Source organism: Triticum urartu, chromosome 3A (genome assembly GCF_056163025.1).
Source record: "Triticum urartu cultivar PI428250 chromosome 3A, HENAU_Tu73, whole genome shotgun sequence".
NCBI classification, from domain to species: Eukaryota; Viridiplantae; Streptophyta; class Magnoliopsida; order Poales; family Poaceae; genus Triticum; species Triticum urartu.
Genome location: NC_141875.1, coordinates 83,576,010 through 83,648,098, shown reverse-complemented (window position 1 = coordinate 83,648,098; position 72,089 = coordinate 83,576,010). Strand labels below are relative to the sequence as shown.

The window sequence follows — 72,089 nt, the reverse complement described above, 5'->3', positions numbered from 1 at the left end:
TCTCCTGATGGAGATGCGGACTCCGGCTCCTTATGAGGTGCCGGAGAAGACCAGGAAGAAGGCCAAGGGAACCCGAAAGAGTTCCCGGCGCCAGGTGGTATCGAACTCATCATTTGATAACACTGAGACGCACTCCTCCCGTGAAAACGAGGAGCAGGACGATGAAGATTATCCCCCTCCAACCGGGGGAGACAAGAAAAGGAAGGTCGCCCCAACCGGGGAGGCCGAAGGGTCCAAGAAGGGAAGGACTCTCCTTCCGGACTGCTCCACCACCGCCGCCGACGGCGAAGACGAGTGGCTGCTCAGGGCCAAGCCCCTGGAAAAGTTGTAAGTATTCGGATACCAGAGTAACTCATAGCATACCTTTGTCGCACTGCTTCTCCTAACATCGAATATGATTATGCAGTCCGACCCAAGCCCGTATCGATGTATCATCGTCGGACGGTTCCTTGGACTCGTCGGACATGAATAGTGATACACTTCCAACCGCCTCCTCTCCTTGCCCTACGGACAATGCTGAGGTATTGTCTCAAGGGGCACCGAGCCGGGGGAGACAGTCCCGGAGGTGCCTCAAGGCGACCTTCCGGACTCCAGGAGTAAAGGGAGCAAGGCTCCCGGGGGCTCCAAGTTCGGCCCTCAGCCGGACACCGCGCCGGAACCTCCAGTGGTTCTGGACTTGGGCAGGTGGCCCCCTTCCAAAAGGGGCAAGACGCCCGTGCCGGTGACCTCTGTCCATCCAAAGGCACCGAACAACCTGCTAGGAGCGCTTCCATCGACGAAGAGCACCGCACTATTATGAGTGCGGTGATCAAGAAGGTTCAGTCCACCAAGAGCGGACTGACTGAGGCCTGTGCCAGCCTTCTAACAAGCTTTGAGGTAAGTAAAAAATATAGGAAAATATTACCGCATAGATAGTATCCCCTGATGCTCTGTTTGGTGTTCACAAAGAAAAGCCAAATAGAGGATCAAATAATATCTGCAGGAGTCTAATATAAGTATGTCTGTATGCGTATGCAGGCTTCGTTGCTGACCTCTGCCGCACTGACTGTGGAGGTTGCCGCATTGAAGCAGGACCTCGAGGGGTCCGAGAAAGAGCTCGGCCTTGCCAAGAGGCAACTCAAGGAGAACAAAGGTAAGTAATACCTTGTCTATATATAAAAGAAAATGTGGTTGTGAAATGACAGGATCATCATGAATGTGCCAGGGGCCACGACCGAAGTGGCGACCCTGAAGCAAGCGTTGTCTAAGGCCGAAAGCAAAGCGGCCAAGGAGCACACCGAGCGGGAAAAGCAAGAGGCATGGGTGGGCGAGGTGCAGCAAGAGCTCCAGGATCTCGTGAAGAAGCACGAGGCTTTGGATCTTGACTCGAAGACGCGAGATTCCGAGCTTGCCGCGGCCCTCGAGAGCACAAAGAATGCCAAGGCTGAAGCCCAAAAGTCCCTCCATGAGATTGAGGCGATGAGGAAGATAGCGGCGGGTAAGGCATTCAATATGCAAAGCAAGCATGTGAAAGTAAATTACTTGTGACTTACCCGAGTCCGGAGCTCTCCAGGAGCATTCGCAGATTTTCCCCGCAGCGTGTCGGATGCCACGAAATATTACCAGGCCGAGGAGGGAAGCTCGACGGAGAAGTTGTTCTGGTCTCAATATACTGGGACCGAACACCCGATACCTATGAGCGACCAGCTGAAGCAACTGGTCGAGCTGCACAAGGCGGCCGAACATGCCATGAAGGGCTTTATAGTCCGGATGTGGCCTGGCGACTCCCTTCCCAACAGCTACTTCGGCCTGGTGAGGTGGCTTGTGGATGCCTGCCCACGGCTGGAAGTCATCAAGCGGTCCGTCTGTATCGAAGGTGCCCATCGGGCTTTTGCTCGTGCAAAGGTGCACTGGGCCAGGATGGACACTGAGAAGCTGGTGAATGAGGGGCTGCCGCAGGGCAAGGAGCATCGCCACCCCGAAATGTATTATGAGGGTGTCCTGAAGGGTGCCCGTCTTGTGGCGGACGAGTGTGCGAAGGATGTAATTTTTGAATGAACTTGCTCGTGTGATCCTGTATTATGAAAACTTGTTCATATGCGCTATAAAACGCTTGTTTGAATTTAAAATATTACCTTCTGTACGGCTGTTTATCAAATCTAAGAGATGGCTAGTCGTCGGCTTCTGCCCCCATGCCACGAGTGCTGGGGTGTTCGGATAAACCTGAGCACTCTTTTTCCCATTTTTGGGTCCTTCGAGGGAGGTGCTCAGCACAACAAACAAGGCAATTGGACTATAATGCTTTATCACTCTCACTTAGCCATAGAATTCTACAATTTTAAATTTTGGCGAAGCCCCTAGTATTTGGAAGGCCGAATTCGGGGCGCTATACACGCCTTAAGCCGGACAAAGCCGACTCCTCGCTCTAAGCGGCATAAGTCTTTAGGGACTCGAAACCTCTCGAACAGCGACAGCCTCTCGCCTTATCATGACAGTCAGTTTTAGCTTTCTCTACTGAGGTGCTTACCCCAGCTGAACCGGGGCCCAATCGCAGTAGTTCTCCCAGTGCTACCTTAGCCGATATAGCGGAACGTAAGGTACCAAAACATGGGAGCCGGGCAAACCCAACTATTGACCCAAGACATGATTCGGAGCTGATGCATATAATGCTATAAGTTCGGGGTGCCGCACTGTCGAAAGTGTTCGGACTTCTCACGCCGTATTATGGGGTATGCTTAAGCCCCTAGCGTATTGGTCGTACCAGAGTGTATGGGTGCTGGATGTCATGAATGAACATATATATATAAGAAGAATAGAGAATGCGATAATAGTCTAGTGCTATGCATTGTTTATTCAAAAAGGTGCGTTAAAGCAGAATGATACAAGTAGTGCGATAAGCAAAAAGTAGGACTATTTGACATGTCCCCTCCAAGGGCAAGCTGAGGAATGGTATTTAAAGCAAGTATTTCACTCGTTATCGGAATCCATCTGGGAGTTCCGTGGTGCGACGTAGCTTTCTGCCTCCTTGGTTGCTGCATCATGTGTCCGTCAATCATACTGTCGGACAGTGTTTCCAGAGATTAAAGTCCTGAAAGAGAGAAAAATAACAAAGCGGGAAGCCCCTAGTGCGGTTGAGCCACGTTTTGGGGCATGCCATAGTCGTGCCCCCCTCCCCACCTATGCCCATGGTATTTTCAATGCATAATTATGTACGCCTGGCATGGATTTCGCTGTTTGGCTGGGACTGGGGTGGGGGCGCATTGCTATGCAAGCTCGGAACGTGCCAGGCGGTCTTGTTTCCGATTACTCCAGGCGCCCTTGAAGGTGTCCGGGTCCTTAATCGCCGAACTGGTGGATTGCCTTAAGAGGCTGCTTTGCGCTTCTGCTGCGAGGGCCGCAGTGTGCTCCTCCGTGCGGAGAGAGCGCTCTGTGTTTCCATTAACTATGATGACCCCCCGAGGTCCTGGCATCTTGAGCTTGAGGTATGCATAATGTGGTACCGCATTGAATCTCGCAAATGCGGTTCGCCCGAGCAGTGCATGATAGCCACTGCGGAACGGGACTATATCGAAGATTAACTCCTCGCTTCGGAAGTTATCCGGGGATCCAAAGACCACTTCCAGTGTGACTGAGCCTGTGCAATGGGCCTCTACACCTGGTATGACGCCTTTGTAGGTCGTTTTTGTGGATTTGATCCTTGAGGGGTCTATACCCATTTTGTGCACTATGTCCTGATAAAGCAGGTTTGGGCTGCTGCCGCCATCCATAAGGACTCAAGTGAGGTGAAATCCGTCAATGATTGGGTCAAGGACCAGTGTGGCGAATCCGCCATGACGGATACTAGTGGGGTGGTCCCTGCGATCGAAGGTGATCGGACAAGAGGACCATGGATTGAACTTTGGGGCGACTGGCTCCAACGCATATACGTCCCTTAGTGCACGCTTCCACTCCCTCTTGGGGATGTGGCTTGCGTATATCATGTTCACCGTCCGCACTTGTGGGGGGAACCTCTTCTGTCCTCTGGTGTTCGGCTGCCGGGGCTCCTCCTCGTCATTGCTATGTGACCCCTTATCTTTGTTTTCAGCATTTAACTTGCCGGCCTGCTTGAACACCCAACAATCCCTATTGGTGTGGTTGGATGGCTTGTCGGGGGTGCCGTGTATTTGACACGAGCGATCGAGTATACGGTCCAAACTGGACGGGCCTGGAGTGCTTCTTTTGCACGGCTTTTTCCGCTGACGGGGTTAAGAGCCTTTGAATCCGGCATTGACTGTCGTATCCTCGGTATTGTCATTGTTAATGCGGCGCTTGTGTTTGTTGCGACGTGACCTGCCATTGCCATCCTTGGTATCCGAAGTACCATGGTTCTTTGATATGTTATTGCTATGAGCTAGCCAGCTGTCTTCTCCCGCGCAAAAGCGGGTCATGAGTGTCGTGAGGGCTGCCATAGATTTTGGCTTTTCCTGGCCAAGGTGTCGGGCGAGCCACTCGTCGCGGATGTTGTGCTTAAAAGCTGCTAGGGCCTCTGCATCCGGACAGTCGACGATTTGATTTTTCTTTGTTAGGAACCGTGTCCAGAATTGCCTAGCCGATTCCTCTGGCTGCTGAATTATGTGGCTCAAGTCATCGGCATCTGGTGGTCGCACATAAGTGCCTTGGAAGTTGTCGAGGAATGCGGCTTCCAGATCTTCCCAACAGCCAATGGATTCTGCTGGCAGGCTGTTGAGCCAATGCCGAGCTGGTCCTTTGAGTTTGAGTGGGAGGTATTTGATGGCGTGTAGATCGTCATCGCGGTCCATGTGGATGTGCAGGAGGAAGTCCTCGATCCATACCACATGATCTATTGTGCCGTCATATGATTCGTTATTTACGGGTTTGAAACCCTCTGGGATTTGGTGATCCATTACTTCGTCTATGAAGCATAGGGGGTGTGCAGCGCCTCTGTACTGGGCTATATCATGACGCAGCTCAAATGAGTCTTGTCCGCTGTGTTCGGCCCAGCTGGACTTACTTTTACTGTATCCGGCGTGACGGTTATCGTCTCGCATAGTGGTGCGCCCTCGCGATCCGTAGATCGATCTTGCGTGTTTTGCTTTGTCCTCCAATACGTCTCGCAAGTCTGGCGTATTTCCCCATGTCCTGACATTTTTATTTGAGTGACGTCGGGGTGCGGGCTGAGCTTTTGGCTCAAATGCCTCTCTGTCGCGGCCACGAGGTGGCCGATCAGCCGCGTCATATGCTGGAGATGTAGGTTTTGGTGCTTCCTCCTCCAGTCGGGGTAGCAACCTGTGCTTTGGGTAACTCTTGGAGGGACGTTCGAGTTTATATTCCTCGGCCGCAAGGATTTCAGTCCATATGTCAGCTAGCAAATCCTGATCAGCTTGAAGCTGCTGTTGCTTTTTCTTAAGGCTATTTGTCGTGGCTATAAGCCGGTGCTTGAAGCGCTCTTGTTCGAAGGGATCCTCAGGCACGAAAAATTCGTCATCGTCGAGGCTTGCCTCGTCTTCGGAGGGAGGCATGTAATTGTCATCCTCCGCCTCTCTATCTGCCGCTCTCTCGGGAGGGCTGGCCGGCTTCTCCATCCTCCTGCTCTAAATCTTGCTGGAGGGGATTGTTGTCGTCTTCGGCACTGTCCGGAGTGCTATTATCTCCTGTGCCGGTGTCACCGCTTTTACTTTGGCGAGACTTAGAGCGGCGCCCCTGACGTCGGTGCTTGGGTTGCTTCTTGGAGGGGTCATCCTCCGCTGTCTTGTCGCCATTGCCTTCTTTGGGTGTGTCCACCATGTATATATCATATGATGAGGTGGCTGTCCAGTGCCCTGTGGGCAGTGGTTCCTCTTCATCTCCCGCATCGTCGTCCATACCGTCTATGTCTTCGGAGTCAAAGTCGAGCATGTCGGTCAAATTGTCGACAGTGGCTACTAAGTGGGTGGTGGGTGGGCGGCGAAATTCTTCGTCATCAGCATCCCAATCTTGCCGAACATAGTTCGGCCAGGACTCTCCTGACAAGGAGAGATACCTTAATGAGTTCAGGATGTCACCAAAAGGCGAGTGTTGAAAGACATCCACGGAGGCGAACTCCATGATCGGCGCCCAGTCGGATTCGATAGGCACGGGCGCAAGCGGTTCGGAGTCCGTGGCCGGGGAAGAATCCGGTAGTTCGGCGTCACGGCTCCCGTGAAGGGTAAGGTCAATACTCGACTCGATCGCCGCTGAGGATACGGCCTCCGTGGCGGGGTCTATCCACCTGTCCATGGATGGCGCGACTGGCTCCGAATTGAGGGTCGGAGCGGTTGCCGGCGCGATCTCCTAAACATTGTCCGATGGCAGAGCTAAATCATGCTCATCGTGACCGTGTGGCGCACTAGGCAGGTGCTCGAATCCGTCGAAGATCAAGTCTCCGCGGATATCGGCCGTGTAGTTTAAGCTTCCAAACCTGACCTGGTGGCCACGGGCGTAACTCTCGATCTGCTCCAGATGGCCAAGCGAGTTGGCTCGCAGTGCGAAGCCGCCGAATACAAAGATCTGTCCGGGGAGAAAAGTCTCACCCTGGACTGCATCGCTATCGATGATCGAAGGAGCCATCAAGCCTAATGATGACGACACAGAGGAACTCTCAATGAAAGCACCAATGTCGGTGTCAAAACCGGCGGATCTCGGGTAGGGGGTCCCGAACTGTGCGTCTAAGGCGGATGGTAACAGGAGGCAGGGGACATGATGTTTTACCCAGGTTTGGGCCCTCTTGATGGAGGTAAAACCCTACGTCCTGCTTGATTATTCTTAATAATATGATTAGTACGAGAGTTGATCTACCACGAGATCGGAGAGGCTAAACCCTAGAAGCTAGCCTATGGTATGATTGTATATTGTCCTACGGACTAAAACTCTCCTGTTTATATAGACACCGGAGGAGGCTAGGGTTACACAAGGTCGGTTACAAAGGAGGAGATATCCATATCCGTATTGCCTAGCTTGCCTTCCACGCCAATTAGAGTCCCATCCGGACACGGGACAAAGTCTTCAATCTCGTATCTTCATAGTCCAATAGTCCGGCCAAAGGATATAGTCCGGCTATCCGGAGACCCTCTAATCTAGGACTCCCTCAGGAGGATTATATTTAAACCACTTCTCCTTAGGGAGATCAACATGAGTAGCAAAGGATTCACAGAAAGAAGCTACTATCTCAGAGTCAATTCCATATTTAGTGCTAAATTTACGGAAAACATCGGTATCCATAAAAGATTTAACATAATCAAACTTAAGTGTTATACCTGACTCCTTACCTTCGTCGAGATCCCTATCTTCAGAGTTGCATTTAATTCTCTCCAATAAATTCCATTTATATTCAATAGTCTTCATCATAAAGGAACCAGTACAAGAAGTATCGAGCATGGAGCGATGGTTATCAGAAAGCCGAGCATAAAAAATTTGGATAATCATTTCTCTTGAGAGCTCATGATTGGGGCATGAATATAACATTGACTTAAGTATCCCCCAAGCTTGAGCGATGCTTTATCCTTCGTGAAGCCAAAAATTATATATATAATTACGATCACGATGAACAAGATGCATAGGATAAAACTTCTGATGGAATTCCAATTTCAACCATTTGTAGTCCCATAATCCCATATCATCACATAGCCTATACCATGTCAATGCATATCCCTTCAAAGATAAAGGGAAGACCTTCTTGATAACATCATCGGGCATACCTGCAAGCTTAAATAATCCATAAACTTCATCCACATAGATTAAGTGTAAGTCGGGATGCAATGTTCCATCTCCTGCAAAAGGATTAGCTAGCACTTTCTCTATCATACCCGAAGGAATTTCGAAGTAAACATTTTCAGTAGGTTTAGTAGGTTGAGTAGGTTGAGGAGCAACTATTTGCTCTACCGGTCGGGGTGAAGATACCCCTAACAAGCCCCTCAAAGGATTACTTTCCATAGTAACAAGTGACAGTAAATTTCAGCACACTATATAAATTTTTCCTTACCAAATTCCACCTACCAAAGGCGCTTCACTCCCCGGCAACGGCGCCAGAAAAGAGTCTTGATGACCCACAAGTATAGGGGATCTATCATAGTCCTTTAAATAAGTAAGAGTGTCGAACCCAACGAGGAGCAGAAGGAAATGATAAGCGGTTTTCAGCAAGGTATTCTCTGCAAGCACTGAAATTATCGGTAACAGATAGTTTTGTGATAAGGTAATTAGTAATGAGTAGCAAGTAATAAAAGTAAATAAGGTGCAGCAAGATGGCCCAATCCTTTTTGTAGCAAAGGACAAGCCTCGACAAACTCTTATATGAAGGAAAGTGCTCCCGAGGACACATGGGAATTACCGTCAAGCTAGTTTTCATCATGATCATATGATTCGTGTTCGGTACTTTGATAATTTGATATGTGGGTGGACTGGTGCTTGGGTACTTCCCTTACTTGGAAAAGCATCCCACTTATTATTAACACCTATTGCAATCATCTACAACTACAATGGAAGTATTAAGGTAAACCTAACCATAGCATGAAACATATGGATCCAAATCAGCCTCTTACGAAGCAACACATAAACTAGGGTTTAAGCTTCTGTCACTCTAGCAACCCATCATCTACTTATTACTTCCCAATGCCTCCCTCTAGGCCCAAACAATGGTGAAGTGTCATGTAGTCGACATTCACATGACACCACTAGAGGGATGACAACATACATCTCATCAAAATATCGAACGAATACCAAATTCACATGACTACTGATAGAAAGACTTCTCCCATGTCCTCGGGAACAAACGTAACTACTCACAAAGCATATTCATGTTCATAATCAGAGGGGTATTAATATGCGTAATGGATCTGAACATATGATCTTCTACCAAGTAAACCAACTAGCATCAACTACAAGGAGTAATCAACACTACTAGCAACCCACAGGTACCAATCTAAGGTTTGGATACAAAGATTGGATACAAGAGATGAACTAGGGTTTGAGAGGAGATGGTGCTGGTGAAGATGTTGATGGATATTGACCCCCTCCCGATGAGAGGATCATTGGTGATGACGATGGTGATGATTTCCCCCTCCCAGAGGGAAGTTTCCCCGGCAAAACAGCTCCGTCAGAGCCCTAGATTGGTTCCGCCAAGGTTCCGCCTCATGGCGGCAGAGTCTCGTCCCGAAAGCTTGCTTATGATTTTTTCCTCGAGAAAGACTCCATATAGCAGAAGATGGGCATCTGATAACCCACAAGTATAGGGGATCGCAACAGTTTTCGAGGGTAGAGTATTCAACCCAAATTTATTGATTCGACGCAAGGGGAGCCAAAGAATACTCTCAAGTATTAGCAGCTGAGTTTTCAATTCAACCACACCTGGAAACTTAATATCTGCAGCAAAGTATTTAGTAGCAACGTAATATGATAGTAGTGGTAACGGTAGCAAAAGGTAACAGTAGTAAAAGTAATGTTTTTGGTATTTTGTAGTGATGATATCAATAGCAACGGAAAAGTAAATAAGCGGAGAACAATATATGGAAAGCTCGTAGGCAATGGATCGGTGATGGAGAATTATGCCAGATGCGGTTCATCATGTAACAGTCATAACCTAGGGTGACACAGAACTAGCTCCAGTTCGTCAATGTAATGTAGGCATGTATTCCGAATATAGTCATACGTGCTTATGGAAAAGAACTTGCATGACATCTTTTGTCCTACCCTCCCGTGGCAGGGGGGTCCTTACGGAAACTAAGGGATATTAAGGCCTCCTTTTAATAGAGAACCGGAACAAAGCATTAACACATAGTGAATACATGAACTCCTCAAACTACGGTCATCACCGGTAAGTATCCCGATTATTGTCACTTCGGGGTTAACGGATCATAACACATAATAGGTGGCTATAGACTTGCAAGATAGGATCAAGAACACTCATATATTGATGAAAACATAATAGGTTCAGATCTGAAATCATGGCACTCGGGCCCTAGTGACAAGCATTAAGCATAGCAAAGTCATAGCAACATCAATCTCAGAACATAGTGGACACTAGGGATCAAACCCTAACAAAACTAACTCGATTACATGACAGATCCCATCCAACCCATCACCGTCCAGCAAGCCTACGATGGAATTACTCACGCACGGCGGTGAGCATCATGAAATTGGTGATGGAGGATGGTTGATGATGACGATGGCGATGGATTTCCCTCTCTAGAGCCCCGAACGGACTCCAGATCAGCTCTCCCGAGAGGTTTTAGGGCTTGGCGGCGGCTCCGTATCATAAAATGCGATGATTTCTTCTCCTTGATTTTTTTCTCCCCGAAACTCAATATATGGAGTTGGAGTCAGAGAGTCAACAGGGGGCCCACGAGGTAGGGGGCGCGCCCTAGGGGGGCAGGCGCGCCCCCCACCCTCGTGGAGAGGTGGTGGGCCCCCTGGCCTTCATCTTTTGCAGGTATTTTTCTTATTTTCTGAAAAGTGACTCCGTGAAGTTTCAGGTCATTCCGAGAATGTTTGCTCCTGCACATAAATAACACCATGGTAATTCTGCTGAAAACAGCGTCAGTCCGGGTTAGTTCCATTCAAATCATACAAGTTAGAGTCCAAAATAAGGGCAAAAGTGTTTGGAAAAGTAGATACGTTGGAGACGTATCAACTCCCCCAAGCTTAAACCTTTGCTTGTCCTCAAGCAATTCAGTTGATAAACTGAAAGTGATAAAGAAAAACTTTTACAAACTCTGTTTCCTCTTGTTGTTGTAAATATGTAAAGCCAGCATTCAAGTTTTCAGCAAAGATTATAACTAACCACATTCACAATAACGCTTAGGTCTCAAGTTTACTCATATCAATAGCATAATCAACTAGCGAGCCATAATAATAAATCTCAGATGACAACACTTCCTCAAAACAATCATAATATGATATAACAAGATGGTATCTCGCTAGCCCTTTCTGAGACCGCAAAACATAAATGCAGAGCACCTTTAAAGACCAAGGACTGACTAGACATTGTAATTCATGGTAAAAGAGATCCAGTCAAGTCATACTCAATGTAAACTAACAGTAATGAATGCAAATGACAGCGGTGCTCTCCAACTGGTGCTTTTTAATAAGAGGAGGATGACTCAGCATAAAAGTAAATAGATAGGCCCTTCGTAGAGGGAAGCAGGGATTTGTAGAGGTGCCAGAGCTCGGTTTTGAAATAGAGGTGAATAATATTTTGAGCGGTATACTTTCATTGTCAACATAACAACCAAGAGATGGCGATATCTTCCATGCTACACACATTATAGGCGGTTCCCAAACAGAATGGTAAAGTTTATACTCCCCCTTCCACCAACAAGCATCAATCCATGGCTTGCTCGAAACAACGAGTGCCTCCAACTAACAAGAGTCCCAGGGGGAGTTTTGTTTGCAATTATTTTGATTTAGTTTGCATAAAGCATGGGGCTGGGCATCCCGTTGACCAGCCATTTATCTCGTGAGTGAGGAGCGGAGTCCACTCCTCTTGAGAATAACCCGCCTAACATGGAAGATACGGACAGCCCTAGTTGATACATGAGCTATTCGAGCATACAAAATAGGATATTTATTTGAAGGTTTAGAGTTTGGCACATACAAATTTACTTGGAACGGCAGGTAGATACCGTATATAGGTAGGTATAGTGGACTCATGTGGAATAACTTTGGGGTTTAAGGAGTTTGGATGCACAAGCAGTATTCCCGCTTAGTACAGGTGAAGGCTAGCAAAACACTGGGAAGCAACCAGCTAGAGAGCGATAATAGTCATGAACATGCATTAAAATTAATCAACACCGAATGCAAGCATGAGTAGGATATAATCCACCATGAACATAAATATCGTGAAGGCTATGTTGATTTTGTTTCAACTACATGCGTGAACATGTGTCAAGTCAAGTCACTTAAATCATTCAGAGGAGGATACCACCCTATCATACCACATCATAACCATTTTAATAGCATGTTGGCATGCAAGGTAAACCATTATAACTCATAGCTAATCAAGCATGGCATAAGAAACTATGATCTCTAGTTGTCATTGCAAACATGTTTATTCATAATTGGCTGAATCAGGAACGATGAACTAATCATATTTACAAAAACAAAAGAGGTCGAGTTCATACCAGCTATTCTCATCTCAATAAGTTCATCATATAATCATCATTATTGCCTTTCACTTGCATGATCGAATGATGTGAATAATAATAATAGTGCATGTGCATTGGACTAAGCTGGAATCTGCAAGCATTCAATAAACAGGAGAAGACAAGGCAATATGGGCTCTTTTGTCAGATAAACAATAATGCATATAAGAGCCACTTCAACAATTTAATTATGGTCTTCTCCTATCGACCCCCAAAGAAAAGAAAAGAAATAAAACTATTTACACAAGAAAGCTCCCAACAAGCAAAAGAAGAACAGGAAATCTTTTTGGGTTTTCTTTTTAATTACTACTACAAGCATGGAAAGTAAATTAACTAAAAGCTACAACTAATTTTTTTTGTTTTTTTCTTAAGGTTTATTAAACACACAAGAAGAAAGCATAAAAAAGGAAAATAAACTAGCATGGATGATACAATGAAAAAGTATGAGCACCGACATCTAGCAATGAGTGTGTGGACATAAATGTAATGTCAGTGGGAAATACGTACTCCCCCAAGCTTAGGCTTTTGGCCTAAGTTGGTCTATGGCCACGGCTGGCCTGGCAGATATCCATAATAGTAGTTGGGGTCGTACTGAGAAGAAGAAGAGGAAGACTCCGATTGCCACTGGCTGACAATCATCTCCGGATCCCACTGATAATTAGACTGACGTGAAGGATCAATTTGTGGTTCCGGCTCTGGCTCCTCAGCTCATGCAGGGTTCCGGTAGGCGTGAATAGCCTTCAACGGAACAAGGTACGTGCCTACAGATAAATCAAACAAAGAAGGAGCAGGCATGGTAATAGTCTTAGGATGGTGTTTATTAAAGAACAATTGATATTTAAGCTCTCCTTCCCTATTCTTAACAATGAAATCGTGTGCCACCATACTTTTATAATCTAGATAAACACGAGGCGGCACCTTTTCTTCCTTCTCATAATGCCTAATAGGTATGTTAAAATGTGCAGCTAGGCGTGAAGCATAGATGCTTCCAAAGATGGGGCCCTTTGTACGGTTCAGACTTAACCGTTTGGCAATAATGCCGCCCATACTAACAGAGTTATCACCGTATAAACCATGGAGCAAAATAATAATATCAGGGATACTAAGGTTTCCACAATTTCCGTGACCAATTAAACAATGACTAGCAAATAACGCAAAATAACGTAAAACAGGGAAATGTATGCTAGTGATTCGTGCATCGGAAACCTTCCTTATTTCCCCTACAGTGATAGTATCGATAAACCCCTCCACATCATCGCGATGTGGTTCTTCTGTCTTGCCCTCAAAAGGGACTAAACAAACCCGACAAAAATCATAAAGTGACATCTCCTTATGCTCATCATATAAATAAAACTCCACCGTAGGTGGTGAGCTCCTAGAATGGAAATGAAAGATTTGCACAAAGATATTTGTGAGTAAGAGATACTGATCGCATTGGTTTTGGAGGAAAGCGGTAAGGCCTGCATTCTGAGCCAATTCATGAAAATCTTCATAAATCCCGGCTGCTCTCATGAAATCCTCAGAAGGCCATTCACACGCCCAAACCTCCACGGTGCGAGGCAGATTATACTTAGGCTTCGGTGCCTTTTCCTTCGAGCTTTGGCTCGATGAACCCCTCAAAAGTCTCCTCATCATTTTCTGAAAAATTCTGAAATTTTAGTAACTTCAAAATAAAAGTAAACCAAACTCAATAATATTGATAGCAACAACTCCTACAAGTGCCTAGGGCCTATATCATGCATCAAAACTACTCTTGACCATATAAATTTGACATGCAAGCTCAAGAACAGGGTCACCTAAGCAGCAAAAATTTGCAATGAATAAAGCACTAGAACAAAAACTAATTGGACCAATGGAGGAGTCACATGCCAAGGAACAATCTCCCCAAGCAGTTTTGTGAGAGGTGCTTTGAGCAAGGAGATCGAAAATGGCAGCAAAGTGAGCTAGAACTCGTGCTTGAGCTGGATATTCATGTTTGTGGGAGGAAGATGAAGTGTGTGGGTGCAGGAATAAGTGAAGGAGGGCCACCGTGGGCCCACAAGGCAGGGGGCGCGCCCTCCACCCTCGTGGGCAGGTGGTTGACCCCCCTGTTGTGTTCTCAGTGCCAAATATTCTCAAATATTCTGGAAAAAACATATTAAATTTCAGGGCATTTGGAGAACTTTTATTTTTGAGGTATTTTTATATTGCACGGATAATCAGATAACAGATAGAAAAATATTTATTTTATTTCATTTAATATAAATAACAGAAAGTAAAAGGAGGGTGCAGAAGGTTGTGCCTTCTAGTTTCATCTATCTCATGATCATCAAAAGGAATCCAATAACAAGGTTGATCAAGTCTTGTTAACGAACTCATTCTGAATAATATGGAATCGGAGAAATTTCGAATAACACTATGTTACCTCAACGGGGATATGCACATCCCCAATAATAAGAATATCATATTTCTTCTTGACAGTAGGAAGAGGAAATTCAAAACCTCCAAATATAATCGATGGAATTTTTCCAATAGAGTTGATACTATGAACTTGAGGTTGTTTCCTCGGAAAGTGTACCGTATGCTCATTACCATTAACATGAAAAGTGACATTGCCTTTAGTGCAATCAATAACAGCCCCTGCAGTATTCAAAAAGGGTCTTCCAAGAATAATAGACATACTATCATCCTCGGGAATATCAAGAATAACAAAGTCCGTTAAAATAGTAACGTTTGCAACTACAACAGGCACATCCTCACAAATACCGACAGGTATAGCAGTTTATTTATAAGCCATTTGCAAAGATATTTCAGTAGGTGTCAACTTATTCAAATCAAGTCTACGATATAAAGAGAGAGGCATAACACTTACACCGGCTCCAAGATCACATAAAGCAGTTTTAACATAGTTTCTTTTAATGGAGCATGGTATAGTGGGTACTCCTAGATCTCCAAGTTTCTTTGGTATTCCACCCTTAAAAGTATAATTAGCAAGCATGGTGGAAATTTCAGCTTCCGGTATCTTTCTTTTATTTGTAATAATATCTTTCATGTACTTAGAATAAGGATTGGTTTTGAGCATATCAGTTAATCGCATACGCAAAAAGATAGGTCTAATCATTTCAGCAAAGCGCTCAAAAATCCTCATCATCCTTTTTCTTGGATGGTTTGGGAGGAAAAGGCATGGGTTTCTGAACCCAAGGTTCTCTTTCTTTACCATGTTTCCTAGCAACAAAGTCTTTTTTATCATAACGCTGATTCTTTGATTGTGGGTTATCAAGATCAACAGCAGGTTCAATTTCTTTGTCATTATCATTACTAGGTTGAGCATCATTATGAACATTATCATTAACATTATCACTAGTTTCAGGTTCATTACCAGATTGAGTTTCAGCATCAGAAATAGAAATATCATTTGGATTCTTAGGTGTTTCAACAATAGGATCACTAGAAGCATGCAAAGTCCTATCATTTTTCTTTTTCTTCTTTTTAGAAGAACTAGGTACATCTATGTTATTCTCTGAGAATCTTGCTCAATTCTCTTAGGGTGGCCTTCAGGATACAAAGGTTCCTGAGTCATTCTACCAGTTCTAGTAGCCACTCTAACAGCATTATCATTATCTTTACTATTCAATTCATTGAGCAAATCATTTTGAGCTTTAAGTACTTGTTCTACTTGAGTGGTAACCATAGAAGCATGTTTACTAATAAGTTTAAGTTCACCTTTAACATTAGCCATATAATCACCCAAGTGTTCAAGCATATTCGAATTGTATTTCAATTGTCTACCAAAATAAGCATTAAAATCTTCTTGCTTAGCCATAAAAATATCAAACTCATCTAAGCATGGGCTAGCAAATTTAGTAAATGAGATTTCAGCTTTATCATATCTATAGAGAGAATTTACCTTTACTACCTATATCGGGTTATCAAGTGTGACGCCGCGAGACCGATGTGCCAGGTGTCTTCCAGTTATTCGCGGTTGTTGCCTTGTCATAGCTGGCGTGTCATGCATCTCATATCATGTCATCATGTGCATTTCATTTGCATACATGTTCGTCTCATGCATCCGAGCATTTTCCCTGTTGTCCGTTTTGCATTCCGGCGCTCCTATGTCCTCCGGTGTCCCTTTCTACCTCTTTTCATGTGCGGGTGTTAAACGCTTTCGGATTGGACCGAGGCTTGTCATGCGGCCTTGGTTTACTACCGGTAGACCGCCTGTCAAGTTTCGTGCCATTTGGACTTCGTTTGATACTCCAACGGTTAACCGAGGGACCGGAAAGGCCTCGTGTGTGTTGCAGCCCAACACCCCTCCAAAGTGGCCCAAAACCCACCTAAACCCCCTCCATCACCTAGGCCATTCGATCACGATCGCGTGGCCGAAAATCGCACCTCATTTGGACTCTCCTAGCTCCCTCTACCTATAAATATGTGATCCCCTCCCAAATTCGCGGTCTAACCCTAGCCTTCCTCTACCTCACGCCACCGGACAATTATCTCCGCGCCCGGACATGTCCGCGCCGGACCAATCCCGCTTCGGCACCTATCCCCGCCGCCTTCTCTCTCCTCGCCTGCGCCGCCGCGGCCTTGCGGGCCCACGGCCGGCCCGCCTGGCCCATCTGGTCGCCGCCCCCGTTCCCGGGCATCCATGCTACCTCGGGTGCCCCGCGCCGCCGCCAATTCCCGTCGCCATTCGCCGGCGCAGCCCCGTTCGCCGCCGCGTCCCTTCGTGCTCGCCGGAGCAGCAGGGAGCTCCACCAGCGCCGCCATGCGCCTCGCGACGCGCCCCGGCCGCACCGCTCGTCGTCCGGACCTCGCCGATCTCGTCTTGCTCCGCCCCACCTCGCCGCCATGGACCCGCTCAAGCTCGCCGGAGGAACTCCGCCTCGCCGAAGTTGCGAGCTCGCCGGAGAGCTCCGTCGCCCGGATCTGGTGAGGGTGGACCAGATCCACCACTCCCCCGAACCAAACGCGTCCCGGATCTCGTCATCCCGCTCCGTCCGATCCCGTTGACTTTCCCCGAGAGGTCTAAATTTCACTAAGTCCCCCAGATTTCAGTATTTTTTGAGCATATTCATCGCATCATAACTTCGTCACTGTTGCTCCGATTCACGCATGTAGCATATCGAAATGTTCGTCTCGACGATTACTCCATTTAATCTCATTGCATCATTGTCATTTGAGCTCATCTTGATGCCCGAAATTCTGTTGGAAGAGGGCTATGTGATGTTAGTTTCAGATCCTTATCAGCAAATGCACTTTTGTCATTTTTGCCATGATTTATGTGTGCATGATATGATCCTGAGCTCTACATGTGTTTTGAAGTATGCCGTGCCATCTTTACAGGGGTGTATGCCATGTATTTTTGTGATCTTTGTGGTGACTAGCACAAGCATGCAAACTAGCTTACTTAATGTTGCTGATTTCAGGGACTTAGAATTTCACCAAGTCCTTGTCCTGCTGTAATTTTTATGCCATGTGTTCATGTTGATTCCTAGTGATCCGTGCCTCTTTTGAGCATGATCAGTAAGGATGTTTTGTGGATATTGTGGTGCTCTATCCATCCATGTCTTTCTTTGAATTTATGGAGCACCCTAGCTTGAGTCAATCGAGCTCTATTTTTGCTATAAAATTTCCGGGCGGATTGTTAACATGTTTAGCAATTTTGCCGAGCTTGTTGTTATTGATCCATGCATGCTATGTTGTTGTTCTTGCCATGTTTAGCTTCTATGCCATGTCTACTTGCTGGGTGTATGCTTAGTTTATCATGCAATGCCTCGTAGGGAGTGCATCGAGCTCGTAAACATGCCTACATGATATCTGTTTTGCCATGCTCCAGTTTTTCACTAAGTCTCAATCTGTTATCGTTAATTGCTATATTCACATGGTTGCAATTGTATTTTCTGTTCCCTTTTGTCTTATGGTCAGTAAGGGACTTTTGTTGTATGCTTTGAGTAGCTTCATTCCATGCCTTGCTTTGCCATGATATGTTCCTGTAGCATGTTGTTTCATTGCTCTGAAGATTGCTTCCTGATGTTAAATTCCTGACATGCTGTTAATTTCACTAAGTCTGAAACCTGATATCTTTTGCACTTTTGCCATGCTTGTTTGAACCTGTTAATGAGTGATTTAGCCGTAGATCAGTGTTCATATTTTGTCAAGCATCTTGAGTGGATCCCTGTCATGCATTTTTTTGCTATGTTTGAGTGCAGTAGCTTATTTATATTGATGCATTTAGATGGCCACGTGCTGTTAATTGCAGACCGTTGCCATATTCATTTTGCGTGTCATTTCCAAACCGTGCATCCGATTCCGGCGATCTTTATATCGATTTCGACCGAAATCAACTCCTCTTTCCAGTGGCACTCTTGGTTTTCCAAGTTGAGGCCAGGTTCAATCATTCCTTTCCAAATCTTGCATATGCATCACATATTGCATCCCGCATATCCTACCATGTTTTGCATCATGTTGCTTGTGCATTGCACGTGGTTGATTGTGTCTCCCTTTGCTTGTTGTTCTTGCTTGGGTAGAGCCAGGAGACGAGTTCGCGTTCGAGGGCCCATTGAGTATGCTTACGAGGATTAAGCTTTCGTCTTCTCGGAGAACTTTGCAGGCAAGATGACCATACCCTCGAAATCACTTCTATCTTTGCTTGCTAGTTGCTCGCTCTATTGCTATGCCTATGCTACGATACCTACCACTTGCTTTATCATGCCTCCCATATTGCCATGTCAAACCTCTAACCCACCTTGTCCTAGCAAACCGTTGTTTGGCTATGTTATCGCTTTGCTCAGCCCCTCTTATAGCGTTGTTAGTTGCAGGTGAAGATTGGAGTTGTTCCATGTTGGAACATGGATTGTTGTTGGGATATCACAATATCTCTTATTTAATTAATGCATCTATATACTTGGTAAAGGGTGGAAGGCTCGGCCTTATGTCTGGTGTTTTGTTCCACTCTTGCCGCCCTAGTTTCCGTCATATCGGTGTTATGTTCCCGGATTTTGCGTTCCTTACACGGTTGGGTTATAATGGGAACCCCTTGACAGTTCGCCTTGAATAAAACTCCTCCAGCAAGGCCCAACATTGGTTTTACCATTTGCCACCTAGCCTTTTCTTTCCCTTGGGTAGGCCTGCCCAAGGGTCATCTTTATTTAAACCCCCGGGCCAGTGCTCCTCTGAGTGTTGGTCCAAACTGAGCGATGTCCGGAGCTACCAGGGGCAACTCTGGGCTGGCCCACCCGACGGCTGGCTCATCCAGTGTGCCCTGAGAACGAGATATGTGTAGCTCCTATCGGGATTTGTCGGCACATTGATACGTCTCCAATGTATCTATAATTTTTGATTACTCCATGCTATATTATCTACTGTTTTGGGCAATATTGGGTTTTATTATCCACTTTTATATTATTTTTGGGACTAACCTATTAACCGGAGGCCCAGCCCAGATTTGCTGTTTTATGCCTATGTCAATGTTTTGAAGAAAAGGAATACCAGACGGAGTCGAAACGGAACGAAATCAACTGGAGAAGTTATTTTTGGAAGGAAACACAACTGATGGACTTGGACCCTACGTCAAGGAAGGAACGAGGTGCTCACGAGGGTGGGGGGCGCGCCCACCCCCCTAGGGCGTGCCCCCTTGTCTCGTGGGGCCCTCGTGGCTCCCCTGACATGCTTCTTCCGCCTATATAACTCCACGTACCCTAAAACTTCCAGAACGTAACATAGATCGGGAGTTCCGCCACCAGAAGCCTCCGTAGCCACCGAAAACCAATCTAGACCCGTTCCTGCACCCTGCCAGAGGGGGCAATCCTTCCCCGGTGGCCATCTTCATCATCCCGGTGCTCTCCATGACGAGGAGAGAGTAGTTCTCCCTCGGGGCTGAGGGTATGTACCAGTAGCTATGTGTTTGATCTCTCTCTCTCGTGTTCTTGAGATGATACGATCTTGATGTATCGCGAGCTTTGCTATTATAGTTGGATCTTATGTTTCTCCTCCCCCTCTTCTCTCTTGTAATGAATTGATTTTCCCCTTTGAAGTAATCTTATCGGATTGAGTCCTTAAAGATTTGAGAACACTTGATGTATGTCTTGCCGTGGATATATGTGGTGACAATGGGATACCACGTGCCACTTGATGTATGTTTTGGTGACCAACTTGCGGGTTCCGCCCATGAACCTATGCATAGGGGTTGGCACACGTTTTCGTCGTGATTCTCCGGTAGAACTTTGGGGCACTCTTTGAGGTCCTTTGTGTTGGTTGAATAGATGAATCTGAGATTGTGTGACGCATATCATATAATCATACCCACGGATACTTGAGGTGACAATGGAGTATCTAGGTGACATTAGGGTTTTGGTTGATTTGTGTCTTAAGGTGTTATTCTAGTACAAACTCTAGGGCTATTTGTGACACTTATAGGAATAGCCCAACGGATTGATTGGAAAGAATAACTTTGAGGTGGTTTCGTACCCTACCATAATCTCTTCGTTCGTTCTCCGCTATTAGTGACTTTGGAGTGACTCTTTGTTGCATGTTGAGGGATAGTTATGTGATCCAATTATGTTAGTATTGTTGAGGGAACTTACACTAGCGAAAGTATGAACCCTAGGCCTTGTTTCAACACATTGCAATACCGTTTACGCTCACTTTTATCACTTGCTACCTTGCTGTTTTATTATTTCAGATTACAAATACCTTTATCTACTATCCATATTGCACTTGTATCACCATCTCTTCGCCGAACTAGTGCACCTATACAATTTACCGTTGTATTGGGTGTGTTGGGGACACAAGAGACTCTTTGTTATTTGGTTGCAGGGTTGCTTGAGAGAGACCATCTTCATCCTACGCCTCCTACAGATTGATAAACCTTAGGTCATCCACTTGAGGGAAATTTGCTACTGTCCTACAAACCTCTACACTTGGAGGCCCAACAACGTCTACAAGAAGAAGGTTGTGTAGTAGACATCAAGCTCTTTTCTGGTGCCGTTGCCGGGGAGGTGAGTGCTTGAAGGTATATCTTTAGATCTTGCAATCGAGTCTTTTAGTTTCTTGTTTTATCACTAGTTTAGTTTATAAAAGAAAACTATAAAAAAATGGAATTAAGTTTGTCTCATACGCTTCACCTTTTTAATATCTTTCGTAAGTATTATGGAAAGGATAATTGTGCTCAAGTGCTAGAAGAAGAAATCTATAAAATGTTTGGCACTAAATATTTGATGATGAGCATGATTGCAATATTGTTAGTATGAATTCCTTGAATATCCATGATGCTAATGATATGCAAAGCCACAAGCTTGGGGAAGCTATGTTTGATGAAGATGATATTTTTTCTCCCCCAAGTTTTGATGAGAAAATTTATTATGATGAAAGCATGCCTCCTATCTATGATGATTATTGTGATGACACATATGCTTTAAAGAATAATGATAACCATGAAACTTGTCATCTTGATCTTAATTTTCAATCACATGATAGTTATTTTGTTGAGTTTGCTCCCACTATTATTCATGAGAAGAATTTTGCTTATGTGGAGAGTAGTAAATTTTGCATGCTTGTAGATCATGAAAAGAATGATTTAGGTGCTGGTTATATTGTTGAATTCATTCATGATGCTACTGAAAATTATTATGAGGGAGGAACATATGCTTGTAGGAATTGCAATAATATCAAGTTTCCTCTCTATGTGCTTAAAATCTTGAAGTTATGCTTGTTTTGCCTTCCTATGCTAGTTGATTATTATTCCCACAAGTTGTTTTCTCAAAAAATCCCTATGCATAGGAAGTATGTTAGACTTAAATGTGCTAGTCATATTCTTCATGATGCTCTCTTTATGTTATAATTCTTATCTTTTATGTGAGCATCATTGAAATCATCATGCCTAGCTAGGGGCATTAAACGATAGCGCTTGTTGGGAGGCAACCCAATTTTATTTTAGTTCCTTGCCTTTTGTTCCTGTTTAGTAATAAATAATTAATCTAGACTCTGTTTATATGTGGTTTTATGCTTTTAATTAGTGTTTGTGCCAAGTAGAACCTTTGGGAAGACTTGGGGGAAGTCTTGTTGATCATGCTGTCTAAAACAGAAACTTTAGCGCTCACGAGAATTGCTGCCATTTTTATTTGGAGAGTGTTATTTAGCTAATTATTTTTGCAGATGATTAATAGATAAATTCCTCAGGTCCAGCAATTTATTTGAGAATTTTATGATTTCCAGAAGTATACGTTTGATCCATATTACTACAGACTGTTCTGTTTTTGACAGATTCTGTTTTCGATGTGTTGTTTGCTTATTTTGATGAATCTATGGCTAGTAAAATAGTTTATCAACCACATAGAAGTTGTAATACAGTAGGTTTAACACCAATATAAATAAATAATGAGTTCATTACAGTACCTTGAAGTGGTGATTTATTTTCTTATACTAACGGAGCTCACGAGTTTTCTACTTTAAGTTTTGTGTTGTGAAGTTTTCAAGTTTTTGGTAAGGATTCGATGGATTATGGAATAAGGAGTGGCAAGAGCCTAATATTGGGTATTCCCAAGGCACCCCAAGGTAATATTCAAGGATAGCCAAGAGCCTAAGCTTGGGGATACCCCGGAAGGCATCCCCTCTTTCGTCTTCATTCATCGGTAACTTTACTTGGAGCTATATTTTTATTTGCCACATGATATGTGTTTTGCTTGGAGCATCAATTTATTTTGTTATGGTTTGCTTGCTGTTATTTAGAACAATGTTTTGCATCTTTTATTTCAATAAAAGTGGCATCGATAGCCTTTACTATGCCTATGTTACAAGTATACATGTCGCTGTTTGAAAACAGAAAGTTTACCGCTGTTGCAATAATTCCCTAGAAAAGTAAGAATGTGATAAAATGTTGAAACCTTTTGCATATTAAGCTCTGATAAATTTACTACAGTGGGAATTTTCTTTCATAATTTTTGGAGCTAGGGAAGTATGGATGTTGCTGTATTCTTTACAGACTATCCTGTTTAGGCAGATTGCTGTTATGTTTGCGTTGTTTGCATATGTTTGCTTCTTTAATGATTCTATTTGAGGATAGGACTATTAAATATGCAGAGGAATTTAGTATGCAATGTTGAATACTAATTTTAGTGATTTGCTACAGTAGAGTATGATAAGGTTTTTGCAATGGTTTATACTAACCTATCTCACGAATCCTTGTTGAGTTTTGTGTGGATGAAGCTTTTGAGATTTAGGGAGACCGTGATATGAGAGGAATTAAGGAGACACAAAAGCTCAAGCTTGGGGATGCCCAAGGCACCCCAAGATAATATTTCAAGAATTCTCAAGCATCTAAGCTTGGGGATGCCCCGGTTGGCATCCCACCTTTCTTCTTCAACAATTATCGGTTAGTTTCGGTTGATCCTAAGTTTTTGCTTCTTCACATGATGTTTGCTATTCTTAGATGTCATTTTATTTTGCTTTGCTTGATGTTTGAATAGAGTACCAATATATGAAATTATTAAATGTTAGAGAGTCTTCACATAGTTGCATAATTATTAAACTACTCATTGATCTTCACCTATATCTTTCGGAGTAGTTTGTTGTTGCTCTAGTGCTTCACTTATATCTTTTAGAGCACGGTCGTAGTTTTATTTTGAAGAAATAGATAAACTCTCATGCTTAACTTAGATTATTTTGGGAGTCTTAAATATCATGGTAATTTGCTTAAAATCCTAATGTGCTAGGTATTCAAGAATAATAAAATTCTCTTATGAGTGTGTTGAATACTATGAGAAGTTTGATACTTGATAATTGTTTTGAGATATGGAGATGGTGATATTAGAGTCATGCTACTTGAGTAGTTGTGAATTTGAGAAATACTTGTGTTGAAGTTTGTGATTCTCGTAGCATGCACGTATGGTGAACCGTTATGTGATGAAGTCGGAGCATGATTTATTTATTGATTGTCTTCCTTATGAGTGGCAGTCGGGGACGAGCGATGGTCTTTTCCTACCAATCTATCCCCCTAGGAGCATGCGTGTAATACTTTGTTTCGATAACTAATAGATTTTTGCAATAAGTATGTGAGTTCTTTATGACTAATGTTGAGTCCATGGATTATACGCACTCTCACCCTTCCACCATTGCTAGCCTCTCTAGTACCGCGCAACTTTCGCCGGTACCATAAACCCACCATATACCTTCCTCAAAAAAGCCACCATACCTACCTATCATGGCATTCCCATAGCCATTCCGAGATATATTGCCATGCAACTTTCCACCGTATCGTTTATTATGACACGCTTCACCATTGTCATACTGCTTTGCATGATCATGTAGTTGACATCGTATTTGTGGCAAAGCCACCGTTCATAATTCTTTCATACATGTCACTCATGCATCATTGCACATCCCCGTACACCGCCGGAGGCATTCATATAGAGTCATATCTTGTTCTAGTATCGAGTTGTATCATCGAGTTGTAAATAAATAGAAGTGTGATGATCATCATTCAATAGAGCATTGTCCCAAAAAAGGCCAAAAAATGAAAGTCCAAATAAAAAAAGAAAGGCAAAAAAGGGACAATGCTACTATCCTTTTACCACACTTGTGCTTCAAAGTAGCACCATGATATAGCGAGTCTCATATATTGTGCTTCAAAGTAGCACCATGTTCTTCATATAGAGAGTCTCATATGTTGTCACTTTCATATACTAGTGGGAATTTTACATTATAGAACTTGGCTTGTATATTCCAATGATGGGCCTCCTCAAGTGCCCTAGGTCCTCATGAGCAAGCAAGTTGGATGCACACCCACTAGTTTCTTTTGTTGAGCTTTCATACATTTATAGCTCTAGTGCATCCGTTGCATGGCAATCCCTACTCACTCACATTGATATCTATTGATGGGCATCTCCATAGCCCGTTGATACGCCTAGTTGATGTGAGACTATATTCTCCCTTTTTGTCTTCTCCACAACCACCATTCTATTCCACCTATAGTGCTATATCCATGCCTCATGCTCATGTATTGCGTGAAGGTTAAAAAAGTTTGAGAACATCAGAAGTATGAAACAATTGCTTGGCTTGTCATCGGGGTTGTGCATAATTTAAATATTTTGTGTGGTGAAGATGGAGCATACCCAGACTATATGATTTTGTAGGGATAGCTCTCTTTGGCAATGTTATTTTGAGAAGACATGATTGCTTAGTTAGTATGCTTGAAGTATTATTATTATTATGTCAATATGAACTTTTGTCTTGAATCTTTCGGATCTGAATATTCATATCACAAGTAAGAAGAATTACATTGAAATTATGCCAACTAGCATTCCACATCAAAAATTATCTTTTTTATCATTTAACTACTCGAGGACGAGCAGGAATTAAGCTTGGGGTTGCTTGATACGTCTCCAACGTATCTATAATTTTTGGTTGCTCCATGCTATATTATCTACTGTTTTGGGCAATATTGGGTTTTATTATCCACTTTTATATTATTTTTGGGACTAACCTATTAACCGGAGGCCCAACCCAGATTTGTAGTTTTATGCCTATTTCAGTGTTTTGGAGAAAAGGAATACCAGACGAGTCGAAGCGGAACGAAATCAACTAGAGAAGTTATTTTTGGAAGGAAACACACCTGATGGACTTGGACCCTACGTCAAGGAAGGAACGAGGTGCTCACGAGGGTGGGGGGCGCGCCCACCCCCCTAGGACGCGCCCCCTGTCTCGTGGGGCCCTCGTGGCTCCCCTGACGTGCTTCTTCCGCCTATATAACTCCACGTACCCTAAAACTTCCAGAACGTAACATAGATCGGGAGTTCCGCTGCCAGAAGCCTCCGTAGCCACCGAAAACCAATCTAGACCCGTTCCGGCACCCTGCCGGAGGGGGCAATCCTTCCCCGGTGGCCATCTTCATCATCCCGGTGCTCTCCATAACGAGGAGGGAGTAGTTCTCCCCCGGGGCTGAGGGTGCGTACCAGTAGCTATGTGTTTGATCTCTCTCTCTCTCTCTCGTGTTCTTGAGATGATACGATCTTGATGTATCGCGAGCTTTGCTATTATAGTTGGGTCTTATGATGTTTTCTCCCCCCCCCTCTACTCTCTTGTAATGAATTGAGTTTCCCCTTTGAAGTAATCGTATCGGATTGAGTCTTTAAAGATTTGAGAACACTTGATGTATGTCTTGTCGTGGATATTTGTGGTGACAATGGGATACCACGTGCCACTTGATGTATGTTTTGGTGAACAACTTGCGGGTTCCGCCCATGAACCTATGCATAGGGGTTGGCACATGTTTTCGTCGTGATTCTCCGGTAGAACTTTGGGGCACTCTTTGAGGTCCTTTGTGTTGGTTGAATAGATGAATCTGAGATTGTGTGACGCATATCGTATAATCATACCCACAGATACTTGAGGTGACAATGGAGTATCTAGGTGACATTAGAGTTTTGGTTGATTTGTGTCTTAAGGTGTTATTCTAGTACGAACTCTAGGGCTGTTTGTGACACTTATAGGAATAGCCCAACGGATTGATTGGAAAGAATAACTTTGAGGTGGTTTCGTACCCTACCATAATCTCTTCGTTCGTTCTCCGCTATTAGTGACTTTGGAGTGACTCTTTGTTGCATGTTGAGGGATAGTTATGTGATCCAATTATGTTAGTATTGTTGAGGGAACTTACACTAGCGAAAGTATGAACCCTAGGCCTTGTTTCAACACATTGCAATACCATTTACGCTCACTTTTATCACTTGCTACCTTTCTGTTTTATTATTTCATATTACAAATACCTTTATCTACTATCCATATTGCACTTGTATCACCATCTCTTCGCCGAACTAGTGCACCTATACAATTTACCATTGTATTGGGTGTGTTGGGGACACAAGAGACTCTTTGTTATTTGGTTGCAGGGTTGCTTGAGAGAGACCATCTTCATCCTACGCCTCCTACGGATTGATAAACCTTAGGTCATCCACTTGAGGGAAATTTGCTACTGTCCTACAAACCTCTGCACTTGGAGGCCCAACAACGTCTACAAGACGATGGTTGTGTAGTAGACATCACACATCTGGGTGGCTTTGCTGGTCTTGTTTTACCATTGTCGAAATGTCTTGTAACCGGGATTCCGAGCCTGATCGGGTCTTCCTGGGAGAAGGAATATCCTTCGTTGACCGTGAGAGCTTGTGGTGGGCTAAGTTTGGACACCCCTGCCAGGATTTGAACTTTCAAAGGCATGCCCGCGGTTATGGGCAGATGGAAATTTGTTAATGTCCGGTTGTAGAAAACCTGAAACTTATCTTAATTAAAACGCATCAACCACGTGTGTAACTGTGATGGTCTCTTCTCGGCGGAGTCCGGGAAGTGAACACGGTGTTGGAGTTATGCTTGACGTAGGTTGTTCTAGGATCACTTCTTGATCATAGTTTCTCGAACATGCTTTGCCTTCTCCTCTCGCTTTCATTTGCGTATGTTAGCCACCATGTATGCTAGTGCTTGCTACAGCTCCACCTCACATACCTTTTTCCCTACCTATAAGCTTAAATAGTCTTGATCGCGAGGGTGTGAGATTGCTGAGTCCCCATGACTCACAGATACTTCCAAAACCAGTTTGCAGGTGCCGATGAAACCGTACAGGTGACGCAACTGAGCTCAAGGAGCAGCTCAATGAAGATCGTGTTCGTTATGTTGTTTTCGTTTCCAGTTGATCAGTAGTGGAGCCCAGTTGGGACGATCGGGGATCTGTGTAGCATTTTGGGTAGTCTCCTTCATTTTGGGTTCCGTAGTCGGACATTGTGTATATCTGGTTGATGTAATGTTATATTCATGTATTGTGTGAAGTGGCGATTGTAAGCCAACTATGTATCCTTTTACCTTTATTGTATTACATGGTTTGTTTGAGAAGATTACCTCACTTGTGACATTTCTTTCAATGCGGTTATGCCTCTAAGTTGTGCTTCGACACGTGGGAGATATAGCCGCATCGAGGGCGTTACAAGTTGGTAATCAGAGCATTCCCTGACTTAGGAGCCCCTGCTTGATCGAATCGCTGGCGTTGTTGAGTATAGAAAAAATGTTTTGAGTCATTTACGATTATATATATCGGAGAGTAGGATTCTTTTTACTCCTCAGTCCCTTTGTCGCTCTGGTGAGGCATCCTGACGTAGAGTTTTGACTCTTCTCTTCTCAAATTTCACTAAAAAAATTTAGGATCACGCGGGTATCTTGGAATCGTTCCGATGGTTTTGTGATGAGAACATTGTTCTTGGTGCCTCCTGACATTTAGGGGTTGTGGCAGTGTCCCGGGGAGTTGAGCTCCGAGGTGTTGTCGTCATAATTTTATCGTTGCAGTTCTGGAATACCTGAGTTTCCCCGACATTGAAAATCTCTTTTATGCAGTTGTTGGTGTGATAACCTCAACGCCACCCAGTACTAGGGCGGGAGTTCGGGAGTATTGCCATAACTCGTATAACGGATGCTTTTCGAAGGTTGAGGTAAATGATTTCTGAAGGTTTCTTGGTTATGTGTTGAAGGATGGATACAGCTGGATGTAGGATTTGCTAGTTTTGGGTGAGATATTATGCTTCCCCTGTATCCCCAACACCTGATTGCATAACCGGAGAATTTCGGGAGTTTATAAGTGGGAATTCAAGTAGCTCTTAGGATATCTTTCCGACAGATGTATGATATGAAATTGGGGTTCGACGTCTAGTGGTCCGCCTATCCACGGTTGGTTTTACAGTGGTCTAGTTGTGTCTTAAAGAGTCCTTGGCTATGCTGACTCGGGGACGCTTCATATGTCATGTGCACTGCCTTGTACTTGATGGTGCTGTACGATCGAGCCCGTGTGGGCCCCACCACAAAAACTTCGGACGAAATCTCTATCATATGTTTGTTCCGGCTTATTTTGCAAGCCAATCCTTGTTTTGTTTTGATTGTGGTATTCGAGTTGCTTTGAAGTCAAATGTTGATTCCATACCTTTCCTAAGCGGTGTTCTCATACTCCTATCTGAGTACTAATCCTTCTTGATAATCGAGATTGTCATGTCAATCCTTTTCAACCGGTGCACTTCTCGTCAAGTGGATCCGATCATTTCAACATTTGCAAGATCCAATCTCAGTTTTCGTCAACAGTGTTTGTTTCATCTGTCCAAGTTGCCTTTGTTTTCCCGCCCTCCCACCCTTTTTTCTTCAAGGACTCAGATTTCTTAATCAAGTATCCATCTTATGGATGTGAAGTATCTCCATTCTCTTCCGTCAATATTCTAATCTGGTGATTCTCAGGAAGATTCTAATAGAGCTTCAAGTTCATCATTCTCCGTTATTTTTCTTCTCCGGTGGATCCAAGTCAAGCTTTTGGTGTGGATCATATCCCTTTTCCTCATTTCAAATATTTTCCCATACCGGTGCACCTCATAATCATTCCCTTCTCGCTACTCATTTGTTCAGGAGTGCTGAGGACATCTCAGAAGGCTCGTCTTGTCATTCAAGATCCGTTCAACTTATTTCGAGGTTGTTATCTCATTCAAGACATTTAATTCAATCGGTGCAATCTCTCTTTCCAAGCGACCTTTTCAACGGTGTTTCTTTTGAGTGGCCCCTAACCCACAGGTTTTTCCCAGGATCTTACCTGACTCTTTTAATTTTCTCGGAGTTTCTCAAATCTTTCATAGTTTGACGTAAGAATGATTTATCATCAATCAAATGTCTTTCTCCAAGATCTTTCAAATTCTTTTCATTGTTGGTTCAACATTTCTAATTTTTCATACCGGAGTATCTCAATAATTCAAGGTGGTCTTTCTCGTCGTAATTCTCAGATTTTGAAGACCGAAGAAGAGTTCCTCTTAAATCCTTACCCGTTATCCCAGAGATTCATGGTGCTAGCCTTATGCCATCCTCTCATAATTATTTTCGATTGTGGGAATTCTTTCACCCATCCGGAGCAATTCAAGATTCTTTTCAATTTGATTCTTTGAAGCCCATCATCTCAAACTTATTCATTCTCAGCTTCCAGCTCTCGTTCTTCAAATCATTTCGGGGGTTCATCAAATTCTTGGTTTCACTTGATTCATCTTTCTTTTCCCGGAGTTCCAAGCTCTCTCAATTTTCTCGTCATAAAGATCCATCTAATCATTGCAAGTCTTCACCTTGTGTTTTCAACTTCTCTTTCATTTCGATTGATCATTTCTTTTGTTACCGGAGTTCTTCACGCAGGCTCCACATGAGGGTTCATAAAGGATTTAATTCCCTCTTGAAGTGTTCATCAAGATTCTTTTTAGAGCAGCTCAAACATTCTTCATCTTGCATCTCAAAGTCCAATTCATTCTATCTTATCTTTTGTGGTGGTATTATGTCATTCTTGATAATTTGAGTTCATGATTCACATGTTGTTAAGAATTAGGTATTTTAAATCCATCAATCTCGTCATCGGAGTTATCTTGGGTTAAATTTCACTTAAAGCCTTCCCTAAGGATTGTTGCTATTTATGGTGTTTATAAATGACCCAAGTTCTTCTTTTATCCTCCCGGCGGAATAAGTTTCCTGTCTCCTTGTTGATATCAATCCAATCCATTGTTTCCGTTTGTGGCAGAATTTCACCTCATAATTTTGAGATGTCTTCCATAAGCCCACAACAAGCTTACTCTTTTCGTTGTTGTTTTTCCAAAAACTCCGTTCGACCCTTATCCTAAGGATGCCTTTTTCAAGCTCATTTGTGGCATTAGTTGACCTTTTCTTCTCCATCCTTTCAATGATCTATTTTTTATTTCTTCTTACGGAGGCATTGTGATGTTTAGCTTTTCTCTCATATTCTCGAGTTGTGAGGATCATGTTCTTTTCATGCCTATCCATTTAACCGGAGTGTTGTTCCCTTTTGCTCAAGTTCTTTTCGCCTTATCAAGCCTTGCATCTCTTTTCAACCGGAGTGCTGTCTAAGATCTTTCTTACCCCTTGTTTCATTCATTCAATAGTTCCGGAGGCAGTATGTTGTGATTTCATCAAGTATCTTCTCATCTTACCAAGTTCTTATTCAATTCCTTTTCTTTTCAATCGAAGTGCTGCCCAAAGTTGTTCTTCCTTGTTCCTCTTTTCTAACGGAGTGTTTTCAACTTCGTTCATCTCCGTTGTATTCTTTTCTTGAAATGGCTTAACCTTTTCAAGGTTCTTTGGTTTCACTCATTAGTCAAGAGGCAACTTAGTTTTACCTCTTCTCTTTCTCTTTCGTTTTCCCTCTGGTGCCATTCTAGATCTCGGGACGAGATCCTCTCGTAGTGGTAGAGTGTTGTGACGCCCCGAGACCGATGTGCCAGGTGTCTTCCAGTTATTCGCTGTTGTTGCCTTGTCATTGCTGGTGTGTCATGCATCTCATATCATGTCATCATGTGCATTTCATTTGCATACATGTTCGTCTCATGCATCTGAGAATTTTCCCCATTGTCCGTTTTGCATTCCGGCGCTCCTATGTCCTCCGGTGTCCCTTTCTACCTCTTTTCATGTGCGGGTGTTCAACGTTTTCGGATTGGACTGAGACTTGTCATGCGGCCTTGGTTTACTACCGGTAGACCGCCTGTCAAGTTTCGTGCCATTTGGACTTCGTTTGATACTCCAACGGTTAACTGAGGGACCGAAAAGGCCTTGTGTGTGTTGCAGCCCAACACCCCTCCCAAGTGGTCCAAAACCCACCTAAACCCCCTCCATCACCTAGGTCGTTCGATCACGATCGTGTGGACGAAAACCGCACCTCATTTGGACTCTCCTAGCTCCCTCTACCTATAAATATGTGATCCCCTCCGAAATTCGCGGTCTAACCCTAGCCTTCCTCTACCTCGCGCCACCGGACAATTATCTCCGCGCCCAGACATGTCTGCGCCTCTGCGCCGGACCAATCCCGCTTCGCCACCTGTCCCCGCCGCCTTCTCTCTCCTCGCCTGCGCCGCCGCGGCCCTGTGGGCCCACGGCCGGCCCGCTCGGCCCATCTGGTCGCCGCCCCCGCACCTGGGCGTCCTTGCTGCCTCGGGTGCCCCGCGCCGCCGCCGTTTCCCATCACCGTTCGCCAGCGCGGCCCCGTTCACCGCCGCGTCCCTTCGTGCTCGCCGGAGCAGCAGCGAGCTCCACCAGCACCGCCATGCACCTCGCGACACGCCCCGGCCGCGCCGCTTGTCATCCGGACCTCGCCGGTCTCGTCTTGCTCCGCCCCACCTCGCCGCCATGGACTCGCTCAAGAACTCCGCCTCGCCGGAGTTGCGAGCTCGCCGGAGAGCTCCGCCCCCCGGATCTAGTGAGGGTGGACCAGATCCACCACTCCCCCGAACCAAACGCGTCCCGGATCTCGTCATCCCGCTCCGTCCGATCCCGTTGACTTTCCCCGAGAGGTCTAAATTTCACTAAGTCCCCCAGATTTCAGTATTTTTTTGAGCATATTCATCGCATCATAACTTCGTCACCGTTGCTCCGATTCGCGCGTGTAGCATATCGAAATGTTCGTCTCGACAAGTACTCCATTTCATCTCATTGCATCATTGTCATTTGAGCTCATCTTGATGCCCGAAATGCTATTGGAAGAGGGCTATGTGATGTTAGTTTCAGATCCTTATCAGCAAATGCACTTTTGTCATTTTTGCCATGATTTATGTGTGCATGATATGATCCCGAGCTCTACATGTGTTTTGAAGTATGCCGTGCCATCTTTACAGGGGTGTATGCCATGTATTTTTGTGATCTTTGTGGTGACTAGCACAAGCATGCAAACTAGCTTACTTAATGTTGTTGATTTCAGGGACTTAGAATTTCACCAAGTCCTTGTCCTGCTGTAATTTTTGTCATGTGTTCATGTTGATTCCTAGTGATCCGTGCCTCTTTTGAGCATGATCAGTAAGGATGTTTTGTAGATATTGTGGCGCTCTATCCATCCATGTCTTTGTTTGCATTTATGGAGCACCCTAGCTTGAGTCAATCGAGCTCTACTTTTGCTATAAAATGTTCCTCGCAGATTGTTAACATGTTTAGCAATTTTGCCGAGCTTGTTGTTGTTGATCCATGCATGTTATGTTGTTGTTCTTGCCATGTTTAGCTTCTATGCCATGTCTACTTGCTGGGTGTATGCTTAGTTTATCATGCAATGCCTCGTGGGGAGTGCATCGAGCTCGTAAACATGCCTACATGATATCTGTTTTGCCATGCTCCAGTTTTTCACCAAGTCTGAATCTGTTATCGTTAATTGCTATGTTCGCATGGTTGCAATTGTATTTTCTGATCCCTTTTGGCTTATGGTCAGTAAGGGACTTTTGTTGTATGCTTCGAGTAGCTTCATGCCATGCCTTGCTTTGCCATGATATGTTCCTGTAGCATGTTATTTCATTGCTCTGAAGATTGCTTCCTGATGTTAAATTCCTGACATGCTGTTAATTTCACTAAGTCTGAAACCTGATATCTTTTGCACTTTTGCCATGCTTGTTTGAACCTGTTAATGAGTGATTTAGCCATAGCTCAGTGTTCATCTTTTGTCAAGCATCTTGAGTGGATCCCTGCCATGTATTTTGTTGCTATGTTTGAGTGCAGTAGCTTATTTATCTTGATGCATTTAGATGGACATGTGCTGTTAATCGCAGACCGTTGCCATATTCGTTTTGCGTGTCATTTCCAAATCGTGCATCCGATTCTGGCGATCTTTATATCGATTTCGACCGAAATCAACTCCTCTTTCCAGTGGCACTCTTGGTTTTCCAAGTTGAGTCCAGGTTCAATCATTCCTTTCCAAATCTTGCATATGCATCACATATCGCATCCCGCATATCCTACCATGTTTTGCATCATGTTGCTTGTGCATTGCACGTGGTTGATTGTGTCTCCCTTTGCTTGTTGTTCTTGCTTGGGTAGATCCGGGAGACGAGTTCGCGTTTGAGGACCCGTTGAGTATGTTTACGAGGATCAAGCTTTTGTCTTCTCGGAGAACTTTGCAGGCAAGATGACCATACCCTCGAAATCACTTCTATCTTTGCTTGCTAGTTGCTAGCTCTATTGCTATGCCTATGCTACGATACCTACCACTTGCTTTATAATGCCTCCCATATTGCCATGTCAAACCTCTAACTCACCTTGTCCTAGCAAACCATTGTTTGGCTATGTTACCGCTTTGCTCAGCCCCTCTTATAGCGTTGTTAGTTGCAGGTGAAGATTGGAGTTGTTCCATGTTGGAACCTGGATTGTTGTTGGGATATCACAATATCTCTTATTTAATTAATGCATCTATATACTTGGTAAAGGGTGGAAGGCTCGGCCTTATGCCTGGTGTTTTGTTCCACTCTTGCCGCCCTAGTTTCCGTCATATCGGTGTTATGTTCCCGGATTTTGCGTTCCTTACACGGTTGGCTTATAATGGGAACCCCTTGATAGTTCGCCTTGAATAAAACTCCTCCAGCAAGGCCCAACATTGGTTTTACCATTTGCCACCTAGCCTTTTCTTTCCCTTGGGTAGGCCTGCCCAAGGGTCATCTTTATTTAAACCCCCGGGCCAGTGCTCCTCTGAGTGTTGGTCCAAACTGAGCGATGTCCGGAGCTACCAGGGGCAACTCTGGGCTGGCCCACCCAATGTCTGGCTCATCCGGTGTGCCTTGAGAACGAGATATGTGCAGCTCCTATCGGGATTTGTCGGCACATCTGGGTGGCTTTGCTGGTCTTATTTTACAATTGTCGAAATGTCTTGTAACCGGTATTCCGAGCCTGATCGGGTCTTCCTGGGAGAAGGAATATCCTTCGTTGACCGTGAGAGCTTGTGATGGGCTAAGTTGGGACACCCCTCCAGGGATTTGAACTTTTGAAAGTCGTGCCTGCGGTTATGGGCAGATGGGAATTTGTTAACGTTCGGTTGTAGAAAACCTGAAACTTATCTTAATTAAAATGCATCAACTGCGTGTGTAACCGTGATGGTCTCTTCTCGGCGGAGTCCGGGAAGTGAACACGGTGTTGGAGTTATGCTTGACGTAGGTTGTTCTAGGATCACTTCTTGATCATAGTTTCTCGAACGTGCTTTGCCTTCTCTTCTCGCTCTCATTTGCGTATGTTAGCCACCTTATATGCTAGTGCTTGCTGCAGCTCCACCTCACATACCTTTTTCCCTACCTGTAAGCTTAAATAGTCTTGATCGCGAGGGTGTGAGATTGCTGAGTCCCCGTGACTCATAGATACTTCCAAAACTAGTTTGCAGGTGCCGATGAAACCGTACAGGTGACGCAACCGAGCTCAAGGAGGAGCTCAATGAAGATCGTGTTTGTTATGTTGTTTCTGTTTCCAGTTGATCAGTAGTGGAGCCCAGTTGGGACGATCGGGGATCTGTGTAGCATTTGGGGTAGTCTTCTTCATTTTGGGTTCCGTAGTCAGACCTTGTGTTTATCTGGTTGATGTAATGTTATATTCATGTATTGTGTGAAGTGGCGATTGTAAGCCAACTATGTATCCTTTTCCCTTTATTGTATTACATGGGTTGTTTGTGAAGATTACCTCACTTGCGACATTGCTTTCAATGCGGTTATGCCTCTAAGTCGTGCTTCGACACGTGGGAGATATAGCTGCATCGAGGGCGTTACATCAATACCATGTGTTTCTTCAATAGGTAAAGGATTAAGATTATATGTTTCTTCAACAGGTGGTAAATTAAGACCATGTATTTCTTCAATAGGAGGTAAATTCTTAACATCTTCAGCTTTAATACCTTTTTCTTTCATAGATTTCTTTGCCTCTTGTATATCTCCAGGGCTGAGAAATAGAATACCCCTCTTCTTCGGAGTTGGTTTAGGAATAGGCTCGGGAATTGGCTCCGGAGGTGTCCAATTATTTTCATTTGTCAACATATTATTCAATAGAATTTCAGCTTCATTCGGTGTTCTTTCCCTGAAAACAGAACCAGCACAATTATCCAGGTAATCTCTGGAGGCATAGGTTAGTCCATTATAAAAGATATCAAGTATTTCATTTTTCTTAAGAGGATGATCAGGCAAAGCATTAAGTAATTGGAGAAGCCTCCCCCAAGCTTGTGGGAGACTCTCTTCTTCAATTTGCACAAAATTATATATATCCCTTAAAGCAGCTTGTTTCTTATGAGCAGCGAAATATTTAGCAGAGAAGTAATAAATCATATCCTGGGGACTACGCACACAACCAGGATCAAGAGAATTAAACCATATCTTAGCATCACCCTTTAATGAGAACGGAAATATTTTAAGGATATAAAAGTAGCGAGTTCTCTCATCTTTAGTAAACAGGGTAGCTATATCATTTAATTTAGTAAGATGTGCCACAACAGTTTCAGATTCATAAGCATGAAAAGGATCAGATTCAACCAAAGTAATTATATCAGGATCAACAGAGAATTCATAATCCTTATCAGTAACAAAGATAGGTGAAGTAGCAAAAGCAGGGTCAGGTTTCATTCTACCATTTAGAGATTGCTTACTCCATTTAGCTAATAACCTTTTGAGTTCATTTCTATTTTTGCAAGCTAAAATAGCTAAAGAAGCTTCTTGATCAAAAACATAACCCTTAGGAATAACAAGTGATTCTTCATCATCACTTTCATCATTATCATCAGATTCAATATTTTCAATCTCTCTAGCCCTAGCAAGTTGTTCATCAAGAAAATCACTAAGTGGCACAGTAGTATCAGGCATAGAGGTGGTTTTATCATAAGTATCATGCATAGCAGAAGTGGCATCATCAATAACATGCGACATATCAGAACGAATAGCAGAAACAGGTGTAGGTGTCGCAAACTTACTCATAACAAAAGGTGAATCAAGTGCAGAGCTAGATGGCAGTTCCTTACCTCCCCTCATAGTTGAGGGATAGATCTTGGTTTTTAGATCTCTCAAGTTCTTCATAATGATAAGCAGATATATATCCCAAGTGACTCAAAGAATAGAGCTATGCTCCCCGGCAACGGTGCCAGAAAATAGTCTTGATAACCCACAAGTATAGGGGATCGCAACAGTTTTCGAGGGTAGAGTATTCAACCCAAATTTATTGATTCGACACAAGGGGAGCCAAAGAATACTCTCAAGTATTAGCAGCTGAGTTGTCAATTCAACCACACCTGGAAACTTAATATCTGCAGCAAAGTATTTAGTAGCAAAGTAATATGATAGTAGTGGTAACGGTAGCAAAAGGTAACAGTAGTAAAAGTAATGTTTCTGGTTTTTTGTAGTGATGATAGCAATAGCAACGGAAAAGTAAATAAGCGGAGAACAATATATGGAAAGCTCATAGGCAATGGATCGGTGATGGAGAATTATGCCGGATGCGGTTCATCATGTAACAGTCATAACCTAGGGTGACACAAAACTAGCTCCAGTTCGTCAATGTAATGTAGGCATGTATTCCGAATATAGTCATACGTGCTTATGGAAAAGAACTTGCATGACATATTTTGTCCTACCCTCCCGTGGCAGCGGGGACCTTACGGAAACTAAGGGATATTAAGGCCTCCTTTTAATAGAGAACCGGAACAAAGCATTAACACATAGTGAATACATGAACTCCTCAAACTACGGTCATCACCGGCAAGTATCCCGATTATTGTCACTTCAGGGTTAACGGATCATAACACATAATAGGTGACTATAGACTTGCAAGATAGGATCAAGAACACTCATATATTGATGAAAACATAATAGGTTCAGATCTGAAATCATGGCACTCGGGCCCTAGTGACAAGCACTAAGCATAGCAAAGTCATAGCAACATCAATCTCAGAACATAGTGGACACTAGGGATCAAACCCTAACAAAACTAACTCGATTACATGATAGATCCCATCCAACCCATCACCGTCCAACAAGCCTACGATGGAATTACTCACGCATGGCGGTGAGCATCATGAAATTGGTGATGGAGGATGGTTGATGACGACGATGGCGACGGATTCCCCTCTCCGGAGCCCCGAACGGACTCCAGATCAGCCCTCCCGAGAGGTTTTAGGGCTTGGCGGCGGCTCCCTATCGTAAAACGCGATGATTTCTTCTCCTTGATTTTTTTCTCCCCGAAACTCAATATATGGAGTTGGAGTCGGAGAGTCAACAGGGGGCCCACGTGGTAGGGGGCAGGAACGCCCCCCACCCTCGTGGAGAGGTGGTGGGCCCCCTGGCCTTCATCTTTTGCAAGTATTTTTCTTATTTTCTGAAAAGTGACTCCGTCAAGTCATTCCGAGAACGTTTGCTCCTACACATAAATAACACCATGGTAATTCTGCTGAAAACAGCGTCAGTCCGGGTTAGTTCCATTCAAATCATACAAGTTAGAGTCCAAAACAAGGGAAAAAGTGTTTGGAAAAGTAGATACGTTGGAGACGTATCAGCATCGGAGGGCCACCAGGGGGGCCACGAGGCAGGGGGCGTGCCCAGGGGGTAGGGCGCGCCCCCCACCCTCGTGGCCAGGGTGTGGCCCCCCTCTGGAACTTCTTGCGCTCAGTATTTTTTATATATTCTGGAAATAGCTTCCGTGAAGTTTTAGGACTTTTGGAGATGTGCAGAATAGGTCTCTAATATTTGCTCCTTTTCCAGCCCAGAATCCCAGCTCCCGGCATTCTCCCTCTTCATGTAAACCTTGTAAAATAAGAGAGAATAGGCATAAGTATTGTGACATAATGTGTAATAACATCCCATAATGCAATAAATGTCGATATAAAAGCATGATGCAAAATGGACGTATCATCACTTAGGACTTAAAAACTTCCTCCTCTATACCGTCGAACAGGCGGTCTAATTTACAATCCTGTTGAGAGTATCTAGCAGCCACCTCTACTTGGCCATATACTAAACAAACGGGAATTTCTTCCCCATTTGACCCTAGCGGTCCGACCCGGGCCATGTGATTCGGATCCAGCTTGGTATATCGTGTTTTTACCATTTCCCAGGCCTCTCGCGCACCCTCTCGGCAGGCCGATATCTTCCATAGTCGGATACGCCGCCGCGCTCCCTTGAACAGCTCTACAAGCTTATCCATACTTCCTAGAGGGGAGTCGGATGGCCATAAGGCCTTGGCTACACTCTGCATTGCCTGCCGAGCTTGCTCGTGCAACTGCGACAGCCCTTGCAGAAGATCACTTGATGATCCAGACACCTCCTCTTCGAGACGGCTCGTCGGTATATCTGCAATCAGAGCTATATCAGCTACTTTTACTTCCAAACTATTATAAGGTAAATACGACCACATACTTAATATGCTGCCTCGCAGTTTTTTGTTCTCCTTCACAGAGTCGGCTAGCTAGGCCCGCACATCCTTCAGCTCTTCGCCCAGCTGGGTGTTTGCATCTTGGAGTTTGTTTTTCTCCTGTCTGAGACGGGTCAAAACCCGCTCGCCTGCGGCATGCAGTCTTTTCTACTCTTTTTCCTCCAATGGATCTAAAGATCCTTTTATGAGATAAAGCCGCAGTGTTAACACGATCGCTATGCAATAACTGTTTCTCGATGGAGGGAAATATCACCAGAAGACATCTCTTTGGATTTTTCCAGTTTGGCGGTCACCGCATTTAACTGTGTCTAGCACTTTTCTAGCTCTTGGGCTAGCACGTCGTTCTTCTCTGGCAGAGCCTGGTCATGCAGCGATCCTCAAATCAGTTGTCCCAACTCCTTTAAGTTTCGGGGGCTACTGGCATATGATTATCATAGTCAGACAAAGTAAACTTACCTGCACATCTTTTAAATGCTGCTTTGTGGCTCTGTTAAGCCCATCTCGAGCAGCTCGGATATATGCATCAGCCGAGCTGAAGGCGTTAAATGCCTCTTCTGAAAAGCCAAGGTCTTGTAAAACGGCCCTGCGGCACCGATGATTCATGGCACTCTCCACTTCCGAGCTGGTGACGGATACATCATCCGAATCCTCGGCTGGAGGACAGTCCGGCGTCACCCCCGCATCAGCCCCCGTCTTCACGGCAGGATCTGGATCCTGGCTGCGGGAACTATGACCTGCCGAACCCCCGGATATAGTCCGGCACAGCTTTTTCCTGATACAGGGTAAACGGAAAGCTCACAGTTGGATGTGACTGCCAAGGTGCATATTTGCAAATTCATACCTCTTTGATGAAGGCTCATCCGTATCTTCGTTTGCCTTCCTCTTCGAAGGCTTGCCTGGTGTGGGGGACGCTCTCTTCGGAGATGCCCCCGGGGCAGCGTGGCGCGCCGAACGCTTCCCCTTTTGAGCACATGACAGTGCGGTGGGTAAGGGGAAATGAGAAAACTCTCTTGGACAAGGTATCTCCGGATTACTTACATGTGAAGCAGGAAGGAGGCCGGGGTAATCGGCGATGATGGGTACATCTGTACCGTCATAGCTCATCTGATAGAATATTCCATCCTCGAGCTCCACAAATATGTCCGGATCTTCCTCATATCCGGGGTCAAGATCCCGGTTGCGATTCTCCGGCTGAGGGGCAGGGTCATGGATCCCCTCGACAGCCTTTTGCCATTCCTGTTATAAGCGGATAAGATACTGCCTGTCAAGAATGATTCAGGGACAGGAGTAAAATAGTGGAGCTGAAGCTTACCCAGCTGGGAGGATTATACATGGAAAATCCATCTCGATATTGGAGACGGGTGAACTCCTTCTTCTCCCCTTTATACAGCTCGGCCAGTATTTTGGCCAGGACGGCGGGGGTCTTCGGGCCCTTCCGACCATAGCGTGAGGCATCGTCTTCCCCATTATAATGCCACATGGGCAGCCCTCTGTATTAGAGTGGCTGGACCCCGCGCGTTATAGAGATCGCCATTACCTCGACTATTGACAATCCAGACTGGGCAAGCGTCTTAATCTTGCCTAGCAGCAGGCTGATCTCTGCACTATCCTCTTCCTCGAGGCTCCGAGGATGCCAGCTATGGCGTTTCTTCAGCGGAGCATTTGAAAACTTGGGGAGGCCCATGCGCACGGGGTCGGGTAGAGCGACGTTGTCGATGTAGAACCATTCGGAAGGCCACTCTTCGGGAGCTTTCTTCGGCGTGCCGGACAGGTATCCGGTCCCGACGATGCGCCACACTTCGGATCCTCCCACTTCAAAAATTGACCCGTCTTCTCCATAAATCAAAATGGGCCTCGCATCCCAGGAATAGCTCGCATAGAGCGACATAATCCGCAATATGAAGGATAGAGGCGGGAGTGAGACTGTGCAGTTGGAGGCTGTAATACTCCAGCAGACCTCAGAGGAAGGGATAGATCAGAAATCCGACACCTCTTAACAAGAAGGGGACGAAGCATACTTGTTCTCCCCTGGACGGATTAGGGAAGTTGTCCGTTTAAGCCCCGCCCTTGAAGGACGTCATCCCTGCTCGCACGGGGACCAAGTTCGCGGGGGAAAGAAAGCCACGTGTTTGCAGTTTCGCCAGCTGACTATGGGATACGGAACATCTCCCCCAATCACCCTCTTTTGGAGTCATGGGGATGAGAGGAAGAGCTGGGAGCGCTAGCCATGTTGGAGTGGGTCTTCTCAACAAGCTCTGAGGATTTTTCGCGGGGTGTGGAATGGATCTGAGATCTATTCTCTTTAAATAAGCACCTTTGTGGTACGGTCGGGGTGGTATATGCAAAAAATACCCTGACCTCTCGCATTCGCTCGACACGTGGAAACTGAAGTTGTTGATGCACAGAAGGCCGAGCACACTACTCGGAAGTCATCAGTGGAGGAACCCGACTTGCAGTGTCAAAGATAATCTATGTGCCGAACACCTCGTCATTGAAGATTGGTTCGGGGGCTACTAAGGGAGTCCTGAATTAAGGGGTCCTCGGGCGTCCGGCCTGTTAGCCATGGGTCGGACTGATGGGCTGTGAAGATATGAAGACCGAAGACTGCACCCGTGTCCGGATGGGACTTTCCCTGGCGTGGAAGGCAAGCTTGACGGCCAACTATGTAGATTCCTTTCTCTGTAACCGACCTTGTGTAACCCTAGATCCCTCCCATGTCTATATAAACCGGAGGGCTAGGTCCGTAGATAGGCCGAATACTCATTACCTTAGCCATACAAGCTACACCTCTAGGGTTTAGCCATTACGATCTCGAGGTAGATCAACTCTTGTACTATTCGTATTCATCAATATCAATCAAGTAGGACGTAGGGTATTACCTCCATAGAGAGGGCCCGAACCTGGGTAAACATCGTGTCCCCTGTCTCCCGTTACCATCGACCTTAGACGCATAGTTCGGGACCCCCTACCCGAGATCCGCCGGTTTTGACACCGACACCGGCGGCAGGCAGGCACCAGTCGCGGCGACAATGGGTGGTGGCGGTGGTAGAGCAGGGGCGCGGGGTGGAAGTTGGTGAAATTTCAGCCCACCAATACGGGAAGGTGATCTTCCCGTAAACCTGCGATGAGAAAAGACCTATTTTACTGGATCCTCTAAAATTAAGGCCAGTTTACTGGAACAGTTGGAGAGATTTTTTGCCCTTAACTTCTTGTAAACAACGGTTAATTTAGAGATAAGAAAATTATTGGAGATACTCTAAGCATCTCTAGTATATTTGCTATAATCCTGTACTACAAAATAGTTTTAGGGTCTCCCAGAAAAATGATTTTGAGGGAACGCAAAGGCCCCGGCCGAACAAATCATGTAAATCTCGTACTGCAAATTTAAATACATCTTCGTGCTAGCAAATAGTTCATCACAACCATAGTGCATACATAGAAAATTAAACATCTTTGCCCTACAAACTAAACATAAAGTCGAAGGTCACTCGTCGACGCCAAGGTAGAACTTCACCTCGGACTTGCAAATCGCGTTGGCGAGGTCGTCCTCCTCCTTGATGGCGGCAAGACGGTCAGCGATGCCTTCTTCTCCAACCGCCAAAGCCTTCTCCGTGGCGACGAGCTCCACATCAGCCTCCCGACAACTTTGGAAATGCGGAAAGAGTTGGTCGTGAAGCTTGTGGAAGTCGGCCCAAGGGATCCACCCGCCACTCCGGGAGAGTCGGTGTGGTCGTGTGCTTGCTTCGAGCATCATGGCTAGACGGCGGGTTGGCTGGAGCTGCCGGACTCCGCGTCGTGCCGTGGGAGATTGTGTGGAGGTGACCCGCCACGCCCGTCACGCCTGTCAGCACCATCGGTCATCATGAAGAAGAAAAAAAGGAGGAGAAGCGGCGTGATTTGTCGTTGGAGTTGGGGAGGTATAGCGGCGACGCGGGCGGATTGCGACAGAGGTGATAGGGTTTGCTAACCCTAAAACCCGGCCGACCCCGTACATACATGGGTAGAAGGAAGGATTTGCAGGCTGTCTATCAAAAATTTACGAAAACACTAACGCCCACACGTATGGGCGTCTGGCAACTCGCCCACACGCATGGATCCTCGTCCAACCAATTATGCATGAATCTTGGCGCGTTCTAGCAGTTTTTATGTGCCACGTAGGACTAAGCTAGTGTGTGGGCATTCATCCGGTCGCCCACACGTCCTTTTTCACCACACGGGGGGCTGGTGTGTGGGCGTTTAGCAATTCGCCCACACACCAGTTTTCACGCACGCAGTGGGCGTTTATCACTTCGCTCACACGCCCGTCTCCTCGCCCACACCCAAAGTTGGCAGTTGCCATGTGTTTCTGCAGGGTACATGACAACTGCCCTAGCTTTGCTTGTAAGCAAACGGCAACTCTCTTTTACCCGAGTTGTCATGTGTTTTTGCATGGTACATGAGAACTGCCCTAGCGTGCACATAAGCAGATGGCAACCCTTTCTCTTTACATGTCAACTGCCCTAGCGTGCTTGTGAGCACACGGCAACTCTCTCTTTTACCCGAACATGTTTTTTTTGCCATGCCTTTTTTAGTGCTACACGGCAACTGCCTAGTATTAGTGGGTGGCAACTCCTAAAATTTTAAAATCATGGCAACTGCAGTAGACCAGACCATACATGGCAACTGCAGTTGAGCAACCATGGTAACTGTAGTTGTCTGACATGGCAACCAAAGTTCAGCGACATGGCAACTACAGTTAAACGAACATGGATGAGTGTCTGGACCATGGCAACTGCGGGACGCGCGGTGACTGTCACGCGGGCGTGCGGGACCATGAGGTACGAGACCTGACGTACGGGGCGTGTGGGCGTTATCTATTTTGCCCACACGCACGCGTGTGAGAGGGATCGGGAGGGAAAAAAAGATGGGTGTGCATTACTTGTTTTGCCCACACGTAGGTGTGTGGGTGTTCCTCTTATACACCACACAAAATGTGTGGGCAGACCTCCTAACGTCCACACGTGTGGCACTTATCGGTGTCCAAAATTTAGGTCGGCCTTCACTTAGCGGATCTATTTATGCTGAAAAAACGGAAATTCTACTACCGAGATTTTAAGAGCAGGCCAGTTTTCGCAGGATCCGCTAGAGATCCTCCGAGGACCGTTCACATTAACATCTCGTGTTCCAGTTCAGCTGATATTCCGGAAAATTTTTATATGAGACCAGGTCTCACGATTAGCAGGTGAGACCCGTCCTGATGAATGACACGTGGCATTCACAAATCACAAAGCATCTAATCTCTCTTTCCCTGATTTTAAGTGAGGGGTGAGGGATGCTTTATGATTTGTAAATGCCACGTGTCATCCATCAGAATGGGTCTCACGTGAGACCTGGTCTCATATAAATTCTTTTCCTGATATTCCGCCCAACTCCCCATCCTGGTCGCTAGCGCGGGCCAGTCTGCAACAGAGCGGAGCCACTAATCTGGTGACGTCCGGCGAGCTCGCATCCTTGAGCCTCGGTCGTCGATCTGCTCTGCAATCCCTCCTCGCTCCCCCGCCCCACGCTGCAACGGAGCGACCATCCCGGTCAACTCCGGCGAGCTCACCTCGCCTCCTTCAGGTTTCAGCACAAGTCATCCATCTGCTCCATGATTCCTTCTCATCCCCCACCCCCACCCTGCAATGGAGCCACTAGGCGGTTGAACTAACTCGGTTGAGCTCACCTCACCTTCTTAAGGATCCAGCCTCAATCGTCGATCTGCGCCGCCGCCACTTCTAACCCCACGGCTCTCCACCCGCAAGCACGGCGATCTGACCCTCACCCCCCACCCACACAGACGCATCGAAGTAAGTGCGGCGGCGCACTGGGAGCGAAGAGATGGCGGTGACCATGGCGAGCGTTTCCACCGGCGTGATGAACTCCCTCCTCGGGAAGCTCGCCACGCTGATGGGGGATGAGTACCGCAAGATCAAAGGCGTCCGGAACAAGGTGGCGTCCCTTCTGGACGAGTTCAGTAGCATGAGTGCTCTGCTTGTGAAGCTCGCAGGCATGGACGAGCTTGACGTTCAGGCCAGGGAGTGGAGGGACCAAGTCAGGGAGATGTCATACGACATTGAAGACTGCGTTGACGATTTCATGCGTGACCTCGGACAAAAATGCGCAACCACCGGCTTTCTGAAGAAGACTGCCGAACGCCTGAAGAAGCTGAGGGTGCGCCATCAGATGGCCAACATGATCCGTAGGATCGAGACTCGTGTAAGTGAAGTGCATGACCGGCGCACGAGGTACAAAATTGATGAGTACGCTCCATCATCCGGCATTGTCGCCGTCGATCCAAGAGTGATTGCCATCTATGCAGAGGCAGCTGGTCTTGTGGGCATCGATGCTCCAAGAGAAGAGCTTGTGAAGATGTTGATGGTTGAAGGGAAAGAGCTGAGGGTGGCTTCTATTGTGGGATTTGCTGGTCTTGGAAAAACCACACTTGCAAATGAAGTGTACCGTAAGCTTCAAGGACAATTTGATTGTCACGCATTTGTGTCGGTGTCTCAGAAACCAGATATGCCGAACCTTCTCAGTAATTTGCTATTGAAACTTGCGGGGCAGCACTCTTCTCAAATGGGCAAGTTGGATGATATGATCACCGGTATCAGGGAATATCTATCGAATAAGAGGTAACTGTTCTTGTTTGTGTTTATTACTAATTTGTTGTTACTAAATACGACTAAAAACACCATCATTGGCTCCTAAGAATTGAACCGCTTTGATTGGCTGGATTTAAATCCTTCTCTACTAGCATTTGATTATATTTTTTTGCTAAATGTTTCAAGTCCTTTTTACTGTTTGCTGTCACATGGAACTGAAACCTATCCAATTGCATTTATATTTTCTCTGTTTGGGTGTCACATGGAAATGAAGTTCTCATTTCATAAACCGTTGGTATTTGGAATTTCACCCTCTCGGTCACACCATACACTTTTAAGAAAATGAAATTGAATTTGTTGGACATTGGTGAGAACTTTGAGGAGTTTCTTTTGGTGGGCCTAGGGTCAGAACTCTCCAGATTAGCCACTTTTGAAACAACCTTAGCATAGTAGCTTAGTTTATTATTAGAGAAAATCTTTACAAGCATGACAAGTTGTTGGCATCATGAATGGAGTTACTAGCTAGGTGAGGTCCTAACATTTGCTCATTCACTTAACTTTCTGTAAATGGTTATTCAGTAATTTGGTTCAGGTCTGCATGGGTTTTGGAGTTCTATGTCCAATATTCTTCTTTTTTTTTGCTACTAATATGTTATAGATTGCAAATAACAGGGGCCACATTGTTTTAAAAGAATTTAGGGCCACAGTGCTGCATGATGCAGCACAGCAACACATACTTGATTATTACTCCGTCCATTCCATATTAGTTGTGGCTGATTTAGTACAAAGTGATGGTAAGGCTTTTGATTATCACCTTTCTGTAGGCCCATTCAGTGGTCAGCTTTGCTCCAGTTCGGGATGGTAAGGCTTTTGGTTATCCAAGCGCTACTATCATGTGTGTGTCGTACATAAAAAATACACAAGCACCATCTCTAATCACTCCCCGTACCGCAGCTTGGTACGCAATCATGTTGGAACGGTTGGCACAGAAATTGCCATCCAAAATAATCTATCTGGCTAAGACATTGATCTGTGATACCTGATAAGCATTTGGCTTTACACAGTCATTACAGTCATGTCTTTGACTGAATGTGTATCAAGTTGATTTCTTGTTAGCTTTTGCTGGTGAGAATCTACATTTTTATACTTTACTTTGTTCCCTTTCATGTTTATTTCATCCATTGAGTCCTTCATTGAGCTCAACACTTTGCTTCAAAAAAATAGAACTTACCACAACAAGTTACATATACTGTCGAACTGTCATGTACCTGTTATCTTTTTATAAACTCATCACAAAGGACTCAAAGCAATGTGGTGCCGATGTGTGATTTATTTATGGTCCCTTTGGATTGAAGAACTTTCATATGAATTTTGTAGGATCCCAATGCATTGGAATTTTTTATATACAGGTCCTTTGGATCAAAGGAATGATATCTGCCCTGACACTCTAATTCCATAGGATTTGTAGCAAGAAGTTACCTCATGGGAATTTTCCTTTCTGTCTTGCATGGACCTTATCTCTATTCAAATTCCTGTGGAGCATCCAAAGAGCCATGTTTGCAAATTTCTGTATTCTGATTTATTGTAGGATTTGGCAAGTCATGGTATCTCAATCCTAACTGTCGTGATTTTGTCACGGCAGATGTCCTAGAAAAAGGACTTAGTCGTAGAGCCATCGCGACGGGTTAGCTTGAAGGGGTTAAAGCGGACACAGGGAAGCAAGAGAGTTTATACTAGTTCGGCCCCTTCGATGAAGGTAAAAGCCTACGTCTAGTTGTGATGGAATTGATGGGGTTTCGATGACCAGGGAGCAAACAAGCTTCGCCTATGTCTCGAGTTGTTGTCTGTTGTCCTTGAACCGCCGCCGGGTCGTCCCCTTATATACACGGGTGACGCCCGTCGGTTCACAGAGTCCCAATACCGGTTCATAGATGTGTCCGGTTTGGTCTCTACTTATTCCTAACTTACAATACAAGTTAAATACCAACGCCGGTTTATGGCTACATGCCTTGAACCGACTATGGGCCTTGAGCCCTCATCTGCCTTCTTGGGCTTTAACATACTTAACTACTGACGAAGTTAACCCGGCCCAGATAGGCCGGTTTACGCCCAGTAGTGATATCTCCAACATTAGGCTCCAGATTGATTTGAACATGTTCATGTCAATCCTTTAGCAAAAATCTTCATCTTCAATATCTTCTTGTAGTTTGTTGAACCGCCGTGATGTCATCTTCTCTGGTCGTTGTAAACCGGCGTGACGTCACCTATTATAAAGGACCTTAATAGGTCTGCGACAATTAAGGCGACATCTTCGTTTCCAAACCCACGGTCCCTTGATTTTCGCGCCTGACTCCTGTCCCTTGCTTTATAAATAGGACCGAAGGGTCATTTCTTTTTCCCCTCCGTGCCCTTGTGCTTCGTCTTCCTCGTGTCGCCCAGCTTCAGAGCTCCGTCGCCACCGTCAACCTCTGCATCAACCTTGGCCGCTGCATCAACCTGGGCGCACCAGAGCACCGCGGCAACCTTCCGCGTCTTTCTCATCTCCAGTAAGTCTTCTATTCTTTTCAACACAGATCCGCTCTAGGGTTTCATGTTCTTCTAGTGTTCATCGCCTGTTTTGTGTTCATACGATAACTCCTAGATGCATCTGTGAATCCTTACTCTGTGTAGTGGTAGTTTTTAGCATCCGCTTTCAGTTTCATGCCTCAAGACCATAGATCTATATGTATCTCTGCCCATTGATTCAGTACTGTTCTTTTTTGAACCTTGAATATTTTTCTTATTTTCTGAACTTGCTTTAGATCCTTCGCTGTAGAGAAGTCTTATGAAATCTGTTTCTGTAAACTTACTCATCTGCTTCAATGTTTAGACCAGGCGGTTTAACTTTGTAGAAAAAATTGCCAAACCGGTATATACCATTAGTCCCCTTGTTGAACCGCCAGATGTTGTTGCTTCATAAAACTCCGGTTTAGATAGATCTGTGTCTGGTTTAACATTGCACATACCAATGTACCTTAATCAATGCATTTTTGAGCCGGGATCACCTACCTTGTAGATTTCATCATGGCCAAGCAAGTATATGAGTGCAACTGGGTTCCTTCTCGCGTCACAGAGGCTCAACTGGACGATTTAGTCCTGATCGGCGCCTTAGGCAGCAAAGATACCATCCATTGGAGGGCTCCTGGCAAAGAATGCCCTCCCACACCTCAAGAAGGAGAGGTCATCGTTTTCGTAGATCACTTAGCCCGGGGCTTTAAACCGCCCGGTTCTAAATTTTACCGGGACGTTTTAGCCGATTTTCAACTCCACCCACAAGACACTGGTCCCAACTCTGTTACAAACATGTGTCACTTCCAAGTGCTCTATGAGGCGTTCTTTCAAGAGGAGCCCACAGTGGAGTTGTTCAGAGACTGTTTCCATCTAAACCGCCGTACTGAGTTTTCTGATGGTCCCAATATGGAATTGGGCGGTGTAGCGATTCAGAAAAGGAAAGAGGTCACATACCCTCATGCCAAACTGCATAGCCACCCCAAAGAGTGGAATCAAACATGATTCTATTGCAAAGACACCTCCCCTGCTGGTGAAAATCCTTTGCCTGGCTTTTGTCCGGAGCGTCTTAGCAATACACACCCCTTTCCGCAAAGGTTGACTGCCAAGAAGAGAAGCAAATACGCTCCTCAACTGTCCAAGCTCAGAGCCTTTATGGCCAATGGTTTAACAGGGGTTGATCTCGCTCGCTGTTGGATATCATGGAGCATACTACCCCTTAGTCAGCGCTCCGGTTTGATGTGCGAGTATACTGGTAGTGTTGATGACCCACTGCGACATGCTAACATCCAGCTCACCGACGAAGAAATCACAGAGGCTGTGAACAAGATGCTGAATGAACCGGAACACATCTGTGCTAAAACAAACCGGCCTGCTTCCCTTCTGTGCCACCAACAAACCGCCAGCTGTAAGAGTTTGATTTTTCTTTTTGCTGAACCTGTTATTGATATACCTGGTCATTGTTTAATATCAGTGTCTGTGTAACCAGGGCAATGATCCGTTTTGGAGCAAGAAACTGTCGCAGGAGAAACCAGAAAAACCAGACAAACCGGAAAGATCAACCCGGCAAAAGACTAAAGTTGTGAAGAAGACTGCCCACAGGAAAAGAACCACTGCATCCTCTAATCCGGCCCCTGATGATGATGTGGATAATCCGGACCTTGAGGTAGGGCTTGACTCACTTGGCTTATTTTTCATGCATTTTATTGATGGTGATATTTGTCAGGATGATGTCGAAGCCAGCCATGCTGATGCTGCAGAGGTAATTATTCTCTCTTCCGATTCAGAACCTTTGCCTTCACTAAAAATCCGTCAGGCAAACCGGAAAGTTAAATTTTCTCATCCTCTTGCTTACTTGGATCCCAAATTTCTTATGAAGACCCAACAGCACGAAGCTCGCCGCACAACCCGGCACAGCGGCCAGGTAGTTACCTCCACCGGTTTACCGAACAGTCCGATTCAGAAACGCCGTTCAGAGGTCTCTAATTTGCTTGTCGGTGCTTGTCCTAAAGCGGGTTGTTTTCTTCAACCTCTTAATCCATCTGACTCTGATTATCAGGTTACTTCCCACTCATCCTCTAGCGAGTCATCGGCTATTCAGCTGCCACCGCTCAAAACGGTGCTTGGGTAAGCCATACTTATCTTAATATGTCCGGTACATCACCTTGGAACATATGCTATATTTGACTTTGTTATTCCTTTCAGGGCCAAGCCTAGGCCGAGCAAAAAAGCTCGCCTGGATAAAGCGGCCGAGGAGGATGCCGTCCCTGAACCGGGTAAAACACCAGATCTTGAAGCAGCTATTCCTGAAGACATACCCAATGATCCACCGCAGCGAGATGACGATCTTATTGTTGAAGAGAGGCCTATTGATACCTCAAGTCCTGTCAACCAGCCCACAAGCCCCATCCGGATTGAGAAATCCACCAATCCAATAAAGCATACTAATAAGCCAACGGCCCCAGTTCAAACCGGTGATGCCAAGGATGATGAGGTTGTCATTACTGGCATTGGTCGCACAGAGCCAGGCAATCCTGTCGCTTTGTCTAAACATACTGCCAAGGAAGAATTTGCTGCCTTTGGTAAAGGCAAGTGGAATGTTGATCTGGCGACTTACGCTGCTCTGAACGCCCAAGACATCCATTCCGGCTATCTGAACCGGCTGTATACCAGTCGTGACTATGAAGTCGGTCTGGTTAACATGATGAAAGATAAATATGAGGTAACTTCCATATGCTCTTTTCTGCTTGTATGCTTCAATTCTTGCTAACTCTCCTAGCCCTCAAGGGCCGGTTTGTAATCTTCTTTCAAACCGGGACTTACTAATATAAATCTTAATGCCTCGAAATTCGCTGATGTAGCCCCCAAGGGCCGGTTCAACTTAGTGTAGTTAAACCGGGACTTAAGTAATTAATATCTCCGCATCAGAACTTATTTGAACAAATAGCCATTAGCCCCCAAGTGCCAAGTTGAATACTTGTATTGAGCTTGGGACTTTGTAATCAATTGAAAGATGACGATCAAATAGGCATTAGCCCCCAAGCACCAAGTGCATAACTTGTTATGTGGTTGGTGCTTCAATTCTTGCACTGCTTGCTGAATCATATAACTGTCTGTATGCAGGCTGAGTTGAAGACAAAAGAGACCCAAATCGCCGATCTCCAAGAAAATCTGAAGTCCCAACAGACCGAAACCTCAAAAGCAAAAGAGGAGTTGATCAGCGCCTTAAGCGTCATGGAACAGCTTAAGAAGGATTTCAAGAAGGAGCGGGCGGATTGGGCTACTGAAAAATCCGCTTTAATCAAACGAGCAGAAGACGCCGAGGCTGCACTAAAACCGGTGGTGGATGAACTGACCAGCATAAAGCGGCACGTGCATGCCATGACCGCTGCTATCTTTGGTAAGCCGGTTTGATTTTTGAATTGATTCTGCCGTCTTACAGAGCTACCGGTTTGTTAACCCTTGGTGATATTTCAGGGACACACATTGGTCACTTGGGGTCAGATGTGCAGAAGAAATTGAAAGCCGCCTACACGTTGATCGAACAACTGTACACTGGTGCACAACGAATCATCTGTACTGCATCCCACAACAAGCCGGCGCCCACTTTGATTCAGGACACTCTGATGAAACTGTCGGTGCTTCCTGCCCGGGTTGAAGAGCTGAAGAAATCTGCTGCTCGAACCGGTGCGATCAATGCCTTAATCCGGGCAAAAGCTTGGGTGCCGGATTTTGACCCTATTAAAGCGGCTCAGGGCTATCCCAGCTTAAGGAAGACGGGTCAGAGTTTAGTGAAGCGGATCTGCGAGCAATAAACCGGGAGGTGCGTCCGCTAACTTGTCAATTGGCTGAAGAAGCAGACTTGTCTCATTATCAAGCCCAATATGACAATCAAAACAAGCGAGTAGCTGCACCAATTCATGAAGCGGAAAATCTTATCCCTCCAATCCGTAAGCATACTTACGCTCCCGATATTGACCCGTCGTTGCTGATCCATGATGAAGCTGTCTTTCAAGCATTAATGGGAATCGACTGGACAACTGTTGATTTCCAGCCGCTGGGTAGAGAAACTGAAGCTGAAGCGGCGCGGGATGACCCACAACCATCAGGCCGGGCTGGTGACCAAGCTTGAACCGGAAGCCGGTTTAAAACTGCTTCTCCCTTGCGAAAAACAATGATCTTATTGTGGGCACCGTGTTGCCTTGTAATAGGCTAGCTGATACTTTTGATGCTGATATGCCTTCGTGCATAATTACTGCAACTTGCTCTTCCTTTGGGTGATGAACTTTCCAAAGTACTTTCTACAATAAAAATCTTAAAGTGCCACCACGGTTGTACCGTCAGGCGGAATATAATGTCTACATACATGAAATCAAAACATCCAAAAAATTTAAGTATATGACCAAATTTTGAGATACATAATATCTGCCATCGTTGGACGTGAAGTTGGCTTGGCCAATCTTGAAGCAGAGTTTTATAAACTCACACTGTTGGAGGAGATAGCAGCTCCTGTATATATATGATGCCGGTTTACCATGTAAATCGTGCCGGGTTATAATAAACATCGTGTTACTTCGTAATAGGATGTTAACAAAAAAAATCAAACCGAGCAAATAGTCTCCGGATTAAAATGGACCGTGTTCCGTTAATTGACAGTTTGAACCGGCTTAAAACTTTGTCGGTTTAAAAAACGCAATAAAAAGAAAGAAAAATCTTTCAAAGAAAAATGTGAAGCAAAGACAATGACAAAACCGTTTGCAAAAGGAGGCTTATTTGAGCTGATCAGATGGCGTTACCATGGTCGGACACGACCAAGCTCCCGATAGGTGTAGCTATGGTTCAAGTCAGCCAGGTCCCCAAATGAAACCGTGGCATTTATGCCGATCAAGTGGCATGGCAATGGTTCGGGTTCGACCAAGCCCCCAAATGATTCTGTGGCCTTAGGCCGATCAAGAGGCATGACTGGTTCAGACGTGACCAAGTCCCCAAGTGATCTGGTGGCTCTCGCCTATCAAGAGGTATTGCATTGGTTCGGACACGACCAAGCCCCCAAGTGATATAACATGATGCTTTTGAAAAGCTAACTCAAGGGGTAAACCGGAGGCCGCTTTAGAACAACTCCGTGTAACCACACATGATGTAAAAGAACAGATACCCCGCTTTAGCTGAGGTTCCGGTTTATTATATTTAATCATAATATATACATCATCGTAATATGTACATAAGTGGAGCCAATGGCTCAGGTATAGTAAGGCCGAAGATGAGCTATGTTCCACGGCCTGTTGGTCTCTTCCTCTGATGTACGTGAGTCTTTATGCTCTCGAATATCGATCAGATAGTATGACCCGTTGTGCAGATTCTTGCTGACCACAAAAGGTCCCTCCCAAGGTGGGGATAGCTTATGCATATCAGTCTGGTCTTGGATGAGCCGAAGCACCAAATCTTCTTCTTGAAAGGTTCTGGTTTTAACTCGGCGACTGTGATAACAACGAAGATCCTGTTGGTAAATCGCTGAGCGAGCAGCTGCTATGTCACGCTCTTCATCCAACCGGTCCAAAGCATCTTGCCGTGCTGTCTCGTTGTCCGCTTCAACATAAGCCGTCACACGAGGTGAATCATGACGTATATCACTGGGGAGAACCGCCTCCGCTCCATAGACCATGAAGAATGGTGTGTATCCTGTTGATCTGTTGGGTGTGGTATTGATGCTCCATAATACAGATGGTAATTCTTCTACCCAACAACCTGGTGTTCTCTGCAAAGGAACCATAAGCCGGGGCTTGATGCCTCTCAAAATCTCTTGATTAGCCCTTTCTGCTTGATCATTGGACTGTGGGTGTGCCACTGATGAGACGTCAAGCCGGATGTGCTCCCGTTCGTAGAACTCCTTCATGACACCCTTAGACAAATTGGTACCATTATCTGTGATGATACTGTGTGGAAAGCTAAACCGAAAAATCACTTTTTTGATAAACTGAACCGCCGTGGCCGCATCACACTTGCTAACCGGTTCTGCCTCCACCCACTTTGTGAACTTGTCAACCGCCACCAGGAGGTGGGTCTTCTTATCTTTGGACCTTTTGAAAGGCCCAACCATATCCAACTCCGAAGTCGCAAACGGCCAAGTAATTGGAATCATTCTCAATTCTTGAGCCGGCACATGAGCACGTCTTGAAAACTTTTGGCAACCGTCACATCATCTGACCAGATCCTCCGCATCAGCATGAGCAGTTAACCAATAGAAGCCATGGCGAAATGCTTTAGCTACCAAAGATTTTGAACCGGCGTGGTGACCACAATCTCCTTCGTGGATCTCATGCAAAATTTCACAGCCTTCTTCAGGAGACACACAGCGTTGAAACGCCCCTGATATACTGCAATGATGCAACTCGCCATTGACAATAGTCATGGACTTGGACCGCCGGACTATCTGTCGGGCCAGAATCTCATCCTCTGGTAACTTGCTCCGGTTCATGTACGCCAGGTAAGGAAGCGTCCAATCCGGAATGACATGAAGAGCTGCCATCAATTGAGCCTCCGGATCAGGAATAGCCAAATCCGCTTCACCAGGGAGCTTGACCGACGGGTTATGCAGCACATCCAAAAAAACATTAGGCGGGACCGGTTTGCGCTGAGAGCCTAGCCGGCTTAAAGCGTCCGCCGCTTCATTCTTCCGTCGGTCCACGTGGTCCACCTGATAGCCTTTAAAATGACCTGCAACAATATCCACCTCACGACGATATGCTGCCATGAGTGGGTCCTTGGAGTCCCAAGTGCCAGACACTTGTTGAGCCACGAGGTCCGAGTCACCGAAGCACTTAACTCGACTTAGGTTCATCTCCTTAGCCATCCGGAGACCATGGAGCAAGGCTTCATACTCAGCTGCATTGTTAGTACAAGGAAACATTAAGCGGAGAACGTAACAAAACTTATCACCTCGTAGGGAAGTTAATACGACTCCAGCCCCCGAGCCTTCCAATTGCCTGGATCCGTCAAAATGGATGGTCCAATATGTGTGATCCGGCTTTTCCTCAGGTGCTTGCATTTCCGTTCAATCATTGATGAAATCAACCAGTTCTTGAGACTTCACCGCCGTCCGAGGCACATACTTCAATCCGTGCGGCCCAAGTTCTATAGCCCATTTGGCAATCCGGCCAGTCGCTTCCCGGTTCTGGATGATATCCCCCAAAGGAGCAGAACTGATCACCGTAATTGGGTGCCCTTGGAAGTATTGCTTAAACTTCCGGCTTGCCATAAAAACTCCGTACACCAGCTTCTGCCAATGCGGATACCTTTGCTTGGACTCAATGAGTACCTCGCTGATATAATAGACCAGACGTTGAACCGGATGCTCCTTACCTGCCTCCTTTCGCTCCACCACAATAGCCACGCTGACCGCACGAGCATTAGCAGCAACATATAGCAGTAACGGCTCTTTGTCAATGGGAGCGGCGAGCACAGGCGGATTGGCCAATTGCCGCTTTAAGTCCTCAAATGCTTCATCAGCAGCAGAACTCCAGACGAACTGATCCGTCTTCTTCAATATCTGATACAAAGGGATTGCCTTCTCACCAAGGCGGCTGATAAACCGGCTTAACGCGGCAATCCGGCCTGCCAGGCGTTGAACATCATTGATACACTTCGGTTTAGCCAGGGAGGTGATGGTTGTGATCTTCTCCGGATTAGCCTCAATTCCCCTGTTGGACACCAGAAAACCCAATAACTTGCCCGCCGGTACACCAAAGACACACTTGTCCGGATTAAACATCATCTTGTACGTTCTTAGGTTATCAAAGGTTTCCTTCAAATCGTCAACCAGAGTCTCCTTCTCCCTGGACTTAACCACGATATCATCCACGTAAGTATGTACATTATGGCCAATCTGCTGCTTGTGAAGACAATTTTGTACACACCGTTGATAAGTTGCCTGGGCACTTTTGAGCCCAAAGGGCATAGACACATAGCAGAAGGCTCCAAAGGGAGTTATGAATACCGTCTTCTCCTGGTCCTTAACTGCCATTTTGATCTGATGATAGCCAGAATATGCATCCAAAAAACTTAAACGCTCACAACCCGCCGTAGCATCAATGATTTGATCAATACGGGGGAGGGCAAAATGATCTGCTGGACAAGCCTTATTAAGATCTGTGTAATCCACACACATGCGCCAGGTGCCGTTTTTCTTAAGGACTAGCACCGGATTGACAAGCCACTCAGGGTGAAAAACTTCAACAATAAAACCAGCTGCTAAGAGCCTGGCTACCTCTTCTCCAATCGCCTTGCGTCTTTCTTCGTTAAACCGGCGGAGGAACTGTTTCACCGGTTTGTATTTAGGATCCACATTAAGGGTGTGCTCAGTGAGTTGCCTCGGTACACCTGGCATGTCAGAGGGCTTCCATGCAAAAATGTCCCGATTCTCACGGATGAACTTGATGAGCGCGCTTTCCTATTTCGGATCCAGGTTGGCACTGATGCTGAACTACTTGGACGAATCGCCAGGTACGAAGTCAACAAGCTTAGTTTCTGCTGTCGATTTGAACTTCAGGGTCGGATCATGCTCCGTTGTTGGCTTTTTTAATGGAGTCATGTCCGCCGGATCAACACTGTCCTTATAATACTTCAGCTCCTCGGTGGCACTAACCGACTCTGCGTAAGCCGCATCTCCTTCCTCGCACTCCAAAGCGATTTTATGGCTTCCGTGAACCGTTATTGTCCCCTTGTAACCTGGCATCTTGAGCTGCAAATACACATAACAGGGCCGTGCCATAAACTTGGCGTAGGCCGGTCGCCCAAACAGGGCGTGATATGGACTTTGGATTTTCACCACTTCAAACGTCAATGTCTCCGACCTGGAATCATGATCATCTCCAAAGGCCACTTCCAGAGCTATCTTACCAACAGGATATGCTGACTTGCCAGGTACTACACCGTGGAACACCGTATTAGACGGTTTGAGATTTTTATCTGTTAGTCCCATACGACGGAAGGTCTCATAGTATAAGATATTAATGCTGCTCCCTCCATCCATGAGCACTTTGGTGAACTTGTAACCTCCCACCTAAGGTGCCACCACCAGAGCCAACTGACCCGGATTATCAACCTGGGGAGGGTGATCCTCTCTGCTCCATATGATTGGCTGTTCAGACCAGCGTAGATAACGGGGCACGGCCGGTTCAACAGAGTTGACTGCCCGCCTCTGAACCTTCCGGTCTCGCTTGTCCAAGCTAGTGGTGAAGACATGGTACTGCCCACTATTCAACTGCTTTGGGTTGCTCTGGTAACCTGACTGTTGCTGCTGCTGGTTATAACCACCCTGGTTGTTCTGATTATTTTGATTATTATGTCCGGCCGGATTACCATTAAATCCTGAACCGGAATTTCCTCCACCGTAACCCGGCCCGGATCCTGAGCCACCGCCGGAGCCGTGATCATACCGGAAAGCATTAGAATTCTTGAACTCCTGCATAATAAAGCAATCCTTCCAAAGGTGGTTTGCTGGCACCTCCTTCGTCCCATGTCTTGGACAGGGCTGGCTCAGTAGATAATTTAGGCGATCTGGGTTAGGGTTGGGTGCCCCACTGCGATTTTTCGGTTTACCCTTGCGTCGCTGGCCATTGTCCTGCGCGCTGGTATTAGCCACAAAGTCCATGTTACCATCCGCTTTACGCTTGCCTCCACCACCATTGCCTGCCCAGTGATGCTACTGACCTTTGGAGTTGATGTTCCTCTTTCCCTTCCCTGCCTTGTCATCATCAGATTCGGGATCCTTGGTACTATCAGAATCAGCATACTTTACCAAAGCAGCCATGAGGGTCCCCATGTCAGTGCAATGGCGCTTCATCCGTCCCAACTTCAGCTTTAGGGGCCCAAACCGGCAGTTGCCTTCTAGGGTTAAGACTGCGGTGTCAGCGTTGATGCGGTCTGATGAATGCAACACTTGTGAGACCCGGCGCACCCAATGAGTCGTCGATTCTCCTTCCTCCTGGACACAGGCAGATAAGTCTACTATCGACATGGGCTGCTTACATGTATCCTTGAAATTATTGATAAACCGGACTCGTAATTGGGCCCATGAACTGATAGAATTGGCCGGTAAGCTTTTTAACCAAGTGCGGGCCGTTCCTTCAAGCATCATGGTGAAGTATTTCGCACATGCCGCATCATCCACATCCTGCATCTCCATGGCCATCTCATAGCTCTCCACCCATGTCTCTGGGGGTTGATCCGCCGTATAGTTTGGTACCTTGCGCGGGCCCTTGAAATCCTTGGGTAGGCGCACATTGCGTAAAGCGGGGACAAGGCAAGGCACCCCCAAAGAGCTAGACGTAACACCGGGTTCTTCCGAAATAGTTGGACGAACCGGCGTAAGCTGCCGAGCCTGATATTGTGCGGCTAACTCGGCCTCCCTGCGTGCTCGGGCCCGGTCCACCACTTCCTAAGCATTATCAGCACCACCCGCCGGGTTGTTGCCGCGGGGTGCTCCACGTCGTTCATTACTTGACACTGTCGGTTCCTCCATACGCCTGCTATAGCTCCGGCTTGGGCGAGGGGTCGAGTGGATCCGGTCGCGGCTGTACGAGTATGCTTCCTGTTGGTCCAAAGCTGTCCTAAGAAGCTCCTTGACCCGTCGCGTCTCTATCGCTTGCGGCGACGAGATTGTCCATTGGGTTGGAGTAGTGACCCGGAGGTGTTGAAACAGCCTGAGGTATAACGGTGTTTTGATGAGGCGGATCCATCCGACGAGGCTGAACCGGCGCACCGGTCCCAGGAGCTTCCGCCCGGTTTCATTTCAGCGGATTACTGGTTCCTGCTCCCGGGGTGTTGAAAAGGTCTCTGGCTCGAAAACCGGAGGCAAACGGGATCGGTATTTCCTCCTCATGACTTCATGCGACGCGTTCTGGTCCAACATGAGCCTGTAGGCTTGTGCGTCTAGAGCGGCCCGCTCTGTGGCCATCCTGGTATCCTCAGCTGCCAGGTCCGCCTTGGCCTGGGTGATCTGTTCCCTTACCTTTGCAATCTCCGCGTTGTGGACGTCCTGATCCGCCGGATTAGCTTCCGCCATAAGCACAGCCAATGCATCAAATAGCTCTGATAGAACTTGAGCCGGCGGGCGCACAGGGCCTCCTGCCCCGGCAGCCGTCGCCGCTGCTGAACCGGAGGTTGTTGCCGCAGCGGTCGAAGAATGAAGCGCTGCTTGTGTGCCGGCCATAAATATTCCAACTCGGTTGGGCAGATCAGAGGGGTCCGGAATACTGTCGCTGTCGGAACAGCCCCCAATCCGGCCATCTTGTAGCTGATATAGAGATTCGGTTTCTCCGGTTGATGACTCATCGCCGGAGTAAATGACGGTCTCGCCGCCAGATCCCGATCCATCCTCATGACCTCCTCCATAGATGACTCCCACGAAGGCACGCTTCATGGCCGGTTTAACCCGGGCAGATCGCGCACGCTGAGCCGTTTTGACGAGGTCGGTGCAGATATCCGGCTCAGGGCCCGGTTCTCCGATCTTGCCGATGAAAACGTGTATGCCACCAAAGGGGACCCGGTACCCGTACTCAACTGAGCCGGCCTCGGGGCCCCAGCCTGCATTGTCGATGTAAAGCTTGCCGCGACGACTCTTAGTCATCCGGCCTACGGCGTAGCCCTCGAGTCCTTCAAAGCGGCCCTCCAAGAACTTGAAACCATCGTGCGATAGCCCCACGGTGGGCGCCAACTGTCGTGGTTTTGTCACGGCAGATGTCCTAGAGAAAGGACTTAGTCGTGGAGCCATCGCGACGGGTTAGCTTGAAGGGGTTAAAGCGGACACAGGGAAGCAAGAGAGTTTATACTAGTTCGGCCCCTTCGATGAAGGTAAAAGCCTACGTCTAGTTGTGATGGAATTGATGGGGTTTCGATGACCAGGGAGCAAACAAGCTTCGTCTATGTCTCGAGTTGTTGTCTGTTGTCCTTGAACCGCCGCCGGGTCGTCCCCTTATATACACGGGTGACGCCCGTCGGTTCACAGAGTCCCAATACCGGTTCATAGATGTGTCCGGTTTGGTCTCTACTTATTCCTAACTTACAATACAAGTTAAATACCAACGCCGGTTTACGGCTACAGGCCTTGAACCGACTATGGGCCTTGAGCCCTCATCTGCCTTCTTGGGCTTTAACATACTTAACTACTGACGAAGTTAACCCGGCCCAGATAGGCCGGTTTACGCGCAGTAGTGATATCCCCAACACTAACTTTTTTCGTATTCTAAAGAGGCCCTAGCTTTTTTTGCACTCTAGTGGCCATGCTTTTTAGAGGACACATTTTTTGTCTCTAATTGTGAGAAGAGGCGTGCACATTCTGTAATTTTGCACTTATGTTTCAGATAGATATAGATGAAACAGGGCTAAAACATATCATGTTTCCTTAAGTGCAAGCCGACTTAGTTATAGTAAGTGTTTTTACTAAAATTGCACATTTATTAATACATATGCAATTATTGCATTGACTATGTAATGCTCATTTTTTTGGTATTTTTGTTGATGTCTTGAGTAGGGTTCACTCTTTCTTTAGTTTTTTATTTATATTTCATTGATTTTTTTTGTTCTCTGTTTTTTAAAATGTATGAGCTGAGTAGGCTGTCTGGATGGTTGGATTCCATTCAATGACTGATAAAATTTACCATGTTTTAAGAAAAATGCAATCAACCTTGCAGGAGATGTTCTTATATAAGCATTGCTTCCAATTTTAATATTAACTAAACTTTTTACTGTCTGTGATTTTATTCGCAGGTACTTAATCATAATTGATGATTTATGGGATTCGCTTGCATGGAAGGTTATTAGATGCGCTTTTCCAGAAAACAGTCATGGCAGTAGAGTGCTAACAACTACAAGGATTTACTCTGTTGCTGCTACTTGTTGCTCTAATAGCAAAGAGTATGTTTATAAGATGAAATCATTGGATGACCAGGAGTCAAGAAGACTATTTTTTAGTAGAGTATTTGGTTTTGGAGAACCTTGCCCTGTCATATATGCGGAGTTTTCGACAGACATTTTGAAAAGATGCGGTGGTTTGCCACTTGCCATTATCAGTATATCAAGCCTTCTAGCAGGTCAATCAAAGCCAATGTGGGAATATGTAAGGAATTCCTTGGGATCCATGTTTGAAGGCAATCCTACTCTAGAAGAAATGAAACAAATACTGGACCTTAGCTACAGAAATCTTCCTCACCATCTAAAGACATGCCTGCTTTATCTTGGTATGTATCTAGAGGATTACGAGATAATGAAGAATGATTTGTCGAGGCAATGGATGGCTGAAGGTTTCGTGAGTTCAATCAATGGGCTAGATGCAGAGGATGTTGCAGGGAGCTACTTCAGCGATCTCATCAACAGGAGCATGATCCAGCCTGTGGAGGACTGTAATGATGAGGTGTTGTCGTGCAGAGTACATGATGTAATGCTTGATCTTATCAGATCCAAAAGCACAGAAGAGAATTTTATTACTGTAATGGATCACCAACAAATTGTGACAGGGATGAACAAGCAGATCCGTCGAATATCACTCTGCAACGGCGGTGAAGAACGCGATGTGATGCCGGCAATAACCAGCGAGTCACTATCAAAAGCTCGCTCAGTCGCAGTTTTCAGAACCGTTTTCTGGCCTAGTTTACTGGGGTTCAAGTATGTTCGAGTTCTACACCTTGAATATCCAAAAAGTGGAAGGCTGGATCTTACTGGTATATGTGGGTTGTTTCTACTAAGATATGTAAAGATTGCCTGTGATTACAATACAAGTTTGCAGCTACCTAGTCAAATCGGGGAGCTAAGGCAGTTGGAGACTTTTGATTTACAGTGGTCACCGCTGGTGAGCATTCCACCAGATATCGTTGGTTTGCCCCGGTTGTCACATTTGGCCGTCCCAAAATGTACTTTGTTGCCTGATGGGATTGGCAGCTTGAAGTCACTGCGCACTCTACATGGGTTTGATGTATCGGAAAACTCGATAGACAATGTCAAGTGCCTTGGTGAGTTGAACAACATGAGAGATCTTGATCTCTATTGGTCAAGGACAGAGACCTTGGAGGAAGCAGAGAATCGTATGGATGCCTTGCGTTCTTCCCTTGAAAGGCTTTCACATTCCAGCAACCTAAAGAGTCTTGTCCTGCAGAATCTTTCTTCGACGCCGCTGGTTGGCTGGAGCACACTGTCCCCTCCACCTCGCCGTCTTCAGAAGCTTGATCTGTTTGGTTGTGTTTTTCCAAGGATCCCCAAGTGAATATCTCAACTGAGCGACCTCTACAGGTTGGTTCTTAGGGTTGAGAAGGTGGTCTCTTCCAAGGACGATGGTGATGTCGATATTCTTGCACGGTTGGCCTCTCTTATCCACCTCGAGTTGCAGATCGAAAAATGCCCAGAAGAAAGGGTCATCATCACCGGCAGCGGCACAGCGTTCCAAACACTCAAGCACCTGAAGTTCTCTTGTCCTAAGCTGCTGCTGGCCTTTGAAGCAGGAGCCGTGCCCAGGCGAGCTGCGGTTCAGTATAAAGGGATGGCAACAAGGCAGCAGTGCGTGCCTGCCCGCTGGCATCAAGCACCTGCCACCTGGCTTCACAGAAGTTAGTCCAATGCAGTTTGACCACTTCAGAGAGAGGCTCAATGGACGCGACGCAGCAGCTGCGAAGTCTGCGCTGAGGAATGCTTTTGCATGTGTAGGAATAACAATGGTGAGAATCAGTGGAGGCGACGCGGTTCCGAAAGCCACAACCACTTGTTCCACTAATAACATTATACCAGATGAGCTCGCTACTCTCGGAGCAACAACAAAAATCAGTGACTATTCAAGCTGAAGACAGAGGAGCTGCGGAGATGCTGGCGGTTATGTCTTAGTTCCTTCCTCTCCTCCTATTTAATTTCTGATTCAACTCATTCTTGCTTTACATATGATCCATGCTGCTTTTAGTTCACTCTGCTAGCTTTATGTTTCCGAAATCCTCCATGTAAATGTGTGTACCTCGTAACAGTCAGATGATCACCTCACCAGGTCTGAGCTTATACTTTTGGGCTACCCTTAATGTTGCTATCACGTTATTCGTTTTATCTCTGTTATCTTCCATTACCATATGTTGTACTACTAACATCATCTGTATGTGTTGTTCGCATAACTAACAATGGGTATTATTAGTTCGGACAAAATACTCAGAACCGTACTTTGTTAGTGTTACTGCTATTTGTACCGAGCCACTGATTGATGTTTCGTTTCAAGGTTCCATCCTCTTCTCTTGCCCTTCAATATTTTTCAGTACTACTTCATTCAACTCTGGTGCTTAAGCTGTGGATATTTGCATTTCTATGCGATCTCCTGTAATCATGAATAACACGTGATATGTATGCAATAGTCAAACAAGCATGTGGTTGTTACTCTCTCAAACGAAGATGTATTGCTGTGGTTGTTACTCTCTCCCCTGTAATCAAGCCTAGTGTTGCATTTTGGATGATCAATCAGTTAAATATAGCATTGCTTAAAACCTTGAAAATGATGATGCACTCCGACCATGATTTTCAGCAGTAATAGTTATTCAAATGTTTGTGTCAGTCAATTTGTATTGTTTATTTTCCTGTTGCAGTATATCTTGTGCAAAGTAATTTGACACAATCTTTTGGTCTTTGCACCTGGAAGCTGTTTTACGGTTGTTTCGTTATCGTGATGTTAGCAGAACCTAAGCTTTGATATGCAGGGATTTTTATCTCCATCTCTGTCTCTTGGACACGGATTTTGGAGCATGGTTCCACGCGTAACCACTATAAATAGTAAAATCGGAACAAAGTGATGTGCAGATGTGAAAGTTTAAATGTGATGTGCTATACCAACTATCAACTCCATCCATTCAAGTCCTCAAAGGTAGCAAAATATTAATGCTCGCTCTGTCCCCTTCTATATGTCGTTCTTCCACCCCAGATGTTTTTTTTTCTTAATGACATTGTAAGATGCCTCCTTTTCTTATTGTCTTGGTAACATGATATAGCGATACTTGCGTTACATCTTATTAAGATCAAATTTCTGAAAAAAGAACTTAAGAAAGTCGATATACAACTAAAAGGTTTGGTGATTGCGAAGTTGATCTTAGGTCACAAGAAAATGCAGAGTTGCGGCGTGTCGTTTCAAGCCCCCCTAGTCTTCCACAAGCGGGCTTCTTAGCTACTCCCGTGGGTGTGAACAATTGGGTTCATAGTTCTCATAAACTCTGGATCATCAAAACCCTGAAGAAAATACATAAGCCAGGAGTGAGCAAACAAGTAACCAACATATAGCGCTACTGTGTACAAATGATACTAGTAATACCACACAACTAACGATATGCCATTACCACGAAAATACTTCTTAGCCTTTTCTCCTTGGCTTCAATCTGTATAAAATAAAGGAAAACATATGTAATGTAATTAACAACAAAGGAACAAAAATACTAAAGTAGTTTGCTAGTAGAAAATAAGCCATTTGTTAGAGTATGTAATGAGGCTAATAGGCCTAGGCTGGTGGTATAGCCCTTTAGTCTTAGGGTTAATTAGAGATAAAGGCCACTTGTTTAGGGGTCAAGTAAGCCTTACTTGGGAGTCAAGTAAACCTCTCTATACAAAGAGAGAAGATGTATCAATCTAATCAAGCAAGAATTAAGAAGGAAATCCCTTCCATCTTGCCCGGCCGTGGGCAAAAGGTCCCCGGCCGGCCCTCTCGCTCCTTCTAGCAGCGCCATAACAGTTTGGTATCAGCTAACTTCGGTTCGATCATGTCTTCCCCGCTGCCAACCCTGTCGCTTCCGCTGCCGTCTGCCACCACCGCGCCGCTGCCCTTCCCATCCGCGCCGCTGCTCACCTCCGGCGCCGCCACCGCCCAGATGCCGACGCCCTCCGTCGTGTTGGGGATCGTAGCAGAAATTTAAAATTTTCTACGCATCACCAAGATCAATCTATGGAGCAATCTAGCAACGACGGGAAGGGGAGTGCATCTACATACCCTTGTAGATCGCTAAGCGGAAGCGTTGCAAGAACGCGGATGAGGTAGTCGTACTCTTGGCGATTCATATCGCGGTCGATTCCGATCTAAGCGCCGAACAACGGCACCTCCGCGTTCAACACACGTGCAGCCCGGTCTCTCATGCCTTGATCCAGCAAGGAGAGAGGGAGAGGTTGGGGAAGACTCCGTCCAGCAGCAGCACGACGGCGTGGTGGTGGTGGAGGAGCGCGGTACTCCAACAGGGCTTCGCCAAGCACTACGAGAGACGAGGATGGAGAGAGGTAGGGCTGCGCCTTGGGAGAGAGAGACTTGTGTGTTGGGCAGCCCCAAAACCTCCACTATATATAGGGGCAAGGGGAGGGGGAGGCGCCCTAGGGTTTCCCCTAGGGGGGCGACCAGGGCAGATGGGATCTCCCCTTTGGGTGACTTGGCCCCCAAGCCAGGAGGTGGGAACCCTAGATGGGGCGCCCCAAACCCCCTGATCACGTGGGAATAGGTGAGGGGGGCACACAGCCCCTTAGTGGGCTGGTTTGCCCCCTTCCCTTGGCCCATGAAGCCCCCCAACACTTGTCGGGGCTCCCGAAATACCTTTCGGTCATGCTGGTCATCACCCGGTACCTCCAGAACACTTCCGGACTCCAAAACCCTTCGTCCAATATATCAATCTTCACCTCCGGACCATTCCGGAACTCCTCGTGACGTCCGGGATCTCATCCGGGACTCCAAACAACATTCGGTAACCGCGTACATACCTTCTCTATAACCCTAGCGTCATCGAACCTTAAGTGTGTAGACCCTACGGGTTCGGGAATCATGCAGACATGACCGATACATCTCTCTAGTCAATAACCAACAGCGGGATCTGGATACCCATGTTGGCTCTGTTGGGGAACGTAGTAGAATTTTAAAATTTTCTACGCATCACCAAGATCAATCTATGGAGTCATCTAGCAACGAGGGAGAGAGGAGTTCATCTACATACCCTTGTAGATCGCGTGCAAAAGCGTTCAAGAGAACGGGGTTGATGGAGTCGTACTCGACGTGATCCAAATCACCGATGACCAAGTGCCGAACGGACGGCACCTCCGTGTTCAACACACGTACGGTTGGGAAGACGTCTCCTCCAACTTGATCCAGCAAGGGGGAAGGAGAGGTTGATGAAGATCCAGCAGCACGACGGCGTGGTGGTGGAAGCAACGGTGATCTCGGCAGGGCTTCGCCAAGCGCAGGGAGACGGAGGAGTGTCACGGGAGGGAGAGGGAGAGGCCAGAGGCTTGGGTGCCGCTGCCCTCCCTCCCCCCACTATATATAGGGTGCCTAGGGGGGGGGGGGCGCCGGCCCTAGGAGATCCAATCTCCTAGGGGGGCGGCGGCCAAGGGGGTGCCTTGCCCCCCAAGGCAAGGGTGGCGCCCCCACCCCTAGGGTTTCCAACCCTAGGCGCAGGGGGAGGCCCAAGGGGGGTGCACCAGCCCACTAGGGGCTGGTTCCCCTCCCACTTCAGCCCATGCGGCCCTACGGGATAGGTGGCCCCACCCGGTGGACCCCCGGGACCCTTCCGGTGGTCCCGGTACAATACCGATTACCCCCGAAACTTTCCCGATGGCCGAAACTTGACTTCCTATATATAAATCTTCACCTCCGGACCATTCCGGAACTCCTTGTGACGTCCGGGATCTCATCTGGGACTCCGAAAAACTTTTGGGTTACCGTATGCTAATATCTCTACAACCCTAGCGTCACCGAACCTTAAGTGTGTAGACCCTACGGGTTCGGGAGACATGCAGACATGACCGAGACGCCTCTCCGGTCAATAACCAACATCGGATCTGGATACCCATGTTGGCTCCCACATGCTCCATGATGATCTCATCGGTTGAACCACGATGTCGAGGATTCAATCAATCCGTATACAATTCCCTTTGTCAATCGGTACGTTACTTGCCCGAGACTCGATCGTCGGTATCCCAATACCTAGTTTAATCTCGTTACCGGCAAGTCACTTTACTCGTGCCGTAATGCATGATCCCATGATCAACCACTTGGTCACATTGAGCTCATTATGATGATGCATTACCGAGTGGGCCCAGAGATACCTCTCCGTCATACGGAGTGACAAATCCCAGTCTCGATTCATGCCAACCCAACAGACACTTTCGGAGATACCTGTAATGTACCTTTATAGCCACCCAGTTACGTTGTGACGTTTGGCACACCCAAGGCATTCCTACGGTATCCGGGAGTTGCACAATCTCATGGTCTAAGGAAATGATACTTGACATTCGGAAAAGCTACAGCAAACGAACTACACGATCTTTGAGTTATGCTTAGGATTGGGTCTTGTCCATCACATCATTCTCCTAATGATGTGATCCCGTTATCAATGACATCCAATGTCCATAGTCAGGAAACCATGACTATCTTTTGATCAACGAGCTAGTCAACTAGAGGCTCACTAGGGACATGTTGTGGTCTATGTATTCACACATGTATTACGATTTCCGGATAACACAATTATAGCATGAATAATAGACAATTATCATGAACAAAGAAATATAATAATAACCATTTTATTATTGCCTCTAGGGCATATTTCCAACAGTCTCCCACTTGCACTAGAGTCAATAGTCTAGTTACATTGTGATGAATCGAACACCCATGCAGTTCTGGTGTTGATCATGTTTTGCTCTAGGGAGAGGTTTAGTCAACGGATCTGCAACATTCAGGTCCGTATGTACTTTACAAATCTCTATGTCTCCATTTTGAACACTTTCATGAATGGAGTTGAAGCGACGCTTGATATGCCTGGTCTTCCTGTGAAACCTGGGCTCCTTGGCAAGGGCAATAGCTCCAGTGTTGTCACAGAAGAGAGTCATCGGGCCCGACGCATTGGGTATGACTCCTAGGTCGGTAATGAACTCCTTCACCCAGACTGCTTCTTGTGCTGCCTCCGAGGCTGCCATGTACTCCGCTTCACATGTAGATCCCGCCACAACGCTCTGCTTGCAACTGCACCAGCTTACTGCCCTACCATTCAAAATATACACGTATCCGGTTTGTGACTTAGAGTCATCCAGATCTGTGTCGAAGCTAGCATCGACGTAACCCTTTACGACGAGCTCTTCGTCACCTCCATAAACAAGAAACATTTCCTTAGTCCTTTTCAGGTACTTCAGGATATTCTTGACCGTTGTCCAGTGTTCCATGCCGGGATTACTTTGGTACCTTCCTACCAAACTTACGGCAAGGTTTACATCAGGTCTGGTACACAACATAGCATACATGATAGACCCTATGGCTGAGGCATAGGGGACGACACTCATCTTTTCTCTATCTTCTGCCGTGGTCGGGCATTGAGCCGTGCTCAATCTCGTACCTTGCAATACAGGCAAGAACCCCTTCTTTGACTGATCCATTTTGAACTTCTTCAAAATCTTGTCAAGGTACGTACTCTGTGAAAGACCAATGAGGCGTCTCGATCTATCTCTATAGATCTTGATGCCTAATATATAAGCAGCTTCTCCAAGATCCTTCATTGAAAAACACTTGTTCAAATAGGCCTTTATGCTTTCCAAGAATTCTATATCATTTCCCATCAACAGTATGTCATCCACATACAATATGAGAAATGCTACAGAGCTCCCACTCACTTTCTTGTAAATGCAGGCTTCTCCATAAGTCTGCGTAAACCCAAACGCTTTGATCATCTCATCAAAACGAATGTTCCAACTCCGAGATGCTTGCACCAGCCCATAAATCGAGCGTTGGAGCTTGCACACCTTGTCAGCATTCTTAGGATCGACAAAACCTTCCGGCTGCATCATATACAATTCTTCCTTAAGGAAACCATTAAGGAATGCCGTTTTGACGTCCATTTGCCATATCTCATAATCATAGAAGCGGCAATTTCTAACATGATTCGGACGGACTTCAGCTTCGCTACGGGTGAGAAAGTCTCATCGTAGTCAACCCCTTGAAATTGTCGATAACCCTTAGCGACAAGCCGAGCTTTATAGATGGTCACATTACCATCCGCGTCTGTCTTCTTCTTAAAGATCCATTTATTTTCTATGGCTCGCCGATCAACGGGCAAGTCAGTCAAAGTCCACACTTCGTTTTCATACATGGATCCTATCTCGGATTTCATGGCTTCCAGCCATTTGTCGGAATCCGGGCCCGCCATCGCTTCTTCATAGTTCGAAGGTTCACCGTTGTCTAACAACATGATTTCCAAGACAGGGTTGCCGTACCACTCTGGTGCGAAACGTGTCCTCGTGGACCTACGAAGTTCAGTAGTAACTTGATCTGAAGTTTCATGATCATCATCATTAACTTCCTCTCTAGTCGGTGCAGGCACCTCAAGAACATTTTCTTGAGTTGCACCACTTACCGGTTCAAGAGGTAGTACTTCATCAAGTTCTACTTTCCTCCCACTTATTTCTTTCGAGAGAAACTCTTTCTCTAGAAAGGCCCCATTCTTGGCAACAAAGATCTTGCCTTCGGATCTGAGGTAGAAGGTATACCCAATAGTTTCTTTAGGGTATCCTATGAAGACGCATTTTTCCGACTTGGGTTCGAGCTTTTCAGGTTGAAGTTTCTTGACATAAGCATCGCATCCCCAAACTTTTAGAAATGACAGCTTAGGTTTCTTCCCAAACCATAATTCATACGGTGTCGTATCAACAGATTTCGACGGAGCCCTATTTAAAGTGAATGCGGCAGTCTCTAAAGCATAGCCCCGAAATGACAGCGGTAAATCGGTAAGAGACATCATAGATCGCACCATATCCAATAGAGTGCGATTACGACGTTCGGACACACCATTACGCTGAGGTGTTCCAGGCGGCGTGAGTTGTGAAACTATTCCACATTTTCTTAAGTGTGTGCCAAATTCATGACTCAAGTATTCTCCCCCACGATCTGATCGCAAGAACTTGATTTTCTTGTCACGTTGATTCTCAACCTCACTCTGAAATTCCTTGAACTTTTCAAAGGTCTCAGACTTGTGTTTCATTAAGTAGACATACCCATATCTACTCAAGTCATCAGTGAGGGTGAGAACATAACGATAGCCACCGCGAGCCTCAACACTCATTGGACCGCACACATTAGTATGTATGATTTCCAATAAGTTGGTTGCTCGCTTCATTGTTCCTGAGAACGGAGTCTTGGTCATTTTACCCATGAGGCATGGTTCGCACGTGTCAAATGATTCGTAATCAAGAGACTCTAAAAGTCCATCTGCATGGAGCTTCTTCATGCGTTTGACACCTATGTGACCAAGGCGGCAGTGCCACAAGTATGTGGGACTATCATTATCAACCTTACATCTTTTGGTATTCACACTATGAATATGTGTAGCATTACGCTCGAGATTCATTAAGAATAAACCATTCACCATCGGAGCATGACCATAAAACATATCTCTCATATAAATAGAACAACCATTATTCTCGGATTTAAATGAGTAGCCATCTCGTATTAAACGAGATCCTGATACAATGTTCATGCTCAAAGCTGGCACTAAATAACAATTATTGAGGTTTAAAACTAATCTCGTAGGTAAATGTAGAGGCAGCGTGCTGACGGCGATCACATCGACCTTGGAACCATTCCCGACGTGCATCATCACCTCGTCCTTCGCCAGTCTCCGCTTATTCCGCAGCTCCTGCTTTGAGTTACAAATGTGAGCAACCGCACCGGTATCAAATACCCAGGAGCTACTATGAGTACTGGTAAGGTACACATCAATTACATGTATATCACATATACCTTTAGTGTTGCCGGCCTTCTTATCCGCTAAGTATTTGGGGCAGTTCCGCTTCCAGTGACCACTTCCCTTGCAATAAAAACACTCAGTCTCGGGCTTGGGTCCATTCTTTGGCTTCTTCCCGGTAGCTTGCTTACCGGGCGCGGCAACTCCCTTGCCGTCCTTCTTGAAGTTCTTTTTACCCTTGCCTTTCTTGAACTTAGTGGTTTTATTCACCATCAACACTTGATGTTCCTTTTTGATTTCCACCTCTGCTGATTTCAGCATTGAATATACCTCAGGAATGGTCTTTTCCATCCCCTGCATATTGAAGTTCATCACAAAGCTCTTGTAGCTTGGTGGAAGCGACTGAAGGATTCTGTCAATGACCGCGTCATCCGGAAGATTAACTCCCAGCTGAGTCAAGCGGTTATGCAACCCAGACATTTTGAGTATGTGCTCACTGACAGAACTATTTTCCTCCATCTTACAGCTGAAGAACTTGTCGGAGACTTCATATCTCTCGACCCGGGCATGAGCTTGGAAAACCATTTTCAGCTCTTCGAACATCTCATATGCTCCGTGTCTCTCAAAACGCTTTTGGAGCCCCGGTTCTAAGCTGTAAAGCATGCCGCACTGAACGAGGGAGTAATCATCAGCACGTGACTGCCAAGAGTTCATAACGTCTTGGTTCTCTGGGGCAGGTGCGTCACCTAGCGGTGCTTCTAGGACATAATCTTTCTTGGCAACTATGAGGACGATCCTCAGGTTCCGGACCCAGTCCGTATAGTTGCTGCCATCGTCTTTCAGCTTGGTTTTTCTCTAGGAACGCGTTGAAGTTGAGGACAACGTGGGCCATTTGATCTACAAGACATATTGTAAAGATTTTA

At 45.8% G+C, this 72,089-nt stretch overlaps 1 protein-coding gene across 11 annotated transcripts; it reads left to right on the top strand.

Annotated features, from left to right (window-relative positions):
* The first annotated feature begins 44,721 nt into the window (after positions 1 to 44,721).
* On the top strand, positions 44,722 to 63,541 carry LOC125530029 (disease resistance protein RGA5-like). Of its 11 annotated transcripts, XM_087546467.1 has the most exons (10): positions 44,722 to 45,949; positions 46,744 to 46,780; positions 48,295 to 48,465; positions 49,956 to 50,132; positions 50,193 to 50,228; positions 50,346 to 50,390; positions 50,526 to 50,593; positions 50,672 to 51,188; positions 51,590 to 51,866; positions 51,944 to 61,225. In XM_087546467.1, the coding sequence occupies exons 1-10, from the start codon at positions 45,156 to 45,158 to the stop codon at positions 52,279 to 52,281; spliced, it is 2,460 nt and encodes an 819-aa protein (XP_087402593.1). In that variant the 5' UTR covers positions 44,722 to 45,155; the 3' UTR covers positions 52,282 to 61,225. The 11 variants fall into 11 exon arrangements, with proteins under 11 accessions (XP_087402593.1, XP_087402590.1, XP_087402592.1 ...); XM_087546464.1 differs by having other exon boundaries at positions 50,346 to 50,593; XM_087546466.1 differs by having other exon boundaries at positions 49,956 to 50,228.
* The last annotated feature ends 8,548 nt before the right edge of the window (positions 63,542 to 72,089 follow it).

Excerpts from the sequence above, each read along its gene's own strand:
- LOC125530029 (XM_087546459.1), top strand. The coding sequence starts at position 45,156 with ATGGCGGTGACCATGGCGAGCGTTTCCACCGGCGTGATGAACTCCCTC. Across the intron at positions 45,950-46,743 it reads GAATATCTATCGAATAAGAG|GCCCATTCAGTGGTCAGCTT; the intron begins GTAACTGTTCTT and ends ACCTTTCTGTAG. Across the intron at positions 46,781-48,294 it reads CTTTGCTCCAGTTCGGGATG|GACCGAAGGGTCATTTCTTT; the intron begins GTAAGGCTTTTG and ends CTTTATAAATAG.